A 72,089-nucleotide genomic window follows, 5' to 3' on the forward strand; every position below is an offset into this window, starting at 1 on the left:
TTGGTGGCCTTCCTTGTCGCGGGATGTGCGTACTTTTGTGCAGTCCTGTGGGACTTGCGCCCGGGCCAAGCCTTGCTGTTCCCGCGCTAGTGGGTTGCTTTTGCCTTTGCCGCTCCCTGAGAGGCCCTGGACGCATATTTCCATGGATTTTATTTCGGATCTTCCTGTTTCCCAGAAGATGTCTGTTATCTGGGTGGTTTGTGACCGGTTCTCTAAAATGGTCCATCTGGTACCTTTGCCCAAGCTGCCTTCCTCCTCAGATTTGGTTCCATTGTTTTTTCAGCATGTGGTTCGTTTGCATGGCATTCCGGAGAATATTGTGTCTGACAGAGGTTCTTAGTTTGTTTCTAGGTTTTGGCGGGCCTTTTGTCCTAGGATGGGCATTGATTTGTCTTTTTCTTCGGCGTTTCATCCTCAGACTAATAGTCAAACTGAGCGAACTAATCAGACCTTGGAAACTTATTTGAGATGCTTTGTGTCTGCTGATCAGGATGATTGGGTGGCTTTCTTGCCGTTGGCCGAGTTTGCCCTTAATAATAGGGCTAGTTCGGCTACTTTGGTCTCACCTTTCTTTTGTAATTTTGGTTTTCATCCTCGTTTTTCTTCGGGGCAGGTTGAGCCTTCTGATTGTCCTGGTGTGGATTCTGTGGTTGACAGGCTGCAGCAGATTTGGACTCATGTGGTGGACAATTTGACGTTGTCTCAGGAAAAGGCTCAACGTTTTGCTAACCGCCGTCGGTGTGTTGGTCCCCGGCTTCGTGTGGGGGATTTGGTTTGGTTGTCTTCTCGTCATGCTCCTATGAAGGTTTCTTCCCCTAAGTTTAAGCCTCGGTTTATTGGTCCTTATAAGATTTCTGAAATTATCAATCCGGTGTCTTTTCGTTTGGCTCTTCCAGCCTCTTTTGCCATTCATAATGTTTTCCATAGATCTTTGTTGCGGAGATATGTGGTGCCCGTTGTTCCCTCGGTTGATCCTCCTGCCCCGGTGTTGGTTGAGGGAGAGTTGGAATATGAGGTTGAGAAAATTTTGGATTCTCGTTTTTCGAGGCGGAGGCTTCAGTATCTTGTCAAGTGGAAGGGTTATGGCCAGGAGGATAATTCTTGGGTTGCTGCCTCCGATGTCCATGCTGCCGATTTGGTTCGTGCTTTTCACTTGGCTCGTCCTGATCGGCCTGGGGGCTCTGGTGAGGGTTCGGTGACCCCTCCTCAAGGGGGGGGTACTGTTGTGAATTCCGCTCTTGGGCTCCCTCCGGTGGTTTTAAGTGGAATGGCTGCTCCTTGGATTTAGCAGTCTGCAGCTGCTTCCACTAATTGTCTTTCTGCTCGGCTATTTATGCCTGGCTCTTCAGCCAGTGCCACTTGTCAATGTTTCCTGGCTGGATTAACTTCTCGGCTTGGATTTTCTTGGTTTCTTGACCAGTTCAGCAAAGATAAGTTCTGGCTTTGCTCATTTCAGTCCACATGTTGTGGACTTATTGTTCTGTGCATTCTATATTTGTCCAGCTTGTCAATATGGATTATTTCTGTTAGCTGGAAGCTCTGGGAAGCAGATTTACCCTCCACACCTTTAGTCAGGTGTGGAGATTTTTGTAAACTCTGTGTGGATTGTTTTGTAGTTTTTATACTGACCGCACAGTATCCTTTCCTGTCCTATCTATCAAGCTAGACTGGCCTCCTATGCTAAAATCTGATTTCATTTCTGCGTATGTTATTTTCCCCTCCTCTCACCGTCAATATTTGTGGGGGGCTATCTTTCCTTTGGGGATTTTCTCTGAGGCAAGATAGGTTTCTTGTTTCCATCTTTAGGGGTAGTTAGATCTTAGGCTGTGCCGAGGGGTCTAGGGAGCGTCAGGTACCCCCACGGCTATTTTTAGTTGCGCTGCTAGGTTAAGGGTTTGCGGTCAGTACAGATACCACCTCCTTCAGAGCTTGTCTCATGTTGTTCCTAAACCACCAGATCATAACAGCCTGCCCTATCTCACAAGAAACTTGACCCTCTTTGTTAAACATAACAGTCAAAAGCTAAACATCCCGTCCGTACCGGGCCCCTTGACCCCGATTTTTGACAATCAAGACTTTCCAGCAGGCCTAGATAAAGTTATGTTCCTACATAAACACAGGGATAGCCATCCAGTAGTACATGACTATATAACCCAATCTGATATTAAATCTGTGCAGTCCCTTTTTGGAGGGTCGGGACCTCCCCCCGGCTCGTGGTTCTTTTATGAACAAATTAGAAGCTATATTACTAAAATATCCAAACAGGTAGATTTGTTTAGACCTCTTACTCCCTTTGAGTTGGCTTGCCTGGATGGAGACCCTCCAACGCGTACGGTTTCACTCCTCTATAGGATGTTTCAGGAGCACCAGATGTCTACGTCTGGTCCTCCGACTTTCTTCTCGAGGTGGGAAAACGATTTGCATAAACCATTAACAATGGAGGACAGGGATAAGAGTCTCCTCTTCACGTTTCGATCATCATTATGTGCAGACTTTCAAGAGAGGAGTTATAAACTGTTGACTCGCTGGTATAGATGTCCAGACAGTGTTCACGTTATGTTTCCCTCTACCCCAGACACATGTTGGAGATGTTGGAAGGAGAAGGGTTCGTATGCTCATATCTGGTAGTCCTGCCCACCCATTAGGGGGTTCTGGGAGCCTGTTTTTGCTCTGTTCAGCGGACTGTCCATTTATAGGGTTTGTCCTACGATGGAGGTGGCTCTGCTGTCTATTTGTGATCGCTCTATAGCCAAATATAAGAAAAGCCTTCTTAGACATTTTTTGACAGCTGCACGCAATCTAATATCTCGTTATTGGAAACAATCAAACTCCCCTTCAAAATCTGAATTTGTGGCGGAGCTAAACCACCTCCTTCGTATGGAGCAGTTGGTTGGTCAGGATACCAGAACCTCGGATAAAGTTTTGAGAGTCTGGACCCCTTGTTGGTGTTCAGGGAAACGGAGGAGCATAATTTCTGGCTTGGTTGATCTACTAGGATGCTATCGGGTTTTTGTATGTACGTTCATTTCAGGTAGTGGAACACACTTAAATACTAACTAGCAACTGAGTTGGACGAGACACCGGAGACCTTGTCCTCTTTCCCCACCCCATCTTCTCTCTCCTTCCCGCTAACTTTCTACTTCTTCTATTAATTATAATGTTGGCTTAATTCATATCAAAGTTCATATAAAAGGGACATCCTGGTTACTCTTATCCCAGCATTAACTAACCTCAATCAATAGAGCGGGTCCTGGAGAATTAGACTTATAGTGGTCAGGACTATTATTGCCCAAAGCAATAGACCACTTCATAGTCGATGGGAAGACGTATCTGGGCCCGTTATCTAGAACGTGATCACTGTTCGCGGACTCTCATCTGTAAAGTCTCTAAAATAGCGCTCTATATACCCAAGGAGACACAGAAGTCTTTTTACAGGCTGATTTTGAATACTTTATTATTTTTCTATGTATCACAATACTTGACTGTGTTGGGAGTACCTGATATGTTTCTGATTGTTATTATTTTACCTTGCAAAGTTCTGTTATATGCAAATTCTTTTAATAAACTTGATTTACACAAAAAGTGTCTTTTACTGTGCGTCAGCTGTCAATCATAAAAGCCCACTATAAATAGTAAATCAACCCCCCCTTTATCACACCCCAAATTAGGGAAAAATAAAATAAAACAATGTATTTATTTCCATTTTCCCATTAGGGTTAGGGTAGGAATTAGGGTTAGGTTTTTGGTGGGATTAGGTTTAGGGGTGTGTTGGGGTTAGGTTTGTGGGTAGGGTTGGGATTAGGGTTAGGGGCAGAGTTAGAGTTGGGGGGTTTCTACTGTTTAAGCACATAAGGGGCACTTCAAACGTGACATGGCATCTGATCTCAATTCCAGCCAATTTTGCATTGAAAAGTCAAACGGCGCTCCTTCCCTTCCAAGCTCTGCTATGCATCCAAACAGTGGTTTACCTGCATATATGGGGTATCAGTGTACTCCAAACAAATTGTACAACAACTTTTGGGGTCCAATTTCTCCTGTTACCCTTAGTAAAATAAGATAAATTGGATCTGAAGTAATTTTTTGGTGAATGTTCAGTTTCTTTTAAAACATTTCAAAAAATTCCTGTGAAGCACCTGAAGGGTTAATAAACTTCTTGAATATGGACTTGAGATCCTTGAGAGGTGCAGTTTTTAGAATGATGTCAATTTTGGGCATTTTCTGTCATATAGGCTCCTCAAAGTCACTTCAAGTGTGAGGTGGTCCCTAAAAAAAATGGTTTTGCAAATTTTGTTGTAAAAATGAGAAATCGCTGGTCAACTTTTAACCCTTATGACTGCCTAACAAAAAAATTATGTTTCCAAAATTGTGATGATGTAAAGCAGACATGTGGGAAATGTTATGTATTAACTATTTTGTGTGATATGACTAATTTAAGGGCATAAAAACTAAAAGTTTGAAAATTGTGAAATTGTCACCAAATTCCCGTTATTTTCACAAATAAACTTAAGTCATATCGAATAAATTTTACCACTGTCATAAAGTACAATATGTCACTAGAAAACTGTCAGAATCATCAGGATCTGTTGAAGTGTTTCAGAGTTATGACCTCAAAGTGACAGTGGTCAGAATTGAAAAAAAAATGGCCTGGTCAGGAAGTTGAAAATAGGCTTCAGGGTGATGGGGTTAAGAAAATGAAAAAGGCTTCTCTTCTGTGTGACTGCTCTGATGTCTAACAAGAAGTGCTTTCCGGTTAAAACATTTGCCACATTCTGAACAGCAAAAAGGCTTCTCCCCTGTGTGGGTTCTCTGGTGACTATCAAGAACATATTTCCAGTTAAAACATTTCCCACATTCTGAACAGGAAAAAGGCTTCTCCCCTGTGTGAATTGTTTTATGTGTAACAAGATTCCTTTTGTGGATAAAACATTTCCCACATGCTAAGCATGAAAAAGTTTTCTCCCCTGTGTGGGTTCTCTGATGGCTATCAAGAGTCGATTTCTGAATAAAACATTTCCCACATTCTGAACAGGGAAAAGGCTTCTCCCCTGTGTGGGTTCTCTGGTGGCTATCAAGAGCTGATTTTTGGATATAACGTTTCCCACATTCTGAACATGAAAAAGGCTTCTCCCCTGTGTGGGTTCTCTGGTGCCTATCAAGAACATATTTCCGGTTAAAACATTTGCCACATTCTGAACAGGAAAAAGGCTTCTCCCCTGTGTGAATTTTTTTATGTATAAGAAGATTCGTTTTGTGGATAAAACATTTCCCACATTCTAAACATGTAAAAGATTTCTCCCCTGTGTGGGTTCTCTGGTGGCTATCAAGAGCTGATTTCTGGTTAAAACATTTGCCACATTCTGAACAGGAAAAAGGCTTCACCCCTGTGTGAGTTCTCTGGTGTCTATCAAGAGCTGATTTCCGGTTAAAACATTTGCCACATTCTGAACAGGAAAAAGGCATCTCTCCTGTGTGAGCTCTCTGGTGGGTAACAAAATTTGATTTATCTGCAAAATATTTCCCACATTTTAAACAGGAAAAAGGTTTCACTCCTGTGTGAGTTCTCTGGTGAGTATCAAGAAGTGATTTTGAGTAAAAACATTTCCCACATTCTGAACATGAAAAAGGCTTCTCCCCTGTGTGAAATCTCTGGTGCCTATCAAGAAGTGATTTCCAGTAAAAACATTTCTCACATTCTGAACATGAAAATGACTTCTTTGCTTTAGGAGCAGTTTGTGTTTTAATGCCTCTTTTGTGACTTTGATTTTCCTTAGTAAGCGGTAATGAATCAAAAGATGGGATCTGTTCCATAGGATCAGATGACAGATCTTTGCTGTGAAGGGATGATGGTATATCTGTAAAAATGGCATTCACTTCAGTTGTATCCTGTATAATCTCAAGATCATCAGATTTAAAAATTGAAGATGTCAGCTGTCCCTCTGATCTCCTGGTACAGTCATCTGGCAAGACAAAAAACAATAATTTAAATAAAATATCCTTGAGCTTTATATTTTTTTTTAACATTTCTACTTACATTTCCATTTTTATGGACAGTTTATGTAAAAAAAAAATATTTACCAAGACAATGACAGTTCACAGTCTAATAGAAAGCCTTATAGGATGAACCAGTAGTGCGTGTTGTTCAATCTGCCCCCAAATATTGAATAAAAAGAAACCAATCAATGTTAATTAGGCGAACATAATACCAATTCTCAAAGAGTCCCCACTCAGGTCCATCATCTGTCAATAGAAAAACAGAGGTTCCCACACTATTAGTGGCTCAAAGGCTGTTAAAAGCAACAAGGTTTCCATAAACCAATTCAGCTCTCACTTCTGAGTCTTGCAGTGTGCTAAAACCACATTTAGGATCCATGTATTTAGCAATATTATAGTGAGAAGAATCCACTTAATTTACGGTGTGTGTCTCCTGGAGCACAATCTGGGCACTATGTGTTGGAGAGTGAAAATTACACATTTGCCATTTTATTATCCAACATCCACTGCGTGTAAATTTCCAGAGAGTGACCGTGGAGACAAAATATTCAGTCCTCCTAAAGATTATAACCCTTAGTGAATTAATTTATAAAATGGAATCACTTCATGGGGATTTTGACTGTTCTGGTTTTCTGTCATTTAGTTATATTAGGGCTTCTGAACATGGTGTGTCCAATCTCATCTGGGATCTGTTCCTGCTGTCCAGCTGGAGTAATCTGCTCCCTACTTCAGTACCACACCCTACAAAAGCTCAAAGCATATTGCCGGAATCTGCAAGATTCAGTATTGTTCTCCTCTGGTTCAGTCCTCTGTGCTTAGCTTGCGGCTTGTGTATTTGTTTCCTGCTGTGACTGTGGCCCGTGTACTGACTAATTTGGGTCTTCTCAATCTTTTTTTTTTTTCCTTCCGGTTCTGACCCAGACACCTGACTATTCTTCTTGCCATCTAACATCACAGAATGGCAGGTAACACCATGGTCCAAGTCTAGGGGTGCCAGTGTAAGTCCAGATCCATGTAAGGGTGCTAAAAGGCAATGAGCAAGGCAATCCTTGGGATACGGAAAACAGAGAAGATAGTGCCACACATGTTAATGGTGGTCATCTTTCGAGCTGCCAGGTGACCACGAACAGTGCTCCCAATACATTGTGTCTCAAACTATTCCAACAAGATCTGCATTCAAAATAGCTAAAATGGCGCTCCTTTCCTTCTGAACACTCATGTGCCCAGACAGTAGTGTACACAATATATAGGGTACTGTTCAAAGTTGAAAAATAATTTATAACATCCATTTGTTTTCTATTATCCTTTGTGAATAATCCAAACTTATCACCACATAGAGTGACACACGTCAGATTTTTAAAATGGGGCTTGATTAGGAACACAAAACTGGCTGCGGGAGGAGGTTAAATCAGTATTTTGTACACCAACTACTGTAGGTGAAAACGGAGTATAGACAATAACACATCTACTGAAATGATCAAACTCAACAATCTTCATCAGTAATAAATGAGTAGCTAGTGGTAAAACCTCTCTGGGGTAAGTAGCACGGGTCTCGGTGATTTCACAATCCAAACTAGCGTAAAGTCCAATATTTCCTGTCACAGGAGTTTCAAGAAGAAATATTAAGCATTTAAAGAGAACTGTGTATAATCGTGCAGAGCGGAGATGTTTTAAAGTGAACCTGTCAGCAGGATTGTGCACAGTAACCTACAGACAGTGTCAGGTCGGCGCCGTTATACTGATTACAATTATACCTTGGTAGATGAAATCCATCTTGTGGTTGTTTAATCTGTATTTATAGTTTCAGATAATGAGATTCATGTGCTTCGGGGTGGGGTTGTGGGAGGGGCTTTGTGGTATGAATCTGTATTGGCTTATGACCGGTCAATGATCCCATACTGACCTTCCCCCATTTTTACATAATAATAATAATGTTGATAATGCCTACAATATTGTGGCTATTGTGAGGCTTAGAAAAAAATTACACCCAGCAAAATGTCACCGGTGATGGCGTCTCTGCCCAGTAGCATCTATAATAAGAGATAGATGCTACTGGACAGGCGCCACCGGTGTCATTTTGCTGGATGTAATTTTTTTCGAAGCCTCACAATAGCCACAATATTATATGCATTATCAGCAATATCAACACTATTATATGCATTATGTAAAATAGGGGGCAGATCACTAAAAGGATCAGTGACCTGTCATAAGCCAATACAGATGAATATGTAAGCAGAGCACCACATAAAACCTGAGCACAAGAATCTCATTAACTGAAAACTAGAAATACAGATTAAACAACCACAAGACGGATTTCATCAACAGGTATCACTGTAATCAGTATAACGGCGCTGACCTGACACTGTCTGTAGGTTCCTGTGCACAGCCCTACTAACAGGCTCACTTTAAATTTAGATATCAGGCATTTGGAAGAGGAGATGGAGAGCTTTTTTTTAAGACTATCAGGGAGTTACAGATTCACTTCAGTCAGGTAGGACAATCCCACCACAATCAAACTATCATACAGAATGAACAGGTAAAAAAACGACAATTAAAATATCTTACATCCCCAACAACAATGTATGTACGAGGGGAGAACTCTAACACTAAACCGGAGTTGCACTCATTTATGGTGGACTATTGGAGCCACTACGAGTCCTAACAAGAAGATTAGAGAAAGTATTAGTGTTCCACATTTCATGAGAGATTGTGCAGTAATCTGAATTCCTTAGGATGGAAAACAATGTCATTTATGATGTGGAGTGATTCCATGACACCAGGGCTTGAGCCAACACATCTCCTGCAGGGGTGAATAAATGTATATTACAGCCATCAGCTACACACAGCTTAGAGATGTTTCATGGCATAGGTGTAATGGTTTTCCTGTAGATCATCACAATCCTCCTTGAAATTACTTAGTTTTAATAAAATTTGAAAACTCATCGTAAAGGGAAACTCTGTTATTGTACAGAAATTCACACTTGGCCTCACTGCACATTTAATGTTGTCGATCATAAAAGTGAAGTTTGGCCAGAAAGACTGGACCTGGTCATGTTGGGACCATATGAGCACATTCAGCAGCTCAGAAGGGAGAGAAGGTAGATTCATCCAATAAGATATCAGGGATCTAGGAAGCCAACAGCATCATTACCCTCCACTTTCTTTTACAGGCCCATTATAATATATTAATTCAAGTGATTTTCTAACTTCTAACTCCTTGAGCAGCATGTCGATGCTCAACTTTCCTCCCACCTCTCATCTAACTCTCTCCTTGACAATCTCCAATCTGGCTTCCGCCCCCACCACTCCACCGAAACTGCCCTGGCAAAAATTACTAATGACTTAGTCACAGCCAAAGCTGACAGACAGTTCTCCATCCTCCTCCTTCTTGATCTGTTCTCTGCTTTCGACACAGTTGATCACTGCCTACTGCTACAGATTCTTTCTTCCCTTGGCATCAAAGACATTGCCCTGTCCTGGATTGCCTCATACCTACCCAACCGCACATTTAGCGTTTTTTCCACTCCCACACTACCTCCTCTTCCCGCCCTCTCTCTGTTGAAGTCTCTCAAGGCTCTGTCCTAGGGCCCCTACTTTTTTCCATCTATACCCTTGGCCTAGGACAACTCAAAGTCCCATGGCTTCCAGTACCACCCGTATGCAGACGCCACTCAGATCTACCTCTCTGGCCCAGATGTCACCTCCCTGCTGTCCAGAATCCCGAAGTGTATGTCAGCCATATCCTCCTTCACCTCTCGCTTCCTAAACCTCAATGTAGACAAAACCGAATTCATCATCTTTCCCCCACCTCACTTATCCCCCCTACCCGATCTATCTATTATGGTAAACTGCATCACGCTCTCTCCCACACCTGAAATCCGCTGCCTCGGGGTAACTCTCGACTTTGCCCTGTCCTTCAAACCTCACTTCCAAGCTCTTGCCACCTCCTGTCGCCTCCAACTCAAAAATATTGCCAGAATCCGTTCCTCCTCAGCCCACAATCTACCAAAACTCTTGTGCATGCCCTCATCATCTCCTGCCTCGATTACTGCAACACCCTCCTCTGTGGCCTCCCAGTTAACTCTCTTGCACCACTCCAGTCTGTCCTCAACTCTGCTGCCCGCCTAATCCACCCCTCTCCTCGCTACTCCCCTGCTACTCCCCTCTGCAAATCCCTCCACTGGCTCCCAATTCCCCAAAGAATCCAGTTCAAACTAGTAACACTGATCTACAAAGCCATCCACAACCTGTCCCCTCCCTATATCTCTGAACTAATCTCCCAACATCTTCCCTCACGTAATCTTCGATCCTCCCAAGACCTCCTTACTCTCCTCCACACTTATTCGTTCCTCACACAACCGCCTCCAAGATTTCTCCCGAATATACCCCATCCTCTGGAATTCCATGCCTCAACACGTCCGATTATCCACCACCCTCAGATCCTTCAGACGGAACCTGAAAACCCAACTCTTCAGGAAAGCCTACAGCCTACAATAACCATGCCATCGCCTCACCGCCGCAGCCAGAGCCGCCGCCTCACCGCCGCCAGAGCTGCCGCCTCACCCCTACCTTCTGTCTCTTCCCCACTATCCCATAAAATGTAAGTCCGCAAGGACAGGTCCTCTCCCCTCTGTACCAGTCTGTCACGGTAAACCTGTTTATTGTAAATGATATCTATAACCCTGTATGTAACCCCTTCTCATGTACAGCACCATGGAATTAATGGTGCTATATAAATAAATATTATTATTATTATTAACAACTTGTCAGAACATTCTACATACACTGTCAATTGGCTTTGTAGTTTCCAGATCTGGGCAGGTAAGAGTCACTGTCTTCTAATCTCAGGGAATAGGTGGATCCTCCAGGTGGTTAATTCTATAGAAAAGGGTTTTCAATGAGCAAAGTCATTTGAACAGTTTTGGGAGGAGGAGAATGTTGTGGTCTTGAGGCCAAATGGTGATCACACGATTGTGATACGACCAGACTATACCACCGATAAGGCAGCCACGGTCGGTGACTGAGAAGAATCTGTGACTTCCCTGCATTTAGTGGTTACTACTCACCTGGGTAGTCACATGTAGGAATCTCCTCTTTACACCGCTCATCATCCCTCACATATGTCTCTGTAGTATTACTATGGGTCAGATCTTCATCCTGAAACAAATATTGTAAAAGTCACAAACAGTTGGAGAAAGTCACATCAATAATCAGCTCTAATCCTGCCATCTTGACCATTCTCATTACAAAAGTATAAAACATATAATATTGGTGGATAAAATAAAACGGAGCACAAGATCTTCACAGTTGTTTACATATCAAAGGAGAGATCTCATGACACCTTCTCTCCATTTATGTGATGATCCTGAGGAACATTGAGATCTTCTTGGTTACAGTCCTGTGGAAGAAGAGGACGGGGACATCTCTCTGGTGTTGTCATCTTACTGGAAAGATCTGGAGGAAACATATACAGGGACTTAATTCATTCTTTACATACAGATAATTATAGACCATGTCTATTGAGTCCTGTCTATTACCTGGTGATGTGAGGTACTGGGGAACCGCCATCATGACGTCATTGTACAAATCTTTGTGTCCTTCTAAATACTCCCACTCCTCCATGGAGAAATAGACAGCGACATCCTGACACCTTATAGGAACCTGACACATACAATGATACCGTCATCCCCCCAATCCCTTCATAGCATTAATGTATAATATCCCAGCATTCCCAGCAGTGTCACCTCTCCAGTCAGCAGCTCAATCATCTTGTAGGTGAGTTCTAGGATCTTCTGGTCATTGATGTCCTCATTTATCAGGGGGTGAGGTGGAGGCCCCATGATTGGGCTCAGGGGTCTTCCGCATCCCTCAGACACAGGGTCCTGACAGCGCTCACTAGAGGTCTTCTTCACTACTATGTAATCCTGGTTATGGAGAACACATTAATAAATCTCACTACAGACATTCCAAGAGTCCTCACCTCTCCAGTTCTTTCCATCTGTTATTCCCATAGATAAGAATGATGTAATGTGACGTCATCAGAATCTCTCACCTCCCTAGTAAGCCGGAAGAGGATCTCTAGGGTGAGGTGTAATATCATCTCCGCCATCTTGTCCTTGTCCATTTCCATCCTTGATGAGTAGATCAGGAATATTCTGTTATGTAGAAGATCTTCACTGAGAGGATCCGATATTGTAGAGATCTGAATGAGAAGAAGATGAGCCGATGTAACAAAAATCCTGTGTAATAATACAATTACTGGAGATAATAAGGGAAACATATGAGATTTATTATTTTACAGTATTTAGTTTTCTTCTTTCCATCTACTAATAAAACCTATATATTTTAGGCCACAGACAACAAGCAGTTTCTTCCTCGGAGTCGGCAGCTGAATACGTTCCTCATAGACTCATCTTCCATAACGCTAATCTCATTTACCGACACTGGAATCGGCCTCAGCAACACTGCAGGAGATATTCATTACACGTGACAGGAGAAATAACTACTTCATGATGAGGACGACATCTTCATCTTCTACTACGGCTCTGGAAACATATTTGGCCAGAGTTCATCACTGACTCCATCACCACCGGCCGTCTATATGAAGGTTACCCGTCTTCCCTGCACTGTAATCTTCTATCCCGTCAGATCTCAGCTCTGATTCACACACAGAAGTTTGAGGCTTTTATAAAAGCTTTTTTGTTTCCACAAACACCGGAACAGAAATTATCTGATCCCAAAGTCTCCATGTACATTGTTTTATGGGATTTATTTCTGGCCTTAGGCTTTCCTATATTACAGGGAAACCACCAACAAAAAAGATATTAACCCCTTCACGATATGTGCCGTACATAATATCAACAGTTGACATGTGACCCCAACAGCTGCGGGTGGAATTGCGATCCACTCGTGGCTATTAACCTGTTAAATGCCGCTGTATCTCTGCTCACGTCGGAAGCGCATCACTAATCCCGCCCAATGGTGCTCGTGTCATTGACATTGCACTAAAATACAATAATGGGTCAAGAAAATATTGTAACTACATTAAAATGATATCAATAAAATAATGTCATCTTGGCATGCAAAAAATAAGCCCTCACCCCACCCCAGGTCATGAAAAATGAAGAAGCTACGGGTCTCAGAAAATGACAAAAAAAAAACAAACACATTGGATTTTTTTCACCACTTAACCCATTTCTGCCTGCAGAGGTACTATTCTGTCCATGTGACCTTGGACTTGCTTACCATGGATGGAATAGTACGTCATTACCAATTGGCGGCGCTCACGGGGGGGACGGGGGTTAGGGCGGCCGATTGGGGCCGGGTGTCAGCTAATTCTCACAGCTGACACCCGGCACTAAGTGCCAGGAGTGCTCACGGAGAAAGTGTAAAAATAAGAGTGAACTTAAAAAAATTGTACTTTTAAATAATTGTAAAAATATTTTTTTTAAAAAATTTACCGTATATACTCGAGTATAAGCCGACCAGAGTATAAGCCGACCCCCCTAATTTTGCCACCATAAAAATGGGAAAACTTATTGACTCGAGTATAAGCCTAGGGTAGGAAATGCAGCAGCTACCGGTGAATTTCAAGAATAAAAATAGATGCTCCATACCGTTCATTATTGCCCCATAGCTGTGCCATATAAAGCTGTGCCACATATAATGCTCCATATCGTTCATTATGGCCCCATAGAAAGCTGTGCCATATAGAATGCTCTGCACCGTTCATTATTGCCCATAGATGCTCCATATAAAGCTGTGCCACATATACGATACACTTTATTGATCCCGTGGGAAATTATGGTATCACAGCAGCACAACTTAAATCATAAAAATCATAAAGGAATTACATAGTTGACATGACAGTTTGTTGACAGAAGAACATTATACATTATACATTAGAATAGGACATACACAACAAGTGAACTGAAATGTAGAGAAATAAGTAGACATTCACCTTGGTGGTTTCACCCTAATGTTATTGTTGTACATTCCCATGGCAGTTGGCACAAACGATTTCCTACATTTTTCCTTCTTACACCTAAGTAACCGGCTAATACTTCTGAAGGTGCTCTTCTGTCTCATGAATAGCTCATATAGTGGATGTGCATTATTGTTCATAATTGCCATACACTTTTTCAGAGTTCTTTTCTCCACTACCTCCCCAAAAGAGTCCAGATTGCAGCCCACAGCAGAACTTGCCTTCTTAATAATCTTATTCAGCTTATTAGCATCAGAGGCCCGCACACTACTACCCCAGCACATGATTGCAAAAAAGATGGCACTTGCCACCACAGATTGGTAGAACATTTCTAACATTTTGCTACACACATTAAAAGACCTCAGTTTCCTTAGGAAATACAATCTGCTCATCCCCTTCTTGTAGACAAACTCTGAGTGGCATCTCCAGTCCAGTTTGCTATCCAAATGGACCCCCAAATATTTGTAACTCTCCACCTGCTCTACCTCCTGACCAGCAATAGTGATCGGTAAGCATTCCATCTTTATCCTGCTATAGTTGGCCACCAACTCCTTAGTTTTCTTAACATTTAGTTGTAGATAGTTACCATTGCACCAATCCACGAAATTCGACACCACCCTTCTATATTCCTCATCCCCCTGATCTCCCCTAATGCATCCCACAACCACGGAGTCATCCGAAAATTTTTGAAGGTGGCAAAGTTCAGATTTATACTGAAAGTCTGAAGTATACAGTGTGAATAGAAAGGGCGCAAGCACTGTTCCCTGGGGGGCACCTACACTGCTCAGTAATCTGCTTGACACAACTGCTCCCATCTGTACAAACTGTGGCCGATCTGATAGGTAGTCAGTTATCCAATTTCTCATCCCCTCCTCAACCTTCATATCAGTCATCTTTTTGTGTAGTAAAAGTGGCTGCAGGGAGTTAAATGCACTCGAGAAATCGAAGAACATCGCTCGCACCGTGGTTCCGTCAGTCTCCAGAAATTAATGTACCCTATGTTACAGAGAAAGGATAGCATCATCCACCCCCAATCTATGTTGGTAAGCAAACTGAAGGGGATCGATAAAAGCATTGACCCTCGGTCTTAAGTGAGCAAGCACTAATCTTTCCAAGGCCTTCATAGCGTGAGATGTTAAGGCTACAGGACGATAGTCATTTAGGGTTGCAGGAGAAGAAGTCTTGGGTACCGGCACCAGACAGGAAGTTTTCCATAACACAGGTACCCTCTGTGTTTGTAGACTTCCATTAAATAGGCGAGTAAAGACAGTACACAGCTGGTCTGCACAAACTTTAAGGACACGTGAGCTGAGTCCATCAGGTCCTGCAGCTTCACCAATGTTAAGTGACTTAAACTGCCTCCTCACATCATTTTCGGATACTCTAAAATAGGTCTGCTCATCCTCCAATATCGATGTTGCAGAATTTGCACCCAGTTACATAGTAACATAGTTAGTAAGGCCGAAAAAAGACATTTGTCCATCCAGTTCAGCCTATATTCCATCATAATAAATCCCCAGATCTACGTCCTTCTACAGAACCTAATAATTGTATGATACAATATTGTTCTGCTCCAGGAAGACATCCAGGCCTCTCTTGAACCCCTCGACTGAGTTCGCCATCACCACCTCCTCAGGCAAGCAATTCCAGATTCTCACTGCCCTAACAGTAAAGAATCCTCTTCTATGTTGGTGGAAAAACCTTCTCTCCTCCAGACGCAAAGAATGCCCCCTTGTGCCCGTCACCTTCCTTGGTATAAACAGATCCTCAGCGAGATATTTGTATTGTCCCCTTATATACTTATACATGGTTATTAGATCGCCCCTCAGTCGTCTTTTTTCTAGACTAAATAATCCTAATTTCGCTAATCTATCTGGGTATTGTAGTTCTCCCATCCCCTTTATTAATTTTGTTGCCCTCCTTTGTACTCTCTCTAGTTCCATTATATCCTTCCTGAGCACCGGTGCCCAAAACTGGACACAGTACTCCATGTGCGGTCTAACTAGGGATTTGTACAGAGGCAGTATAATGCTCTCATCATGTGTATCCAGACCTCTTTTAATGCACCCCATGATCCTGTTTGCCTTGGCAGCTGCTGCCTGGCACTGGCTGCTCCAGGTAAGTTTATCATTAACTAGGATCCCCAAGTCCTTCTCCCTGTCAGATTTACCCAGTGGTTTCCCGTTCAGTGTGTAATGGTGATATTGATTCCCTCTTCCCATGTGTATAACCTTACATTTATCATTGTTAAACCTCATCTGCCACCTTTCAGCCCAAGTTTCCAACTTATCCAGATCCATCTGTAGCAGAATACTATCTTCTCTTGTATTAACTGCTTTACATAGTTTTGTATCATCTGCAAATATCGATATTTTACTGTGTAAACCTTCTACCAGATCATTAATGAATATGTTGAAGAGAACAGGTCCCAATACTGACCCCTGCGGTACCCCACTGGTCACAGCGACCCAGTTAGAGACTATACCATTTATAACCACCCTCTGCTTTCTATCACTAAGCCAGTTACTAACCCATTTACACACATTTTCCCCCAGACCAAGCATTCTCATTTTGTGTACCAACCTCTTGTGCGGCACGGTATCAAACGCTTTGGAAAAATCGAGATATACCACGTCCAATGACTCACCGTGGTCCAGTCTATAGCTTACCTCTTCATAAAAACTGATTAGATTGGTTTGACAGGAGCGATTTCTCATAAACCCATGCTGATATGGAGTTAAACAGTTATTCTCATTGAGATAATCCAGAATAACATCCCTCAGAAACCCTTCAAATATTTTACCAACAATAGAGGTTAGACTTACTGGCCTATAATTTCCAGGTTCACTTTTAGAGCCCTTTTTGAATATTGGCACCACATTTGCTATGCGCCAGTCCTGCGGAACAGACCCTGTCGCTATAGAGTCACTAAAAATAAGAAATAATGGTTTATCTATTTCATTACTTAGTTCTCTTAGTACTCGTGGGTGTATGCCATCCGGACCCGGAGATTTATCTATTTTAATCTTATTTAGCCGGTTTCGCACCTCTTCTTGGGTTAGATTGGTGACTCTTAATATAGGGTTTTCATTGTTTCTTGGGATTTCACCTAGCATTTCATTTTCCACCGTGAATACCGTGGAGAAGAAGGTGTTTAATATGTTAGCTTTTTCCTCGTCATCTACAACCATTCTTTCCTCACTATTTTTTAAGGGGCCTACATTTTCAGTTTTTATTCTTTTACTATTGATATAGTTGAAGAACAGTTTGGGATTAGTTTTACTCTCCTTAGCAATGTGCTTCTCTGTTTCCTTTTTGGCAGCTTTAATTAGTTTTTTAGATAAAGTATTTTTCTCCCTATAGTTTTTTAGAGCTTCAATGGTGCCATCCTGCTTTAGTAGTGCAAATGCTTTCTTTTTACTGTTAATTGCCTGTCTTACTTCTTTGTTTAGCCACATTGGGTTTTTCCTATTTCTAGTCCTTTTATTCCCACAAGGTATAAACCGCTTACACTGCCTATTTAGGATGTTCTTAAACATTTCCCATTTATTATCTGTATTCTCATTTCTGAGGATATTGTCCCAGTCTACCAGATTAAGGGCATCTCTAAGCTGTTCAAACTTTGCCTTCCTAAAGTTCAATGTTTTTGTGACTCCCTGACAAGTCCCCCTAGTGAAAGACAGGTGAAACTGCACAATATTGTGGTCGCTATTTCCTAAATGCCCAACCACCTGCAGATTTGTTATTCTGTCAGGTCTATTAGATGTCAGTTCCCATCCACTATCAGTTGGCATTACACATGTACTGCTAAATCTATTGAAATACTCATTCATCTCATTAGCCTTGTCCATTGTTCCTGGATCATTTTCAGGCCTCAGCTTAAGCCCAGTCAGTAATTTCATTCCTGCCCAAACCTCTCTGGTATTATTGTGGGACAGTTTATTTTCAAGTTTAATTCTGAAGGCTTCCTGGGCCTCCTTTATTTTATGCTTCAATTCATGCTGTATCATTTTAATTTCCTCTTTGTCACCCAGTTTAAATGCCTTTTTTTTCCTGTTGAGCAAATGCTTCAATTCCTTTGTTATCCATGGCTTGTTGTTTGCAAAACACCTAATCTTTTTAGTCGGCACCAACATATCAGTGCAGAAGTTAATGTAGTCAGTCACTCTACCAACCACTTCATTAACATTTGTATACTCGTCCATTGTCCCAAGCAACACATCCCAGTCTGTAAGATGAAAGCAATCCTGTAAGGCCTGTTCATTGGTTGGACTCCACATTCTAACTGATTTAATCTTAGGAGGCTGTGTACTAACAACAGGTTGGTAGACTGGTGACAATAGTACAAGATTGTGATCAGACTTCCCCAAGGGCGGCAGGGTAGAGGATGAATAAGCATTCTTGACATTCGCATAGAGTAAAGGCCCCGTCACACATAGCGAGATCGCTAGCGAGATCGCTGCTGAGTCACAAGTTTTGTGACGCAACAGCGATCTCAGTAGCGATCTCGCTATGTGTGACACGTACCAGCGATCAGCCCCCTGCTGTGAGATCGCTGGTCGTGTCGGAATGGCCTGGGCCATTTTTTGATCGTTGAGGTCCCGCTGACATCGCTGAATCGGCGTGTGTGACGCCGATTCAGCGATGTCTTCGCTGGTAACCAGGGTAAACATCGGGTAACTAAGCGCAGGGCCGCGCTTAGTAACCCGATGTTTACCCTGGTTACCATCCTAAAAGTAAAAAAACAAACGCTACATACTTACCTATCTGTTATGGCAATCCAGTGACACAGTGTGCCAGCAATCAGAGCACATACAGTGATCTGACAATAACCCAAAAATAATAGAACGAGCTCTGAGACGTGGAATCTCTGTAGACCGCAATAACTGAACCTATCCTAAACACAACTAAAGGCAGCTGTGGATTGCGCCTGACAATACCTATGCAACTCGGCACAGCCTGAGGAACTGACTAGCCTGAAGATAGAAATACAAGCCTGACTTGCCTCAGAGAAATACCCCAAAGGAAAAGGCAGCCCCCCACATATAATGACTTAGCAAGATGAAAAGACAAAACGTAGGGATGAAATAGATTCAGCAAAGTGAGGCCCGATATTCTAGATAGAGCGAGGATAGCAAAGAGAACTTTGCAGTCTACAAAAAACCCTAAAGCAAAAAACCACGCAAAGGGGGCAAAAAGACCCACCGTGCCGAACTAACGGCACGGCGGTACACCCTTTGCGTCTCAGAGCTTCCAGCAAAACGAATAGACAAGCTGGACAGAAAAAGTAGCAACAAAAGCAAAGAAGCACTTATCTAAGCAGAGCAGCAGGCCAAAGGAAAGATCCAAAGCTCAGATCCAACACTGGAACATTGACAAGGAGCAAGGAAGACAGAATCAGGCGGAGTTAAATAACAAAGCAGCCAATGAGCTCACCAGAACACCTGAGGGAGGAAGCTCAGAAGCTGCAGTACCACTTGTGACCACAGGAGTGAATTCAGCCACAGAATTCACAACACCTATCGCTGTCTGTCCTCGGCGCTCTGCTTCTCTGGTCTGGCTGTGAGCGCCGGGCAGCCGGAAAGCAGAGCGGTGACGTCACCGCTCTACTTTCCGGCCGCTGTGCTCTCAGCCAGACCAGAGAAGCAGAGCACCGAGGACAGACAGCGATAGGTAAGTATGTAGCGTTTGTTTTTTTTTACTTTAACGATGGTAACCAGGGTAAACATCGGGTTACTAAGTGCGGCCCTGCGCTTAGTTACCCGATGTTTACCCTGGTTACCGGGGACCTAGGGATCGTTGGTCGCTGGAGAGCTGTCTGTGTGACAGCTCTCCAGCGACCAAACAGCGACGCTGCAGCGATCCGGATCGTTGTCGGTATCGCTGCAGCGTCGCTATGTGTGACGGGGCCTTAAGTCCAACGTAATCGTTAATTATGGCCCCATAGATGTTCCATAGAAAGCTGTGCCATATAGAATGCTCTGCACCGTTCATTATGGCCCCATAGATGCTCCATATAAAGCTGTGACATATATAATGCTCTGCACTGTTCATTATGGCCCCATAGATGCTCCATATAAAGCTGTGCCACATATAATGGTCTGCACCGTTCATTATGGCCCCATAGATGTTCCATAGAAAGCTGTGCCATATAGAATGCTCTGCACCGTTCATTATTGCCCCAATAGATGCTCCATATAAAGCTGTGCCACATATAATGCTCTACACCGTTCATTATGGCCCCATAGATGCTCCATATAAAGCTGTGCCACATATAATGCTCTGCACCGTTCATTATTGCCCCATAGATGCTCCACATAAAGCTATGCCATATGGAATGTTCTGCACCGTTCATTATGGCCCCATCGATGCTCCAAATAAAGTTGTGCCCCATATAGAATGCTCTGCACCGTTCATTATGACCCCATAGATGCTCCACATAAAGCTGTGCCATATAGAATGCTCTGCACCGTTCATTATGGCCCCATAGATGATCCACATAAAGCTGTGCCATAAAGAATGCTCTGCACCGTTCATTATGGCCCCACAGATGATCCACATAAAGCTGTGCCCCATATAGAATGCTCTGCACCGTTCATTATGGCCCCATAGATGCTCCATATAAAGCTGTGCCACATATATAGCTCTGCACCGTTCATTACGGCCCCATAGATGCTCCATAGAAAGCTGTGCCATATATAATGCTCTGCACCGTTCATTATGGTCCCACAGATGATCCACATAAAGCTGTGCCCCATATAGAATGCTCTGCACCGTTCATTATGGCCCCATAGATGCTCCATATAAAGCTGTGCCCCATATAGAATGCTCTGCACCGTTCAGTATGGCCCCATAGATGCTCCATATAAAGCTGTGCCACATATAATGCTCTGCACCGTTCATTACGGCCCCATAGATGCTCCATAGAAAGCTGTGCCATATATAATGCTCTGCACCGTTGATCATTACCCCATAGATGCTCCTTATAAAGCTGTGAGATATAGAATGCTCTGCACCGTTCATTATGGCCCCATAGATGCGCCATATAAAGCTGTCCAATATATAATGCTGCTGCTGCTGCAATAAAAAAAAAAAAATAACATACTCACCTCTCTTCGCTCAGAACGCCGGCGCTTTCAATATTTACCTGCTCCTCGTGCGGCTGTCTCCAGCACTGATGCTCAGCAGAGGGCGCGCACTTACTACATCACCGCGCCCTCTAACCTGAGCTTCACTGTCAGAGGACGCTGGAGACGGAGCGGCACCGGAGCGAGGAGCAGGTAAATATTGCGCAGCGCTCCCCTCCTCGTATACTTACCTGCTCCCGGCGCAGTCCCTGCTGTCCCGATGCTGCATCTTCTTCCTGTATTGAGCGGTCACAGTTATCGCTCATTTTCAGTCATGAATATGCGGCTCCACCTCTATGTTAGGTGGAGCCGCATATTCGTTACTGTAATGAGCGGTACCATGTGACCGCTCAATACAGGAAGAAGATGCAGCGCTGGAAGAAGCAGGGACTGCAGGGACCGCGCCGGGAGTAGGTGAGTATAACTAGACAGCCCCCGCTCCCCCTCCCCTGCCGACCCCCGGGTATGACTCGAGTATAAGCCGAAAGGGGGACTTTCAGCCCCAAAAAATGGTTTGAATATCCCGGCTTAGATTACCGTATATACTCGAGTATATCAAATAAATATTTGAGTGAAAAAAAAATCAAAACAATAAAAGTACACATATTTAGTATTGCTGCATCCGTAACGACCCAACCTATAAAACTGTCCCACTAGTTAACCCCTTTAGTGACCATAAAAAAACAAGGCAAAAAAACAATACTTTAACATCATACCGCTGAACAAAAAGTGGAATAACACGCGATCAAAAAGACTGATATAAATAAACATGGTACTGCTAAAAACATCATTTTGTCCCACAAAAAACAAGCTGCCATATAGCTCCATCACCAGAAAAACAAAAAAGTTGTACCTGTCAGAATAAAGCGATGCAAAAATAATTATTTTCTATATAAAATTGTTTTTATGGTATAAAAGCGCCAAAACATACAAAAAAAAAAAAAAGATATAAATGAGGTATCGCTGTAATCATACTAACCCCCCAAAAGAACTTAATGAATTGCTGGTTTTTGTTCATTCTGCCTCACAAAAAAAGGAATAAAAAGCGATCAAAAAATGTCATGTGCACGAAAAAGGTACCAATAAAAACGTCAACTCGTCCCGCAAAAAAAAGACCTCACATGACTGTGGACCAAAATATGGAAAAGTTATAGCTCTCAAAATGTGGAGATGCAAAAACAATTTTTTGCAATAACAAAGCGTCTTTTAGTGTATGACAGCTGCCAATCATAAAAACCCACTATAAATACTAAATGAAACCCCCCTTTATCACCCTCTTAGCTAGGGAAAATGGAAAATTTTCTTTTTATTTATTTCCATTTTCCTGTTAGGGTTGGGGCTAAAGTTAGGATTACAGTTACGGTTGGGATTAGGGTTAGGGATGTGTTTGGGTTAGGGTTGGAGTTAGAATTGGGGGGTTTCCACTGTTTAGGCACAGCAGGGGCTCTTCAAACACGACATGGTGTTTGATTTCAATTCCAGCCAATTCTGGGTTGAAAAAGGCAAACGGCACTCCTTCCCTTCCAAGCTCTGCCATGCGCCCAAATAGTGGTTTATTCCCACATATGGAGCATCAGCGTACACAGGACAAATTGTTCAACAACTTTTGGGGTCCAATTTCTCCTGTTACCCTTGGGGAAAATAAAAAGATTTGAAACTAAAAGATTATGTTTGTGGAAAAAATATGATTTTTTTTATTTTCACGCCCGGGCGCTATAAACTTTAGTGAAACACTTGGGGGTTCAAAGTTCTCACCTCACATTTAGTTAAGTTCCTTGGGGGGTGTAGTTTTAAAAATGGGGTCACTTGTGGGGAGTTTCCACTGTTTAGGCACATCAGGGGCTCTGCAAACGTGACATGACGCCCGCAGACCATTCCATCAAAGTCTGCATTTCAAAACATCATAACTTCCCTTCCAAGCTCTGCCATGCGCCCAAACAGTGGTTTACCCCCACATATGGGGTATCAGCATACCCAGGAAAAATTGCACAACAACTTTTCTGGTCCAATTTCTCCTGTTACCCTTGGGAAAATAAAAATAATTGGATCTGAAGTAATTTTGGGGGAAAAAACAGTTAAATGTTCAATTTTTTTTAAAACATTCCAAAAATTCCTGTGAAACACCTGAAGGTTTAATAAACTTCTTAAATGTGGTTTTGCGCACCGTGAGGGTTGCAGTTTTTAGATTGGTGTCACTTTTTGGTATTATCTATCATTTTGACCCCTCAAAGGGACTTCAAATGTGATGTGGTCCCTAAAAAACAAACAAACAAAAAAAACAACAAATGGTGTTGTAAAAATGAGAAATCGCTGGTCAACTTTTAACCCTTATAACTTCCTAACAAAATAATATTTTGGTTCCAAGATTGTGCTGATGTAAAGTAGACATGTGGGAAATGTTACTTCTTAAAGGGAACCTGTCACCCCGAAAATTGCGGGTGAGGTAAGCCCACCGGCATCAGGGGCTTATCTGCAGCATTCTGTAATGCTGTAGATAAGCCCCCGATGTTACCTGAAAGAGGAGAAAAAGACGTTATATTATACTCACCCAGGGGCGGTCCCGCTGCTGGTCCGGTCGGATGGGTGTCTCTGGTCCGCTGCGGCGCCTCCCATCTTCATTACAAGACGTCCTCTTCTGATCTTCAGCCACGGCTCCGGCGCAGGCGCACTTTGCTCTGCCCTGTTGAGGCCAGAGTAAAGTACTGCAGTGCGCAGGCGCCGGGCCTCTCTGATCTTTCCGGCGCCTGCGCAGTGCAGTACTATCCTCTGCCCTCAACAGGGCAGAGCAAAGTGCGCCTGCGCCGGAGCCGTGGCTGAAGATCAGAAGAGGACGTCTTGTAATGAAGATGGGAGGCGCCGCAGCGGACCAGAGACACCCATCCGACCGGACTAGCAGCGGACCGCCCCTGGGTGAGTATAATCTAATGTCTTTTTCTCCTCTTTCAGGTAATATCGGAGGCTTCAAAGTTGGAAAATTGTGAAATTTTCAACATTTTCGACAAATTTTGTCCACAAATAAACGCAGGTAATATCAAAGAAATGTTACCACTAGCATGAAGTACAATATGTCACGAGAAAACAGTCTCAGAGTCGGCGGGATCCGTTGAAGCGTTCCAGGGTTATAACCTCATAAATGGACAGTGGTCAGAATTGTAAAAATTGGCCCGGTCATTAAGGGGTTAAAAAAGAGCCCAGACATGTTGGGTATCTAGGAGCTCATAATGATCTGGAGAATCATATTGGCAGGTCTGCTATAGCATTTGGTGAATATGGTGAAAAAGAAAAAACAAAAACAAAAGAGGAAAAAACAAATTTTATTATTTTTTAACATATTAAACATTTGTTTAAAAAAAATAACTCTCTGGGCCCCAGAACATAGACGTACACTGCAGGGACGGCACAGGGGCGGCTGCAACAAAAACCCTGGCAGTTTAACCACTTGCTACTGTGAAAAGAAAGCATGGCATCTTAGGTGTGACAGAGTTCGTCTGAATGCCCTAAGTACTGGATAGTATGGGGCGGCCTAGTTACCACGATACTTACATGCCTAATAATGGTGTCTGGGCCTGCAATGTACGAACGTCTATTAGGCCGGGCCAGAGGCAGCGTCCAATAGGACAACCCCTTCTTAATTAACCCATTTATGACATGTCCCTTACTAATACGGCGTGTTGTGAATTCTGCTCTTGGGTTCCCTCCAGTGGTTGTAGGTGGGAATGCAGTTGTCTCTGAGTCGCAATCCTGGCCTGATTACAATTTTGACTAAGATATTTAGGTGTGCAGGATCCTTTAGCTCTTGCCAGTTATCAATGTTCCTTGTGAAGTGTTGGATCACTTTCTGGCTTCTCCTGCTTGCTGCCAAATTCAGCAAAGATAAGTGTTTTGTTTTTGTATCTGTGGCACACTGCTGTGTGCTTGTTTCAGTTTTATTCCTGCTCTGATTGTAGGATTCACTGGAGTTGCCGATTTACGCTCCTACATCTTTAGTTAGATGTAGGAAGTTTTTGAATATTCTGCTGTGGATGTTTTTGAAGGTTTTTAATACTGACCGCACAGAACCCTGTCCTATTTTAGCTAGAGTGGCCTCCTGTGCTAAATCCTGTTTTTCTGCCTGTGTATGTTTTTTCTTCTCCGACTCACCGCCAATATTTGTGGGGGGCTGTCTATCCTTTGGGGATTTTCTCTGAGGCAAGATAGTATTCCTATTTCCATCTTTAGGGGTATTTAGTCCTCCGGCTGTGACGAGGTGTCTACGTATGTTAGGTACACTCCACGGCTACTTCTAGTTGCCGTGTTAAGTTCAGGATTGCGGTCAGTATAGTGGCCACCATCTCCAATGAAAGTTCTCATGCTGCTCCAAGGTCACCGGATCACAACAACGGCGCATGTCGTGTCTCCCCCTTTGATGTGGGCTCCGGCGGTGAGCCCACATCAAAGTCGCAATAGCGACGGGTGAAATCGTGATTCTCCCCCCCGCTATTAACCCCTTCATGACCCAGCCTATTTTGACCTTAACCCCTTCATGACCCAGCCTATTTTGACCTTAAAGACCTTGCCGTTTTTTGCAATTCTGACCAGTGTCCCTTCATGAGGTAATAACTCAGGAACGCTTCAATGGATCCTAGCGGTTCTGAGACTGTTTTTTCGTGACATATTGGGCTTCATGTTAGTGGTAAATTTAGGTCAATAAATTCTGTGTTTATTTGTGATAAAAACGGAAACTTGGCGAAAATTTTGAAAATTTCGCAATTTTCACATTTTGAATTTTTATTCTGTTAAACCAGAGAGTTATGTGACACAAAATAGTTAATAAATAACATTTCCCACATGTCTACTTTACATCAGCACAATTTTGGAAACAAAATTTTTTTTTGCTAGGAAGTTATAAGGGTTAAAATTTGACCAGCGATTTCTCATTTTTACAACGAAATTTACAAAACCATTTTTTTTAGGGACCACCTCACATTTGAAGTCAGTTTGAGGGGTCTATATGGCTGAAAATACCCAAAAGTGACACCATTCTAAAAACTGCACCCCTCAAGGTGCACAAAACCACATTCAAGAAGTTTATTAACCCTTCAGGTGCTTCACAGCAGCAGAAGCAACATGGAAGGAAAAAATGAACATTTAACTTTTTAGTCACAAAAATGATTTTTCAGCAACAATTTTTTTATTTTCCCAATGGTAAAAGGAGAAACTGAACCACGTAAGTTGTTGTCCAATTTGTCCTGAGTACGCTGATACCTCATATGTGGGGGTAAACCACTGTTTGGGCGCACGGCAGGGCTTGGAAGGGAAGGAGCGCCATTTGACTTTTTGAATGAAAAATTGGCTGCACTCTTTAGCGGACACCATGTCACATTTGGAGAGCCCCCGTGTGCCTAAAAATTGGAGCTCCCCCACAAGTGACCCCATTTTGGAAACTAGACGCCCCAAGGAACTTATCTAGATGCATAGTGAGCCCTTTAAACCCCCAGATTCTTCACAAATTGATCCGTAAAAATGAAAAAGTACTTTTTTTTCACAAAAAAAAGTTTTTTAGCCTCAATTTTTTCATTTTCACATGGACAACAGGATAAAATGGATCCTAAAATTTGTTTGGCAATTTCTCCTGAGTACACCGATACTTCACATGTGGGGGTAAACCACTGTTTGGGCACATGGTAAGGCTCGGAAGGGAAGGAGCGCCATTTGACTTTTTGAATGAAAAATTATCTCCATCGTTAGCGGACACCATGTCGCGCTTGGAGAGACCCTGTGTGCTTAAACATTGGAGCTCCCCCACAAGTGACCCCATTTTGGAAACTGGACCCCCCAAGGAACTTATCTAGATGCCTAGTGAGCACTTTAAACCCTCAGGTACTTCACAAATTGATCCGTAAAAATGAAAAAGTACTTTTTTTTCACAAAAAATTTATTTTCGCCTCAATTTTTTCATTTTCACATGGGCAACAGGATAAAATGGATCCTAAAATTTGTTGAGCAATTTCTCCCGAGTACGCCGATACCTCATATGTGGGGGTAAACCACTGTTTGGGCACACGGCAGGGCTCGGAAGGGAAGGCGCGCCTTTTAACTTTTTGAATGGAAAATTAGCTCCAATTGTTAGCGGACACCTTGTCGCATTTGGAGAGCCCCTGTGTGCCTATGCAATGGAGCTCCCCCACAAGTGACCCCATTTTGGAAACTAGACCCCCCAAGGAACTTACCTAGATGCATACTGAGCACTTTAAACCCCCAGGTGCTTCACAGAAGTTTATAATGCAGAGCCATGAAAATAAAAAATAATTTTTCTTTTCTCAAAAATGATTTTTTAGCCTGGAATTTCCTATTTTGCCAATGGTAATAGGAGAAATTGGACCACAAATGTTGTTGTCCAGTTTGTCCTGAGTATGCAGATACCCCATATGTGGGGGTAAACCACTGTTTGGGCACACGGCAGGGCTCAGAAGGGAAGGCACGCCATTTGGCTTTTTAAATGGAAAATTATCTCCAATCATTAGCGGACACCATGTCGCGTTTGGAGAGCCCCTGTGTGCCTAAACATTGGAGATCCCCCACAAATTACCCCATTTTTGAAACTAGACCCCCAAAGGAACTAATCTAGATGTGTAGTGAGCACTTTGAACCCTCAAGTGCTTCACAGAAGTTTATAACGCAGAGCCATGAAAATAAAATAAAAAAATTATTTTCTCAAAAATGAATTTTAGCCCGCAATTTTTTATTTTCCCAAGGGTAACAGGAGAAATTTGACCCCAAAAGTTGTTGTCCAGTTTCTCCTGAGTACGCTGATACCCCATGTGTGGGGGTAAACCACTGTTTGGGCACACGTGGGGGCTCAGAAGGGAAGTAGTGACTTTTGAAATGCAGACTTTGATGGAATGGTCTGCGGGCGTCACGTTGCGTTTGCAGAGCCCCTGGTGTGCCTAAACAGTAGAAACCCCCCACAAGTGACCCCATTTTGGAAACTAGACCCCCAAAGGAACTTATCTAGATGTGTGGTGAGCACTTTCAACCCCCAAGTGCTTTACAGAAGTTTATAACGCAGAGCCGTGAAAATAATAAATACGTTTTCTTTCCTCAAAAATAATTTTTTAGCCCAGAATTTTTTATTTTCCCAAGGGTTACAGGAGAAATTGGACCCCAAAAGTTGTTGTCCAGTTTCTCCTGAGTACGCTGATACCCCATGTGTGGGGGTAAACCACTGTTTGGGCACACGTGGGGGCTCAGAAGGGAAGTAGTGACTTTTGAAATGCAGACTTTGATGGAATGGTCTGCGGGCGTCACTTTGCGTTTGCAGAGCCCCTGGTGTGCCTAAACAGTAGAAACCCCCCACAAGTGACCCCATTTTGGAAACTAGACCCCCAAAGGAACTTATCTAGATATGTGCTGAGCACTTTGAACCCCCAAGTGCTTCACAGACGTTTACAACGCAGAGCCGTGAAAATAAAAAATCATTTTTCTTTCCTCAAAAATGATGTTTTAGCAAGCAATTTTTTATTTTCTCAAGGGTAACAGGAGAAATTGGACCCCAGTAATTGTTGCGCAGTTTGTCCTGAGTATGCTGGTACCCCAAATGTGGGGGTAAACCACTGTTTGGGCACACGTCGGGGTTCGGAAGTGAGGGAGCACCATTTGAATTTTTGAATACAAGATTGGCTGGAATCAATGGTGGCGCCATGTTGCGTTTGGAGACCCCCTGAAGTGCCTAAACAGTGGAAAGCCCTCAATTCTACCTCCAACACTAACCCCAACACACCCCTAACCCTAATCCCAACTGTAGCCATAACCCTAATCACAACCCTAACCCCAACACACCCCTAACCACAACCCTAACCCCAACACACCCCTAACCCTAACCACAACCCTAATTCCAACCCAACCCTAAGGCTATGTGCCAACGTTGCGGATTCGTATGAGATTTTTCAGCACCATTTTTGAAAAATCCGCGGGTAAAAGGCACTACGTTTTACCTGCGGATTTTCCGCGGATTTCCAGTGTTTTTTGTGCGGATTTCACCTGCGGATTCCTATTGAGGAACAGGTGTAAAACGCCGCGGAATCCGCACAAAGAATTGGCATGCTGCGGAAAATACAACGCAGCGTTCCCGCGCGGTATTTTCCGCACCATGGGCACAGCGGATTTGGTTTTCCATATGTTTACATGGTACTGTAAACCTGATGGAACACTGCTGCGGATCCTCAGCCAAATCCGCACCGTGTGCACATAGCCTAATTCTAAAGGTATGTGCACACGCTGCAGAAAATGCTGCGGATCCGCAGCAGTTTCCCATGAGTTTACAGTTCAATGTGAACCTATGGGAACCAAAAATCGCTGTACACATGCTGCGGAAAAACTGCACGGAAACGCAGCGGTTTACATTCCGCAGCATGTCACTTCTTTCTGCGGATTCCGCAGCGGTTTTACAACTGCTCCAATAGAAAATCGCAGTTGTAAAACCGCAGTGAAATGCGCAGAAAAACCGCGGTAAATCCACCATAAATCCGCAGCGGTTTAGCACTGTGGATTTTTCAAATCCGCTGCGGAAAAATCCGCATAGGACCAGAATATGTGTGCACATACCGAAACCCTAACCCTAACCCTACCCCTAACCCTACCCCTAACCCTACCCCTACCCCTAACCCTAGTTCTTACCCCAACCTTAGTGAAAAAAAAAAAAATTCTTTATTTTTTTATTGTCCCTATCTATGGGGGTGACAAAGGGGGTCATTTACTATTTTTTTTATTTTGATCACTGAGATATAACCTATCTCAGTGATCAAAATTCACTCTGGAACGAATCTGCCGGCCGGCAGATTCGGCGGGCGCACTGCACATGCGCCCGCCATTTTGGAAGATGGCGGCGCCCAGGAAAGAAGACGGACGGACCTCGGGCGGCCAGGTAAGTATAAGGGGGGGGGAGATCAGGGCACGGGGGGGCGTCGGAGCACGGGGGGGTGGATCGGAGCATGGGGGGGGTGGATCAGAACACGGGAGGGAGGATTGGAGCACGGGGGAGGATTGGAGCACGGGGTGAGGGATCGCTGTGCGGGGGGGTGGATCGGAGCACGGGGGGGGGGGGGGTCGCTGTGTGCGGGGGGGGGGGGGACCGGAGTGCGGGGGGGTTTGATTGGAGCGCGGGGGGTGTGATTGGTGCACGGGGGAAGCGGACAGGAGGACGGGGGAGCGGAGCACAGGACCGAGGGGAGCGGACCACAGATCGGGGGGCTGGGGGGGCGATCGGAGGGGTGGGGTGGGTGCACATAAGTGTTTCCAGCCATGGCCGATGATATTGCAGCATCGGCCATGGCTGGATTGTAATATTTCACCAGTTTTTTAGGTGAAATATTACAAATCGCTCTGATTGGCAGTTTCACTTTCAACAGCCAATCAGAGCGATCGTAGCCACGAGGGGGTGAAGCCACCCCCCCTGGGCTAAACTACCACTCCCCCTGTCCCTGCAGATCGGGTGAAATGGGAGTTAACCCTTTCACCCGGCCTGCAGGGACGCAATCTTTCCATGACGCATATGCTGCGTCATTGGTCGGAATGGCACCGACTTTCATGACGCAGCGTATGCGTCAAAGGTCGGGAAGGGGTTAAAGACCTTGCCGTTTTTTGCAATTCTGACCAGTGTCCCTTTATGAGGTAATAACTCAGGAACGCTTCAACGGATCCTAGCGGTTCTAAGATTGTTTTTTCGTAATATATTGGGCTTCATGTTAGTGGTAAAATTTAGGTCAATAAATTCTGCGTTTATTTGTGATAAAAACGGAAATTTGGCTAAAATTTTGAAAATTTCGCAATTTTCACATTTTGAATTTTTATTGTGTTAAACCAGAGAGTTATGTGACACAAAATAGTTAATAAATAACATTTCCCACATGTATACTTTACATCAGCACAATTTTGGAAACAAAATTTTGTTTTGCTAGGAAGTTATAAGGCCAGCGATTTCTCATTTTTACAACGAAATTTACAAAACCATTTTTTTTAGGGACCACCTCACATTTGAAGTCAGATTGAGGGGTCTATATGGCTGAAAATACCCAAAAGTGACACCATTCTAAAAACTGCACCCCTCAAGGTGCACAAAACCACATTCAAGAAGTTTATTAACCCTTCAGATGTTTCACAGCAGCAGAAGCAACATGGAAGGAAAAAATGAACATTTAACTTTTTAGTCACAAAAATGATCTTTCAGCAACAATTTTTTTATTTTCCCAATGGTAAAAGGAGAAACTGAACCACGAAAGTTGTTGTCCAATTTGTCCTGAGTACGCTGATACCTCATATGTGGGGGTAAACCACTGTTTGGGCGCACGGCAGGGCTTGGAAGGGAAGGAGCGCCATTTGACTTTTTGAATGAAAAATTGGCTGCACTCTTTAGCGGACATCATGTCACATTTGGAGAGCCCCCGTGTGCCTAAACATTGGAGCTCCCCCACAAGTGACCCCATTTTGGAAACTAGACGCCCCAAGGAACTTATCTAGATGCCTAGTGAGCACTTTGAACCCCCAGGTGCTTCACAAATTGATCCGTAAAAATGAAAAAATACTTTTTTTTCACAAAAAAATTCTTTTAGCCTCAATTTTTTCATTTTCACATGGGCAACAGGATAAAATGGATCCTAAAATTTGTTGGGCAATTTCTCCTGAGTATACCGATACCTCACATGTGGGGGTAAACCACTGTTTCGGCACATGGTAAGGCTCGGAAGGGAAGGCGCGCCTTTTGACTTTTTGAATGGAAAATTAGCTCCAATTGTTAGCGGACACCATGTCGCGTTTAGAGAGCCCCTGTGTGCCTATGCATTGGAGCTCCCCCACAAGTGACCCCATTTTGGAAACTAGACCCCCCAAGGAACTTATCTAGATGCATAGTGAGCACTTTAAACCCCCAGGTGCTTCACAGAAGTTTATAACGCAGAGCCATGAAAATAAAAAATAATTTTTCTTTCCTCAAAAATGATTTTTTAGCCCGCAATTTTTTATTTTCCCAAGGGTAACAGGAGAAGTTTGACCCCAATATTTGTTGTCCAGTTTCTCCTGAGTACGGTGATACCCCATATGTGGGGGTAAACTACTGTTTGGGCACATGCCGGGGCTCGGAAGTGAAGTAGTGAAGTTTTGAAATGCAGACTTTGATGGAATGCTCTACGGGCGTCACGTTGCGTTTGCAGAGCCCCTGATGTGGCTAAACAGTAGAAACCCCCCACAAACCCCCCACAAGTAACCCTTATCCCAACTGTAGCCGTAACCCTAACCACAACCCTAACCCCAACACACCCCTAACCCTAACCACAACCCTAATTCCAACCCAACCCTAAGGCTATGTGCCCACGTTGCGGATTCGTGTGAGATTTTTCCGCACCATTTTTTAAAAATCCGCGGGTAAAAGGCACTGCGTTTTACCTGCGGATTTACCGCGGATTTCCAGTGTTTTTTGTGCGGATTTCACCTGTGGATTCCTATTGAGGATCAGGTGTAAAACGCTGCGGAATCCGCACAAAGAATTGACATGCTGCGGAAAATACAACGCAGCGTTTCCGCGTGGTATTTTCCGCACCATGGGCACAGCGGATTTGGTTTTCCATATGTTTACATGGTACTGTAAACCTGATGGAACACTGCTGCGGATCCGCAGCGGCCAATCTGCTGCGGATCCGCAGCCAAATCCGCACCGTGTGCACATAGCCTAATTCTAAAAGGTATGTGCACACGCTGCGGAAAACGCTGCGGATCCGCAGCAGTTTCCCATGAGTTTACATTTCAATGTAAACCTATGGGAAACAAAAATCGCAGTACACATGCTGCGGAAAAACTGCACGGAAACGCAGCGGTTTACATTCCGCAGCATGTCACTTCTTTCTGCGGATTCCACAGCGGTTTTACAACTGCTCCAATAGAAAATCGCAGTTGTAAAACCGCAGTGAAATGCGCAGAAAAACTGCGGTTTAGCACTGCGGATTGATGAAATCCGCTGCGGAAAAATCCACAGAGGACCAGAATACGTGTGCACATACCGTACCCTACCCCTACCCCTACCCTTAGTGGGAAAAAGAAAAATCCCTACCTATGGGGGACAAAGGGGGGGGGGGGGGTCATTTACTGTTTTTTTTATTTTGATCACTGTGAGGTTTTATCACAGTGATCAAAATTCACATTGGAACGAATCTGCCGGCTGGCAGATTAGGCGGGCGCACTGCGCATACGCCCGCCATTTTGGAACATGGCGGCGCCCAGGAAAGAAGACGGACGGACCCCGGGAGGCTCGGTAAGTATAAGGGGGGGAGATCAGGGCACGGGGGGGCGTCGGAGCATGGGGGGGGTGGATCGGAGCATGAGGGGGTGGATGGGTGTGCGGGCGGGTGGATCGGTGTGCGGGCGGGTGGATCGGTGTGCGGGGGGGGTGGATCGGTGTGCGGGGGGGGTGGATCGGTGTGCGGGCGGGTGGATCGGTGTGCAGGGGGGGTGGATTGGAGCACGGGGGGTGGGATTGGAGCACGGGGGGAGCGGACAGGAGGACGGGGGAGCGGAGCACAGGACAGAGGGGAGCGGACCACAGATCGCAGGGCTAGGGGGGCGATCGGGTGGGGTGGGGGCACAAAAGTGTTTCCAGCCATGGCCGATGATATTGCAGCATCGGCCATGGCTGGATTGTAATATTTCACCAGTTTTTTAGGTGAAATATTACAAATCGCTCTGATTGGCAGTTTCACTTTCAACAGCCAATCAGAGCGATCGTAGCCCTGGGCTAAACTACCACTCCCCCTGTCCCTGCAGATCGGGTGAAATGGGAGTTAACCCTTTCACCCGATCTGCAGGGACGTGATCATTCTGTGACACAGCATATGCGTCACAGGTCGGATTGGCACCGACTTTCATGACGCATACGCTGTGTCACAGGTCGGGAAGGGGTTAACCTGTTAAATGCCGCTGTGAAATGCTGACAGTGGCATTTAACCGGCGCTTCCGGCCACGCGGCTGGAGAGGAGCGTATTGCCGACTCCCGTCAAATGATCGGGGGTCAGCGATGCATCAGGATGGTAACCATAGAAGTCCTTGAGACCTCTATGGTTACTGATGCCGGCCTGCTGTGAGCGCCACCCTGTGGTCGGCGCTCATAGCAAGTCTGCAATTCAGCTACATAGCAGCGATCTGATGATCGCTGCTATGTAGCAGAGGCGATCGAGTTGTGCCAGCTTCTAGCCTCCCATGGAGGCTATTGAAGCATGGCAAAAGTTAAAAAAACGTTTTTAAAAATATGAAAAAAAAAAAAAAAAAATTATAAAAGTTTAGATCACCCCCCTTTCGCCCCATCCAAAATAAAACAATAAAACAAAAATCAAACCTACACATATTTGGTATCGCCGCGTTCAGAATCGCCCGATCTATCAATAAAAGAAAAGCATTTGTAGCGCCCCCATGGGGCCTTGGGGTACTCAGTACCGGGTCCTTCGGTTCACGGGGGGAGGGGGGGAAGTTACGGCGGCTGACCCGGTCCGTGGCCCTGGGACGTCCGTGTAAAAGGGAAAGGTCTTTAAAGGGGAAATGTTTGTGACGCCACCTGTGGTATTCGGTCAGGGTGGACGACGCTGTTATACGGGGTGCGCTGGGGTGATGTTATGGCAGCTAGATGGTATAACTTCCCACAGGTGAAGTATGTCCCCATGGCTTCCCAGTGTATAGATGGTGGATGGTGAGAGGCGCAGTGAAGAACGAGGACACAAGGTTGCAGTCTCTTTACCTTTACTGAAGACTTCAGCATCCACAGTCCAGGGCACCAGATCACAGGGGAGGCAGAGTCCGGCCAGTTTGGAGTCAAGTCCAGAGTCCCCTTGTCCAGGTGGAAATCAGTAGCCTTCCTCTAGCGCCGTTGTGTTGTAGTCCCTTACTGCTAAGCCTCTCATAAGGTCCTCACAGATGTTGTAGATGTTACGTCTCTCTCTCTGTCCCCCAGATGGATAAGACAAACCCATATGATCGGTGGCTTGAGGCGTTTTACAGGGACTCTATCATGCCCCAGCCTCTAAGGGGTGCCACCTTGCCACCTGGGTGTAGGGGCTGACAGGTAACATGAAATTAGCTGTCCTGCGGTGTCTCTAGAGCAAGGCATAAAGGATCGTTGCTCCCTCGGTGTTCCGGCTACCGGGATCCTGCGCCTCAGAAGGAGGCAGCCTGTGTAGGGCTGTTCCCCTCGTGGAATCCACTCCTTTGCTACGACTTCTTTCACCCTCTCTGCAATACAGTTCTCTTTCAGTGTCTCTTTCTAGAAGCTGCAGCTCTCAGGGCATGCACAGCTCCATGTCCTTTTTCCTCTATCTCTGACAGGATCCCACCCCTGTCTGGGACCAACTACCTGAGCAAAGCTCAGGCAGCAACTCACTAACTTCCTCCCCAGGCAACCAGCTTTACCCAAGTGTGAGGAGAGCCCTAGTAAATAGGAGCAGAGCTCCCCCTGGTGGCCTGGAGTGTGAAATGTGTGGCATGTTTGTGATACTTGGATGCAGTGGTCCTTCTTTGCCTCCAAACGTAATATCACTCCCCCCTAGAGGAGAATGGTATTACTGCAACGACAAGGACCCTGGGGCGCTGCACATTAACCTGATCGCTAAACGGCGTAGCGAGAAAAAAAAAATGAAATGCCAGAATTACGTTTTTTTTGTCGCCGTGACATTGCTTTAAAATGCAATAAGGGGCGATCAAAAGAACGTATCTGCACAAAAGTGGTATCATTAAAAACGTTAGCTAGGCACGCAAATAATAAGCCCTCACCCGACCCCAGATCACAAAAAAAATGGAGACGCTACGGGTATCGGAATATGGCGCTTTTTTTTTTTAGCAAAGTTTTGACATTTTTTTTCACCACTTAGAAAATAACCTAGACATGTTTGTTGTCTATGAACTCGTGATGACCTGGATAATCATAATATAAGGTCAGTTTTAGCATTTAGTGAACCTAGCAAAAAAGCCAAACAAAAAAACAGTTTGGGATCACATTTTCTTTTTTAATTTCACCACGCTTGGTATTTTTTTCCAGTTTTCTAGTACATGACATGGTAAAACCAATGGTGGTGTTCAAAAGTACAATTCGTCCTGCAAAAAATAAGCCCTCACATGACCATATTGATGGAAAAATAATTATGGCTCTGGGAAGGAGGGGAGCGAAAAACGAAAACGCAAAAACCACACACGGATGCAATACACCCCCGAATACTGCAGGAATTAAGTACAGTCATTGATAGACCATTATTTTTAATCTTTAAAGACTCCATAATAACAGGGTCTGTACCACAGGACTGGCATATAGCAAATGTGGGGCCAATATTTAAAAAGGGGCCAAGAACTGAACTCGGAAATTATAGGCCAGTAAGCTTAACCTCTATTGTGGGTAAAATCCTGGAGGGTATTCTAAGGGATGCTATACTGGAGTATCTGAAGAGGAATAACCTCATGACCCAATATCAGCATGGGTCTCGTATTAAAGCTTTTGATACCTCTGTGGGTCATTTGCATTTAAGCTGTTCCATCCTGCATGTCCACATGGATATACCTTCTCTGAACCCTGCTTATACAGGTACTATACAGATGATCAAGTTTTAAATACATCAGATAGGGATTATATACATTAGATAGGATTGCTCTATAAGGGTATACCTTGACGATTGGTGGAGCAGCTTAGTATACATTTTTTTGCAATAAAAGGTATCAACTAAATACCCTGTTTTTATCATCTTTTGGCAAGCACTTGCTTATTACTGTGATTTTTTTACAACAGAGTATTTTTGACCTCACTGTGCTCTTTTTTGTCTTCAGGTTACATATACTAGATTCCTTGATAGGGTGTTGATACAGGCAACTAGTCTGATTGCCGTGTGTGGAGTCGGGGAGGAATTTTTTTCCCAAATGTGGAGCTTACTATTTGCCACATGGGTTTTTTTTTTTTGCCTTCCTCTGGATCAACATGTTAGGGCATGTTAGGTTAGGCTATGGGTTGAACTAGATGGACTAAAAGTCTTCCTTCACTCTTAATAACTATGTTACTATGTTAGGGTGAGGTGTAATATCCTCTCCTCCATCTTGTCTCTGTCCATATCCATCTTTGATGGGTAATTCTGAAAAATGATTTTATATGAAGGATCTGCACTGAGAGGATCCGATATTGTAGAAACCTGAATGAGAAGAAGATGAGCCGATGTAACATCATCAAAATCCTGTGTAATAATACAATTACTGGAGATAATAAGGGAAACATATGAGATGTATTATTTTACAATATCTAGTGTAAAATAAAGCCAGGCTGAATCAAAAGAATGCGGAAACGTCTGAACAAAAGGATGACCGTCATAAAAAATTATGTAGGCAGGCAGACTTGAGTTTGGAAGCGTTTCACTATGACTCAATTAAGAAAATCAGAATAGGCAAAATTGACGTAATATGAGAACATTGTCGAGCAAAGAAGTTTAACTTTAAATCGCCTGGTGTGTGGTGGTCAATGGTGAAGTCAGTTTGTCACCTTTAACTCCAACTCCCGAACGTTTTTCATACATGTTGGGAACAGCTCAGGAGTCTAAGCATTTACTACAAGTTATTAGGAGACAATTCATCTTTCCAGATGACATCCTTTGGTACGTCAGATGGACTTGAAGCAGGATTTATGTTGACTTTTAAAGTTCAGGGACAAATATATCAGAAAATAGGTTTGATGCTTCCTGTAGAAAATCAAGACCCAACATTTTTACAAATTTACTGTTTGGCCGATGAACAGAAACAAGCTGATCAACGTTGTGAAGTTATACCTGAGACAAAAAGACATTGTGTTGATAGAAAACTCTTTGCAAATTCAACACAATCAGTTAATAAACCTTTATAAAGCAGCCTCATAAAGAATGGCGAGTGCGGAATATCAGGGTGTAATAAGAGCAGACAAGACACCGGCTGGTGGCACAAAAGGAGATTTACTTCTCCCGATGTTAATGAAGTAGCTATTGTAATGGTTGGACGGGACTTTATAAGCCGAGATATAATTATACAGTGCCGGAGAGAACATGTTCAGCGTATTACAGAAACACATAGATCATATGATGCTCTGTAATATCCTATAATATTGTGGAATGGTCAAGATGGCGATCACTATAATCTAACAGACTGATCCCAACACTGCGAGGCCGACCAATAAACCAAGCAATAACAAATATCAGCTATGGACGTCTACCAAATAATGATCATACAACAATGGAGGCAACTTTTTCATAAATGTATAGTAGATCTATCCAACAACGAAGAAAAAAAGAAATCCGCACCGCTGCTTGCCATAGACCCATAATTTCCATGCCATCCACTTAGCTGTGACTTCAATGCCTCAAATCTTTTTGGACCACCTCGGGTGCTACATCCATGAACAAAACATAGTCCAGAATCAAAGGAAAACCGGTTTTTACGTAGAGTCCACGACAGCACCCACAACGAGAGAGGGGATCCGCCCACCTTCCGCACAGGAACATACATGTTAAAAAGGGGCGGTCCCCCTCACCCTCCAGTTTGTGTTCCAGAGTACAAGGGATACCGCCAATGAATCAGTACATGACAATATTATCTTAAATAATACTAAATACCACCACCTCTATAGAGTGATCTCTAAGGTACACCTTCCAACAGAGTGCAGGAATAAGTAACTAAATACGGGGGGGAATGTATGGGTGCTGTCGTGGACTCTGTAAAATCCTATTACCGGTACGTAAAAACCGGTTTTCCTATCGCCACGACAGCACCCACAACGAGAGACTTTCAAAGACTATTTAACTGGGAGGGACCACAGCACTAAGTACTGAACGGCCAAACTGTAAGCTGGAATTAGAAGATAGATCAAGGCGATAGTGCTTATAAAAGGTGGAAGGTGATGACCAAGTTGCCGCCTTACATATCATTTCAATGGGGACATCTGCCTTCTCCGCCCAGGATGATGCCATGGCCCGAGTGGAGTGCGCCCTGATGCCTTCTGGTGGTGTTACTCCCCTGGCAGAATAGGCAAGACATATCGCTTCTCTAATCCATCTAGCGATAGAGTTCTTCGTGACACCAGAACCCTTTTTCCGATTCTGGAAAGAAACAAACAGAGCCCTACTCTGTCTCCAGCTTTGTGTCCTATCCAGGTATTCTAATATCGCCCTCTTTACATCTAGAGTATGATATTTTTTCTCCTCTTCTGAACCTGGATTTTCATAGAAAGATGGTAAATAAATCTCCTGACTTCTATGAAATTTAGTTGCTACTTTTGGTAAATATGCAGGATCGGGTTTTAGGACAATCTTATCCTGGAGAATTATTAGATAGGGAGGATCTACTGATAACGCATGTATATCACTGACCCTCCTGGCAGATGTTAATGCTAAGAGTAAAGCTGTTTTTAAGGTTAAATTTTTTATTGAAATAGAGTCTAATGGCTCGAACGGAGGTTCAGTCAACGCCTCAAGTACCAAATTTAAATCCCAAGGGGGTATTCTTACACTATGGATTGGGTTAGAACGCTGACATGCCTTAATAAATCTAGCAACCCATCTATTACCAGCTATATCACTGTTATATAGAGCTCCCAAGGCTGAAACATGAACTCTTAGAGTGTTGACCGCTAAGCCCAATTCCCAGCCTTTCTGAAGGAATTCTAAAATAGCTGAAATCGGAGCCTTATCTCCTAATGGTTGCTGATGAAACAAAAGGAATTTTTTCCAAATTTTCGAGTAGATCTTTGTAGTGACCTCCTTCCTACTTTTCAATAAAGTAGCTATTAAAGCATTAGAGAACCCTCTCTCCTTCAGAAGCTCCCTCTCAAGTTCCAAGCCGTTAAGTGAAGAGTCTCCAAATTTGGATGATGAAATGGACCCTGAGAGAGGAGTTCCGGAACCACTGGCAACACCCAGGGATCGGTCACAGACATTGTCCTGAGGAGAGAGAACCAAGGCTTCCTGGGCCAGAAGGGGGCAATTAAGATTACTCTGGCTCTTTCCTCCCGGATCTTCCTGAGAACTATCGGAATCAGACACATTGGGGGAAAGGCATATGCCAGCTGGAAGTCCCAACGGACACGAAGGGAATCCACTATAAATGGTTGGTCTGTTATTTGTAAGGATGCGAACCTCCTGACCTTCCTGTTTTTCCTCGTAGCAAACAGATCTATTGTCGGCCACCCCCACAGATTGACTATCTGATCGAATATCTGTTGGTTTAGGGACCACTCTCCCTGATGAAGGGAATGGCGACTGAGGTAGTCCGCCTCTATATTGAGTTCCCCTCTTATATGAACTGCCGACAGGGATTGTAAGTGTTTCTCGGCCAGGGACAATATCTGTGCTGTAGTGGTCATCAGGGATCGAGACCTTGTCCCCCCCTGATGATTGATGTAGGCTACCACAGTCATATTGTCTGTTTGTATCTGTACATGCGTATTCCTCAGGGATGGTAGTAAGGAAAGAAGAGCCTGATTGACTGCAGTAAGCTCTCTTAGATTTGAGGAATTCTGGGACTCCTGAATCGACCATCGCCCTTGGGTTAGAATGTCTCCCATATGGGCTCCCCAACCGAACGGGCTGGCATCTGTTGTAACTATATTGTTCGGAGTGATGGTCCAGAGAACTCCTTTTGACAAATGTGCGGAATTGAGCCACCATCTCAGATCGTGAATAGTGGCGGGTGATAATTTGAACTTTCTGCTCAGAGCACCGTGAAGATCTTTTTCTGCTTGAAGAACTTCGTACTGAAGCATTCGGGTATGAGCCTGAGACCATCTTACCGCCGATATACACGCAGTCAAAGATCCTAGTAGAGACATTGCGTCTCTTAGACTTAAGCTTGTAACTGTCCTTACTGCCATGATCCTTTGAACGATCTTCCGCTTCTTCTCTTCTGGTAGGAAGGATGACTGATCTTCTGAGTCTAGAAGAACTCCTAGGAACATTTGACGTCTTGTGGGTTCCAGTTTTGACTTTTCCCAGTTGATAATCCATCCGAGCTCCTGTAGGGATGATATTATGGCATTTATCCTAGACGTACACTGGTCAATCGAATTTCCTACTATCAAAAAATCGTCTAGATAGGGCACCACAAGGGTTTCTCTCTCCCTAATATGGGCCATTACTTCAGAAACAACCTTAGTAAAAACTCTAGGTGCCATGGACAGGCCAAAGGGCATTGCCAAAAATTGAAAATGTTTAATCTGATGGTTTACCCATACTGCCATCCTGAGGAATTGCTGGTGATTTCTGTGAACTGGAAGATGGTAGTACGCATCTTTTAGATCCAAGACCGACATGTAGCACCTAGGAAACAAAAGCTTAGTTGTTGACTTAATGGATTCCATCTTAAAAGCGTGGTACTGAAGATATTTATTTAATTTACGTAAATTTATGATAGTCCTAAAGGACCCATCAGGTTTAGAGATTAAGAATAGCGGAGAATAGAAACCCGACTTCTCCTGATGTTCTGGTACTTCTTCAATAACTCGCTTTGTAAGCAATTGTTGAATCTCTAATTCTAAGGCCTGTTGTTGGGCCGGAGTGTCCAGTGATGTTATCACAAAATGATCTGGGGGAGTTCTCAAAAATTCTAATTTTAATCCGGACTCAACCACCCCCATTATCCAGGCACTAGAAGTGATCTTTTTCCATTTATCTGAGAAGAACTTTAGTCTTCCCCCCACTGGTAGATCTGTTTTATCTGTAATTACGCCTACGTCTTGAGAAAGATGGAGGGTTCTTATAGTATCCACCTTTCTTCTTTTGATCTGATGTTTTCCAGTCGCGATTATATCCCTGCTGGTCCGCCTGGAATCTTCTGAAGGGCATGCGTCTTCGGAAGGCGTTCCTAAAAGTGGGATTAAACGTTTTAGGAAATCCCTTCTTCCTATCTTCTGCCTTTGCAAGGATGTCATCCAGCACCGGGCCGAATAGGTACTCACCCCTACATGGAATGGAGCAAAGTTTAGCTTTAGCCTGAGCATCCCCCTTCCATGTCTTTAGCCATAGTGCCCGTCTGGCTGCATTCGAAAGACCTGCCGATCTTGCGGCCAATTTCAGGGAATCAATTGAGGCATCTGCTAGATAAGCTGCTCCTTCTCTGACCTGAGACAGGGAATTCAACAATTTCTCCCTGGGTACCTTCGCTTTAAGCTGCTCCTCCAGCTGAGTCACCCAGACCATAATTGATCTGGCCATGCAGGTGCCTGCGATGGCAGGCTTAAAGGCTCCAGATGATGACTCCCATAGTTTTTTAAGGAGCATGTCAGCCTTTCTGTCTGAAGGATCCTTGAGGAGCCCTACATCCTCTAATGGTAGCGAGGCTGTTTTCGAAGTAGAGGCTACTGCCGCATCTATCTTCGGAACCTTCATCCACTGAGATAAAGTGTCATCTTCAAAGGGGTACCTTCTTTTTGCAGCTGAAGGTAAAAACCCCTTATCCAGCTTGTCCCACTCCCGTCTGACCAGATCTTTAACTGAATCCACTACTGGGAAAGCTTTCCGACTTCTCTGGCTCAGCCCTGCGAACATGATCTCCTGGGTTGTTTTCGGTTCTTTACTGTCCGCAACCCCCATAGTTGCACGGACTGCCTTAATTAAGGTCTCCATACCATCCGTGGAAAAGCAAGGCCTTCCCTCCTTATCTGAAGAGGATGCCGAAGAACTTTCCGAACATTCGCCCTCTTGTACCGAAGGGCTGGAATCGGACACCAACTCCACACTGCTTTTTTCATGTCGTTTGGTTTTAAGGGATGATTTTATTTCTTCCCTAATTACCTCCCTCAAATCCGATACCCGGAGAGGGGCCTCTTCTTCCAACATACGACATATGCATGATTGGCATAATTTCTTTGCATAGGTGTCAGGCAGAGGCTCTGTGCATACAGCACACTGCTTATGTTTAGATTTGGAGACCTTTTTCCCCTACAATAAAGCATAGTGTAGAAAAAACAGCTGTATCAGGCAATGGTCTACATAATACACTCACCACTGCTGGAAAATGTAGAGTACCGGTTTTTGAGGTGGTGAGGTGCGACGTGACGCTGGTTTGCCAGGGTCCTGCTGCAAACGTTCACCGCTATGAGACCTGTGCTCTCCTGCCTGTCGGTGTTCGGCGTCTCCTGCCGAAGACATGCTGCCGCACACACATCTCACCTGAGCGCTGCTTCTTTTCAAAAAGTCCCGCGCTCCTCCTCCCGGTCTCCTCCGGAAGTTGTAACTCCACTTCCGGGTCATAAGCGCCGACCTGCTCCTGCAGCGTCGCGCGCGTGTGAATGACCCAGGGCGGCGTGCCTTCCCCCGGGAACGTCACCGCTCCTCGCCAGACGAGGGGGGAAGCTGGACACAGGACTTCCCCCGACGCTGCTTCCGGGCCCCCGACTCTGCCGTTCTCCCCGGACACCGCACAGAGGCTTGGCGGACCCGGGTAAGACAAAACGACCTGTAGGCTCCCGCCGGCCGGACAGGAACCCAAACTGGAGGGCGAGGAGGACCGCCCCTTTTTAACCTGTAGGTTCCTGTCCGGAAGGTGGGCGGATCCCCTCTCTCGTTGTGGGTGCTGTCGTGGCGATAGGAAAAAAATGATGTGCACCCCCAGGTCCCATAAAATAGTTTCCTTTATTTGGACATTTGGCGGTTACAGACGAGGAGAAACGTGCAGGTAAAAGGACGACAGCCGTTTCGCACAAATGTGCTTCTCCCTGTAGTCTGTAACCGACAAATGTCCAAATAAAGGAAACTATTTTATGGGACCGGTGAGTGCACATCATTTTTTTATTTGATTCTGGGCTATAATAGATCTGTATGGCAAGGTGGAAAGTGAGCGTCTTTTGTACAAGCAGCCGAAGCAAGAAATATTCAGAGTGGATGAATACATTAATTTAAGAAATGCTATTGTCAATTGTGGCAATGTGGTGGACATTGGGGGAATGGTTATTTTTCCGGCTACTTTTACGGGACGTCCCAGACACATGCACGAGTACGCTCAGGACGCCATGACACATGTTCGGTCGGATATACGGCCTTCCAGATTTGCTTATTACAGTTACCTGTAACTTGGCCTGACATAAGGGAAGAGCTTCTGAATGGTCAGGGCCCCTCTGATCAACAAGATTTAAAGGGAACCTTTCAGCTGGATTGTGCATAGTAACCTACAGACAGGCACAATTATACTAATACTTTGATAACTTGGTGATGAAATCTGTCTTGTGGTTGTTGTTTAATCTTTATTTGCAATTTTCAGTTAATGAGATTCTCGTTATCCGGGGCGGTCTGTGGGCGGGGCTTTATGTAGTGCTCTGCTTACATATTCATACTAAAGGCTTCTGACAGGTCACTGACCAGTCACTGACCTGCCTCCTATTTTACATACTGAATATCATATGTTTTAAAAAAAATAAACTCAGATTCAGCAGGCAGGTGCCATTGGCGGCGACGGTGCCTGCGCCATAGCATGTTCACATCTATAATGTCCTTTTAATTATTATATTTGACGATATAAACCTATTCAGAAAATTGAAATCTCAAAATTGTGCCGGCCTTACCTGTGCCAAAGCATCTATGGTCTGAAGGATGTTACTGCACAGGTGCTGAGCATGCCATTTTGTTAAAGGAAAAAAAAATTGACTCCACCAAGATGGCATCACCAACTAAAATAATTAAATGGGTATTATAGATGTGATCATGCTACAGCTCAGGCATCGCCACCAGCCCCTGCCTGCTGAATGTGCATTTATTTTTCTTCAAAACATTATATTCAGTATGTAAAATAGGGGGCAGGTCAGTGAGGGATCAGTAACCTGTCAGAAGCCATCAGTATGAATGTCTAAGCAGGGCGCCACATAAAGACAGAATAGGTTCTGGATCAGGAAAACACTAATTACTAAAGTTGCTAAGGTACCTCCCAATAATGGAGGTTGCCTTAAATATCAAAAGTCTCTGTCATGCAACGTGAAGGAAAGGCTAAGTGCAACATGAAGGGATAAGGGAAAGGGAACCAAACCCTAGAAAAGGGGGGAGTGAAGACCCCTAGATAGATCTAATGTCACCCTGTCTGCCCTATTGTCCCTACATAGGTTCTGCACCTATCGCCGAGCAGGATACCTAATCCTTGCCTGACCCTGGCGATAAGTCCTGCAACGGGAAGGACAGGATAGCGCTAGTCACTCCCCACTACTGCTAAAGACAGCTAGGATACACAAAACAAGGGGAAACTTAGCTTGAGTAGACTCAGAGAGAATCACTGTTGTCCTTCAAACTCCACAGAGGACGCTAGGCGACTGCTGCAGCTCCAGGCCTCAACAGGGAAGTGCAAATAGAATATATCACCCAGACTTGCCAGCAGCAAGTATATCACACTCAGGTCCAGGTGTGGCCATTAGCAGCAGGGCGGTGACCACTCATCTGCAAAGCAAACTACTGAGACATTCTGCAGACAGATGCAGTGCAACGATCTGCAGCCTCTGACACATCCGTCTCCTGGCTATTGGCTGAGGATGTTTGCAGACGTGCAGGTGCTGCCCCTGTGATAGGCCGGAGCGCGCCCGCAGCACACTGCCAGGAGACCTGCGCCACACACCCGACTAGAAGTCACCTCAGTGTCCATCCTAACAATGGAGAAGATTATTTCACTGCGAACAATGCAGAGGAAAGAGCGGCTCCACCACCGAACACAACAGAACTATAGATGGAGGCGCACGGCTCAGTCACACTAGGACTGCCCTGAATCCAGCGCTCTGGAAACTCCAGTCAGTAATATCACTGAGGGCTCAGGAAAGAGAAAGTATCACAGACCTGGAAGGTAATTGGGGTTAATGTACCACGGGACACAAGAAAGCGCGGAGGCCCGAGATCCGCACCTTCAGAGATCTGCAGGATCCAATCACTTATGGGGAAATTGTACTTACTGTAGTAGACTTCTGCCAAACGTTACCTGATCTTAAAGGGCAACTCCAGCAGACGAGCTGAATAACCGCACTGTGCACACAGGACCTGTGATGAGGTCACAGGAGGGGAGGAGTCAGGGGTCACATGATCAGGGCCTCAGTGTATGTAGGACTCTGCTGTGCTGGTTGTCATGGTGCTGGATGAGGGGAAGTTTGTGAGGTCAGGAGGGGTTTACAGTGCGGATGTAGCAGAGCCGTGTGTGTGCGAGGTGTATGGAGCAGAGCTGTGTGTGTGCGTGGTGTACAGAGCGGAGCCGCATGTGTGCGGAGCCGTGTGTGTACGAGGTGTACAGAGCAGAGCCATGTGTGTATGAGGTGTACGGAGCAGAGCCGTGTGTGTTCGAGGTGTACAGAGCAGAGCCGTGTGTGTACGAGGTGTACGGAGCAGAGCCGTGTGTGTACGAGGTGTACGGAGCAGAGCCGTGTGTGTACGAGGTGTACGGAGCAGAGCCGTGTGTGTACGAGGTGTACGGAGCAGAGCCGTGTGTGTACGAGGTGTACGGAGCAGAGCCGTGTGTGTACGAGGTGTACGGAGCAGGCCCGTGTGTGTACGAGGTGTACGGAGCAGAGCCGTGTGTGTACGAGGTGTACGGAGCAGAGCCGTGTGTGTACGAGGTGTACGGAGCAGAGCCGTGTGTGTTCGAGGTGTACAGAGCAGAGCCGTGTGTGTACGAGATGTACGGAGCAGAGCCGTGTGTGTACGAGGTGTACGGAGCAGAGCCGTGTGTGTACGAGGTGTACGGAGCAGAGCCGTGTGTGTACGAGGTGTACGGAGCAGAGCCGTGTGTGTACGAGGTGTACGGAGCAGAGCCGTGTGTGTACGAGGTGTACGGAGCAGAGCCGTGTGTGTACGAGGTGTACGGAGCAGAGCCGTGTGTGTACGAGGTGTACGGAGCAGAGCCGTGTGTGTACGAGGTGTACGGAGCAGAGCCGTGTGTGTACGAGGTGTACGGAGCAGAGCCGTGTGTGTACGAGGTGTACGGAGCAGAGCCGTGTGTGTACGAGGTGTACGGAGCAGAGCCGTGTGTGTACGAGGTGTACAGAGCGGAGCCGTGTGTGTACGAGGTGTACGGAGCAGAGCCGTGTGTGTACGTGGTGTACAGAGCGGAGCCGCATGTGTGCGGAGCCGTGTGTGTACGGAGCAGAACGTCTATAACATGTGAACATGGTGACGTTTCAGTGTAATAACCTTTCTCAGACACTCGCTGGATGGGGGCGCTGTGGGCAGGAATATCTTATAGGACGCGGCACAATTTATAAAGTAAGTTCTGGAGAATGAGGCGACCCCCAGAATGTGGCAGGAGATCTCGTTTCCGCGGCTCCGGAGGGAAGAATCACTGTTTGGTTCTTGGATTGTACATTTGTCTGGAATATTGTGCAGCTGCCAGAACAGCGATCCCCCCCCCCCCCCCAGTGTGACCCCATCTCAGATCGACAGTCCTCAGGGAATCCATCTGGGGTGGGGGGCATTTTTTTCCCACCATTACATCATAGATCTTTATATTTCTGGGTCATGGAAAAATATTTTTTTTCCACTAAAATGTTTTAGATCTAAATTTTTCAATTTCACAGAGTAAAATGGAGCCACAATTTATATGGAAATTTCTCCCACAGCTGAGGCCAGAAATGACTGCGCACGGCCGGGCTCCAATGGGGAGAGTCACTATTTTGCTTTTGGAGCAGTAATTTGGCAGTCCTCGCTTGTGGGGGCCAATAACAAAGCCCCGGTGGTGTGTGAAGACACGCAACCCCCTAAAGTGACCCCATTTCGGACCCTGTACCCACCAGGGAAGTCATCTCAGGGTGTAATGGGCATTTTTATCCCACAGGTGTCACTGATTTATCACTTGGCTGTGAAGATAATATTACATTTGTTCTGAGACGCAGCGAGGGGTTCAGCTCAGGGGGAAACATCTGAGTGGGCTCCTAACCAGGTGTCATGGTGGTACCTCACCTGCCCTCTCAGCGCCTTCCTACTCACTATGGTCACCTTGCAGCTTCTCAGCATGTTGCTTCCATTAGGGGGATTGGCCAGTCTCTACAGGAATATAACCCTGCTGTGTCCTTCAGAGATTAGGTTCCCCAGCCTAGCCTGTGCCGGCAGGTCCTATATTAGGCAGCTCCACCCACCGCTCTGCTGAATGTTGGTTCCTAGGCAGTTCATTCTGCTTGTGTCCGGTTGGGGGTTCCTGTTGGACCTCACACTTTTGTGTCTGACCCCTGATTAGCTGCTCCAGTTCTGGGGACTTCCTTGTAGTAGTACCTGGTGTCTTCCGGCTGTCCAGCCTGTCCTCTCCACCAGTAGCTGTAGTGAAGACCTAGTTACACCCTCCAGGGTAAGCCCGGCCCGTGGCGCAGTGGGTCCACATCCACCAGTATTACACCAAGTAATTGTGCACATGTCCCAAATTTTGAAGCACAGATCATGCGGCGCACATAGCATCAAATTTTGGCCACACCCCAATCCACGCCCATTTACCATTTCTTTCTGCCCTGACAGGAGGAGTTGTCAGAGGGGCGCTGGTAGTGAGGGAAATTCAGCAGACACTTGAGACTGCAGAGTGTAGACCCAAATCCGGGACTGTCCACTGTATCCGGGACAGTTGGGACTAGAGAGGAGCGGGGGGATTCAGGGGTCTCTGGTCCAGCACGTGGGACCTGGGGATTATTGTTTGTTCCTCCATTCACAGTCGGAGCCTCCAGAACTTTCTCATCTTTATGTAGCGTCACTATACGACATCCGGCTTTGTGTCTGTACGGCCGAGTTCACACGGTGCAGAAATACTGCGTGTTTTGTTTTCTGCAGGATTCACACCAAACTCCTAAGATTTGATGCGTTTTTGGTGCAGATGTGAAGCCGCATTTTTAATGCTTTTTATAGCACAGAAAAGCTTTGATTCTGCACTTAATAAAGTTTTTGCAGTTTTTTAGCTGCGTTTTTATTAGGCTCCACATAGAAGACGAGAAAAAAAGCCCCAAAACCGCACAGATCAGCCACGTCCTTGGGGCACAGTGGACGTCTTCTATGTTACAGTAGTTTTTATTAAGGATTTTTTTACAGAAATTGGGTAAAGAAAAAGGAGGAGACGGATTATAAATACACAGTAATATCGACACAGACAGGAACCAATAACAGCAAAAAAGGAGAAATATAAAGGGATGAAAGGCAAAATACAGGGTGGAAAGGGTTAAGGATGAGAAGGGGGAGGGAAATATGGTTTATTAAGGAAAATGGGGAAAATAAAAGGGATAGAAGGAAAATGAAAAAGATTGGTGTGTAGAGGATAGGCAGGGGAAGGGGTTAATGTACATATATAAGACCTTATATATAAAACATTTAAGAGGCCGGAGGAGAAGAAAAGGAATGGGAAAGGCAAGGAAAGAAAAGGGGAAGGAAGAACGTCTGTAAGAGGCGGAGGGACGACATATAGAGAAATACTGACTGTTACATAACGTGAGATACTGACTGCTGGATCCTAAGGCTGTGCGCAAACGTTGCATTTTTTCCCTTTTTTCGCTATAAAAACGCAATAAAAATGCATAAAAACGCAAACATATGCATCTCATCAATTAGAATGCATTCCGCAATTTTTGTGCACATGATGCGTTTTTTTCTGCGAAAAAAACGCATCGCGGTAAAAAACGCAGCATGTTCATTAATTTTGCGGATTTTTCACGTTTTTTTCCCGCTATTTAATGCATTGGGGAAAAAAGGCGTCAAAAACGCGGAAAAAAGGCATGCGGATTTCTTGCAGAAAATGTCCGGTTTTCTTCAGGAATTTTCTGCAAGAAATCCTGACATGTTCACATACCCTAACAGCGGCCCAGTTCTTATAAAAGCCTGCTGAACTCTGGGGTTTGATGCATTTTTTTCTCTATAAGCTTCTTCTGACAAAAACTGAAGAAAAAAAAATGTATGAAGAGAAAAAAACCGCCGTTACATTTATAAGCGCAGAATCAAAGCTTTTCTGTACTATTAATAAAGTGTTAAATGCGGCTTCATATCTGCCCCAAAAATGCATCAAATATGGGGGAAAACGCATAAAAGAAACGCAGAAAATACGCAATAATCAGAGAGGATTGTCACTGCGTCACCTGGTGCGGACTCCTGCAGAAGAAAGAACTCGGCATTTACTCTACATGTGAACACGGCCTCAGCATTAGTTTATTACATTATTTTATAGGTGTAATAGAGAAAAATATCAATTGCGCCATTTGTCCCCATAATTTACCGATTCCTGTAAATAATCTGATCGCTGTGTTGTGCGGATCGTTACGATTATATTGACACAAACATGTCCGTGTTATTTACTGATTGGTGATGCTTATTATTTAACCACTTAACCCCCAGAGATTTTTTAGTTTTTCGCTCCCCTTTTTTCCAGAGCCATAACTTTTTTATTTTTCCATCAATATGGCCATGTGAGGGATTTTTTTTTGCGGGACAAGCTGTACTTTTGAACGATACCATTGGTTTACCATGTCGTGTAACAGAAAACGAGAAAAAAATTCCAAGTGCGATGAAATTGCAAAAAAAGTGCAATCCCACACTTGTTTTTTGTTTGGCTTTTTTGCTTGGTTCACTGAATGCTAAAACTGACCTGCCATTATGATTCTCCAGGTCAGTACGAGTTCAGAGACACCAAACATGTCTAGGTTTTTTTTAATCTAAGTGGTGAAAAAAAATTCCCAATTTTGCTGAAAAAAACAAATTGCGCAATTTTTTGATACCCGTAGCGTCTCCTTTTTCGTGATCTGGGGTTGGGTGAGGGCTCAGTTTTTTTGTGCCAAGCTGTTGTTTTTAATGATACCACTTTTGTGCAGATACGTTCTTTTGATCGCCCGTTGTTACATTTTAATGCAATGTTGCGGCGACCAAAAAAACGTAATTTTGGCGTGATTTTTTTCTCGCTACGCCGTTTAGCGATCAGGTTAATCCTTTTTATTTATTGATAGATCGGGCGATTCTGAACGTGGCAATACCAAATATGTGTAGGTTTGATATTTTTTTTATTGTTTTATTTTGATTGGGGCGAAAAGGGGGTTGATTTGAACTTTTATATTTTTTTATATTTTTAAACACATTTTTTCTTTTGGCATGCTTCAATAGCCTCCATAGGAGACTAGAAGCATGCACTACATGATCGCCTCTGCTACATAGAGGTGAAGCACAGATCACCTCTATGTAGCAGAAATTCAGCATTGCTTCGAGCGCTGACCACAGGGTGGCGCTCACAGCAATCTGCCATCAACAACCATAGAGGTCTTAAGGAGACCTCAGGATGTTATGGTAATGCACCGATGACCCCGGATCATGTGACGGGGGTCAGTGGTGCGAGCGCTTCCGACCGTGCGGCCGGCGGCGCTTATTAAATGCCGCTGTCAGAGTTTGACAGCAGCATTTAACTAGTTAATGGGTGCGGGCGGATTGTGATTCCATTCAAGTCAATTGCAGCCACATGTCAGCTGTTGAAAACAGCTGACATGTCGCGGCTTTGAGGTGGGCTCACCGCCGGAGCCCGCCTCAACGAGGGGGAATCTGCCAGCTGACGGACTATCCCATTAGCTGTCAGAAAGGGGTTAAAAACATATTAAAAGTTGACCTTATTTTTCATTATCAAGTGTTTTTTATTATTTTTTAGTAATTTTATAGGATGAAAAAAAATCTTATTCTCCTCTAGAATACAGAAACATCCATTGTACACAGAAGTGTATTTCTATCAGTATAATTTGCCTGTAGTCAGAGCCTGGAATATACACTGCTCAAAAAAAATAAAAGGAACACTAAAATCCCACATCCTAGATATCACTGAATGAAATATTTCAGTTGTAAACCTGTATTCATCATATAGTGGAATGTGTTGAGAACAATAAAACATTAAAATCAATGTAAATCACAACTAATATCCTACGGAGGTCTGAAGTTGGAATGATGCTCAACATGAAAGTGGAAAATGAAGTTACAGGCTGATCCAACTTCAGTGGAAATGCCTCAAGACAAGGACATGATGCTTAGTAGTGTGTGGCCTCCATGTGCCTGTATGAGCTCCCTACAATGCCTGGGCATGCTCCTGATGAGGCGGCGGATGGTCTCCTGAGGGATCTCCAACCAGACCTGGACTAAAGCATCCGTCAACTCTTGGACAGTCTGTTGTGCAACATGACGTTGGTGGATGGTGTGAGATGTGACGTCTCACATGTGCTCAATCAGATTCAGGTCTGGGGAACGAGCAGGCCAGTCCATTGCTTCAATGCCTTCATCTTGCAGGAACTGCTGACACACTCCAGCCACATGAGGTCTGGCATTGTCCTGCATTAGGAAGAACCCAGGGCCAACCGCACCAGTATATGGTCTCACAAGTGGTCTGAGGATCTTATCTCAGTACCTAATGTCAGTCAGGTTACATCTGGCAAGCACAAGGAGGGCTATGTGGCCCTCCAGAGAAATGCCACCCCACACCATTACTGACCCACTGCCAAACTGGTCATGCTGAAGAATGTTGCAGGCAGCACATTGGTCTCCATGGCGTCCCCAGACTCTGTCATGTCTGTCACATGTGCTGAGTGTGAACCTGCTTTCATCGGTGAAGAGCACAGGGCACCAGTGTCGAATTTGCCAATCCTGGTGTTCTGTGACAAATGCCAAGCATCTTGCATGGTGTTGGGATGTGAGCACAGCCACCATCTGTGGACGTCGGGCAGTAAGACCATCCTCATAGAGTCCGTCTCTAACCGTTTGTGCAGACACGTGGCCTGCTGGAGGTCATTTTGCAGGGCTCTGGCAGTGCTCCTCCTGATCCCCCTTGCAAAAAGCCTGAGGTAGCGTCCTGCTGCTGGATTGTTGCTCTCCTATGGCCCCCTCCACTTCTCCTGGTGTACTGGCTTGTCCAGGGGTGGATTAAGGGTAGCCAGGGCCCCGGGCTGTTCACACACTGTGGGCCCCCCCGGTCATGTGACGGGGGTCATGTGACGGGGGTCATGTGACGGGGGTCATGTGACGGGGGTCATGATATACCCGAACCAGATTATTCCAGAAAAATGGCCGGGCCCTACTCTACTGTAACCTATTAAATATTTGTTAAAATCTGCAATACAATTTAGGTATATCTTGACCAATAATATCACATACAAGGAACAAATACAACCGCACCGTGACCAGACCACAAATTACAACCACAGTGATCGAATAATATCACATACAAGGAACAAATACCACCGCACCATGTCAAGACCACATATTACCACTTGGTGACCAAATAGCACATACAAGGGACAAATACCACAACACCATTTCCAGACCACATATTACCACCACATAGTGACTGAGTACCACAATACTGATCAGTAACAAAAAAACAAAAAACACAATACTATCACCATAAGTGCCAGTATTCACAGGAGATCTGTACTTAGTATGCAGTGTCTGTGTAGAGGTAATACAGTGATCACTGGTGACATTGTACACAGGACCTTTGTATATAGTATACAGTGTATAGTGTCAGTGTATAGGTAACACTGACTCACCAGTGATGTCTCTAGGTGAACTCCATCTTTCATCCAGCACAGACCGCCATCATTTCTTCCAGCCAGGACTCGTTTCTGCAGGAAATAACACAGTTATCTCGAGCTCCACTTGCAGAACACATTACTTAATTTTTCACAACTTCTACATTACACCACATGAAGAAGAAAAGGCGATATAGTGTCACTCTGCATAATAACAGGACCGCCCCCCCATTTAAAACAGTATACTCAAAAAATAAAATAAATACATCACTGCAGTAATAATATCCCTTAACCCCTTTCCGGCATCGGACGTACTATACCGTCCGATGCCGGCTCCCCTGCTTTGATGCCGGGCTCCGCGGTGAGCCCGCATCAAAGCCGGGACATGTCAGCTGTTTTGAACAGCTGACATGTGCCCGTAATAGGTGCGGGCAGAATCGCGATCTGCCCGCACCTATTAACTAGTTAAATGCCGCTGTCAAACGCAGACAGCGGCATTTAACTACCGCTTCCGGCCGGGCAGCCGGAAATGACGGCATCGCCGACCCCCGTCACATGATCGGGGGTCGGCGATGCTTGTGAATGGTAACCATAGAGGTCCTAGAGACCTCTATGGTTACTGATTGCCCGTCGCTGTGAGCGCCCCCCTGTGGTCGGCGCTCACAGCACACGTGCAATTCTGCTACATAGCAGCGATCAGCAGATCGCTGCTATGTAGCAGAGCCGATCGTGCTGTGCCTGCTTCTAGCCTCCCATGGAGGCTATTGAAGCATGGCAAAAGTAAAAAAAAAAAGTTTAAAAAAATGTGAAAAAAATAAAAAAAACATAAAAGTTTAAATCACCCCCCTTTCGCCCCAATCAAAATAAATCAATAAAAAAAATATCAAATCTACGCATATTTGGTATCGCCGCGCTCCGAATCGCCCGATCTATCAATTAAAAAAAAGCATTAACCTGATCGCTAAACAGCGTAGCGGGAAAAAAATTCGAAACGCCAGAATTACGTTTTTTTGGTCGCTGCGACATTGCATTAAAATGCAATAACGGGCGATCAAAAGAACGTATCTGCACCGAAATGCTATCATTAAAAACGTCATCTCGGCACGCAAAAAATAAGCCCTCACCCGACCCCAGATGATGAAAAATGGAGACGCTACGAGTATCGGAAAATGGCGCAATTTTTTTTTTTTTTTTTTAGCAAAGTTTGGAATTTTTTTTCACCACTTAGATAAAAAATAACCTAGTCATGTTTGGTGTCTATGAACTCGTAATGACCTGGAGAATCATAAGGGCAGGTCAGTTTTAGCATTTAGTGAACCTAGCAAAAAAGCCAAACAAAAAACCAATGTGGGATTGCACTTTTTTTGCAATTTCACCGCACTTGGAATTTTTTCCCCGTTTTCTAGTACACGACATGCTAAAACCAATGATGTCGTTCAAAAGTACAACTCGTCCCGCAAAAAATAAGCCCTCACATGGCCAAATTGACGGAAAAAAAAAAAGTTATGGCTCTGGGAAGGAGGGGAGCGAAAAACGAACACGGAAAAATGAAAAATCCCCCGGTCATGAAGGGGTTAATTAGCCCCTATGGTAATAATATTCCCCACCCTGGCTCCGTTTATCTCATTCCTGGCTCCAGCCATATGTTCTCCCATCCTGCACTCATGAGTATCCATTCTACACCATATGATCTCCCCATCCTGCCCCATCTGTCTCCATCGTATCCATCCTGCCCCATGATCCAATCCTGCCCCATGTCTCCAATCATGCCCCGTGTCTACATTCTGCCCATGCCTCCAGTCCTGCCCCCAGTGTGTCCAGCATATTATCCCCAGTGTGTCCAGCAATCTGCCCCAGTATGTCCAGCATATTGCCCCCAGACAGTGTGTCCAGCAATCTGCCCCAGTGTGTCCAGCATATTACCACCAGTGTGTCCAGCAATCTGGCCCAGTGTCTCCAGCATTGCCCCAGTGTGTCCAGCAATCATCTGCCCCAGTGTATCCAGCATTGCCCCAGTGTGTCCAGCAATCATCTGCCCCAGTGTCTCCAGCAATCTGCCCCAGTGTCTCCAGCAATCTGCCCCCAGTGTCTCCAGCAATCTGCCCCCAGTGTCTCCAGCAATCTGCCCCCAGTGTCTCCAGCAATCTGCCCCCAGTGTCTCCAGCAATCTGCCCCCAGTGTGTCCTCCAGCAATCTGCCCCCAGTGTGTCCTCCAGCAATCTGCCCCCAGTGTGTCCTCCAGAAATCTGCCCCCAGTGTGTCCTCCAATCTGCCCCACTGTCTCCAGCATTGCCCCCAGTGTGTCCTCCAATCTGCCTGTCTCCAGCATTGCCCCCAGTGTGTCCTCCAATCTGCCCCAGTGTCTCCAGCATTGCCCTTAGTGTGTCCTCCAATCTGCCCCAGTGTCTCCAGCATTGCCCCCCAGTGTGTCCTCCAATCTGCCTCACTGTATCCAGCATTCTGCCCCACTGTCTCCAGCAATCTGCCCCACTGTCTCCAGCAATCTGCCCCACTGTCTCCAGCATTCTGCCCCACTGTCTCCAGCAATCTGCCCCACTGTCTCCAGCAATCTGCCCCACTGTCTCCAGCAATCTGCCCCACTGTCTCCAGCATTGCCCCCAGTGTGTCCTCCAATCTGCCTCACTGTCTCCAGCATTGCCCCCAGTGTGTCCTCCAATCTGCCCCAGTGTCTCCAGCATTGCCCTTAGTGTGTCCTCCAATCTGCCCCAGTGTCTCCAGCATTGCCCCCCCCCCCAGTGTGTCCTCCAATCTGCCCCACTGTCTCCAGCAATCTGCCCCACTGTCTCCAGCAATCTGCCCCACTGTCTCCAGCAATCTGCCTCACTGTCTCCAGCATTCTGCCCCACTGTCTCCAGCAATCTGCCCCACTGTCTCCAGCAATCTGCCCCACTGTCTCCAGCAATCTGCCCCACTGTCTCCTCTCCAGCATTGCCCCCAGTGTGTCCTCCAGCATTGCCCCCAGTGTGTCCTCCAGCAATCTGCCCCACTGTCTCCAGCATTGCCCCACTGTCTCCAGCATTGCCCCCAGTGTGTCCTCCAATCTGCCCCAGTGTCTCCAGCATTGCCCCCCAGTGTGTCCTCCAGTCTGCCCCACTGTCTCCAGCATTGCCCCCAGTGTGTCCTCCAATCTGCCCCAGTGTCTCCAGCTTTGCCCCCCAGTGTGTCCTCCAGTCTGCCCCACTGTCTCCAGCATTGCCCCCAGTGTGTCCTCCAATCTGCCCCAGTGTCTCCAGCTTTGCCCCCCAGTGTGTCCTCCAGTCTGCCCCACTGTCTCCAGCATTGCCCCCAGTGTGTCCTCCAATCTGCCCCAGTGTCTCCAGCATTGCCCCCCAGTGTGTCCTCCAGTCTGCCCCACTGTCTCCAGCATTGCCCCCAGTGTGTCCTCCAGTCTGCCCCACTGTCTCCAGCATTGCCCCCAGTGTGTCCTCCAATCTGCCCCAGTGTCTCCAGCTTTGCCCCCCAGTGTGTCCTCCAGTCTGCCCCACTGTCTCCAGCATTGCCCCCAGTGTGTCCTCCAATCTGCCCCAGTGTCTCCAGCTTTGCCCCCCAGTGTGTCCTCCAGTCTGCCCCACTGTCTCCAGCATTGCCCCCAGTGTGTCCTCCAATCTGCCCCAGTGTCTCCAGCTTTGCCCCCCAGTGTGTCCTCCAGTCTGCCCCACTGTCTCCAGCATTGCCCCCAGTGTGTCCTCCAATCTGCCCCAGTGTCTCCAGCTTTGCCCCCCAGTGTGTCCTCCAGTCTGCCCCACTGTCTCCAGCATTGCCCCCAGTGTGTCCTCCAATCTGCCCCAGTGTCTCCAGCTTTGCCCCCCAGTGTGTCCTCCAGTCTGCCCCACTGTCTCCAGCATTGCCCCCAGTGTGTCCTCCAATCTGCCCCAGTGTCTCCAGCATTGCCCCCCAGTGTGTCCTCCAATCTGCCCCACTGTCTCCAGCATTGCCCCCAGTGTGTCCTCCAGTCTGCCCCAGTGTCTCCAGCATTGCCCCCCCCAGTGTATCCTCCAATCTGCCTCACTGTCTCCAGCATTCTGCCCCACTGTCTCCAGCAATCTGCCCCACTGTCTCCTCCAGCATTGCCCCCCCCCCAGTGTCTTCCAATCTGCCTCACTGTCTCCAGCATTGCCCCCAGTGTGTCCTCCAATCTGCCCCAGTGTCTCCAGCATTGCCCCCCAGTGTGTCGTCCGATCTGCCCTACTGTCTCCAGCATTGCCCCCAGTGTGTCCTCCAATCTGCCCCAGTGTCTCCAGCATTGCCCCCCACTCCCCCAGTGTGTCCACCGATAACTGATCCCAAAAAAAAAAAAAAAAACAAGCAGTCTCCTCACCTGTCCGCGCTCCAGGCGGCGAGCTCCCTGCAGCAGCGCACACTCGCTGGCGACTGACAATGACGTCAGACGCCGGCGACGTGTGCGCTGCGGCCGACATCAGCCGCCAGCCTCCAATTGGCTGGCGGCTGTTGTTGTTAACTATTGATGTGCGGGCGCGCGCCCACACATCAATAGGAAACCGCCGCAGCGCCGGAAGGGGCCCGGTGAGCAGATGAGAAGGGGCCCGTTGCGGACCCCCTCTCTCTGCCCACCGGGTCCGGGGGGCACATAAACGCCGGCGGCGGCGGCCGGCACCGCATTCACAGATCATTATCAGAGGGTTAATCTGCGGTAGCCCAGGGCCCCCCCAGACCACTGGGCCCTGGGCTACCGCCCATATTGACCCTCTGATAATCCGCCCCTGGGCTTGTCTCTTGGTAGCACCTCCAGAGTTACATCTGGCAGACACAAGTGATGCTATCTGCATGATAAAGGTATATCTACTATATAATTGTCTAAGGATCACTTCCGTCTGTCTGTCATGGTTATTCATTCGCTGATTGGTCTCGGCAGCTGCCTGTCATGGCTGCCGCGACCAATCAGCGACGGGCACAGTCCGGAAGAAAATGGCCGCTCCTTACTCCCCGCAGTCAGTGCATGTCGCTCGCATAGTCCCCTCCGGTCACCGTTAGCACAGCATTAATGACGGCGGTAACGGACCACGTTATGCCGCGGGTAACGCACTCCATTACCGCCGCTATTAACCCTGTGTGTCCCCAACTTTTTTGCTGCGTATGAAGCATCAATAGTAAAACGATCTAATGTTAAAAATAATAATTAAAAAAAAAACCTTATTCTCACCTTCCGCCGTCGCGTCCTCTCCTCGGCACTGCAAGCGGCAGGTTCCGCTTCCAAAGATGCTATGGGAGAAGGACCATCATGGTCATGTCACCGCGACGTCACGGTCATGTGACCGCGATGTCATGGAAGGTCCGGCGCTCATACCAATCCTGGGACCAGACACCGCACACAAGCGCCGGAACTACAAGTCTCTTCGGATGGTGAGTATATATTTTTTATTTTTTAACCTGTTACATACGTGACTGGGCAATATACTACCTGGCTGGGCAATATACTACGTGTCTGTGCTGTATACTACGTGACTGGGCAATATACTACGTGGCTCTGTGCTGTATACTACGTCGCTGTGCAATATACTACGTCGCTTTTAAAATTATTTTTCATATTTGACTAAATTATGAACAAACTAGATGGCGGCCTGGTTCTAATGCATCGGGTATTCTAGAATATGCATGTCCACGTAGTATATTGGCCAGCCACGTAGTATATTGCCCAGCTCCGTAGTATATTGCCCAGCCACGTTGTATATGTCCCAGCCACGTAGTATATTGACCAGCCACGTAGTATATTGCCCAGCCACGTAGTATATTGCCCAGCTCCGTAGTATATTGCACAGCTCCGTAGTATACAGCACAGAGCCTAGTAGTATACAGCACAGACACATAGTATATTGCCCAGCTACGTAGTATATTGCACAGCGACGTAGTATACTGCACAGAGCCATGTAGTATACAGCACAAAGCCACGTAGTATATTGCCCAGCCACGTAGTATATTGCCCAGCGACGTAGTATATTGACCAGCCACGTAGTATATTGCCCAGCCACGTAGTATATTGCCCAGCTCCGTAGTATATTGCACAGCTCCGTAGTATACAGCACAGAGCCTAGTAGTATACAGCACAGACACATAGTATATTGCCCAGCTACGTAGTATATTGCCCAGCCACGTTGTATATTGCCCAGCCACGTAGTATATTGACCAGCCACGTAGTATATTGCCCAGCCACGTAGTATATTGCCCAGCTCCGTAGTATATTGCACAGCTCCGTAGTATACAGCACAGAGCCTAGTAGTATACAGCACAGACACATAGTATATTGCCCAGCCACGTAGTATATTGCCCAGCGACGTATACAGCACAGAGCCACATAGTATACAGCACAGAGCCACGTAGTATATTGTCCAGTCACATAGTATATAACACTGCCCACACAGTATATAACAGTAGCCACGTAATATCTAGCACAGCCCACGGAGTATATCACACAGCCCACATAGTATATAACACTGCCTATGTAGTATACAGCACAGAGCCATGCGGTATGTAACACAGGCCACGTAGTATACAGCAGTGTGGGCACATATCCCTGTTAAAAAAATAATTAAAATAAAAAAGTTATATACTCACCCGCCGGGATCGAATCCAGCGAGGCGCTGAGCGCGCGGCTGCCGCCATCTTCCGTTCCCAGGATGCATTGCGAAATTACCCAGAAGACTTAGCGGTCTCGCGAGACCGCTAAGTCTTCTGGGTAATTTCGCAATGCATCGCTGGGAACGGAAGATGGCGGCAGGCGCGAGCGGCTTGGCGGACAATGGGGGGTGAGTATAGCAGGTTTTTTGTTTTTTTATTATTTTTAACATTAGATTTTTTACTATTGATGCCGCATAGGCAGCATCAATAGTAAAAAGTTGGGTACACAGGGTTACCCGCGGCATAACGCGGTCCGTTACCGCCGGCATTAACCCTGTGTGAGCGGTGACCGGAGGAGTATGCGGGCGCCGGGCACTGACAGCGGGGAGTAAGGAGCGGCCATTTTCTTCTGGACTGAGCCCGTCGCTGATTGGTCATGGCTGTTTTGCCGCGACGAATCAGCGACTTGGATTTCCATGACAGACAGAAGCCGCGACCAATGAATATCCGTGACATACAGAAGGACAGAAAGATGAAAGTGACCCTTAGACAATTATATAGTAGATGATAATATTTTTTAAGAAAATTTAAACATTAATTCTTTACATTTTTTCAAACGCTGGAAACATTTTTTTGTTTGATGGCACCTTCCCTTTAAGTTTGGCTTGTTTCACGGCATGGAGAGCTCCTTTGACCGCATGTCTACTTCATAGCAAAACCTTCCGGCCGGCCTCACACTCAGCGTATAAAAATACGGTCCGTATTTTACAGCCGTAATACGTCACAAAATTTAAAAAATGGTGATCCGTAAGCACTCCGTAGGCAGGGTGTGTCAGCGTATTTTGCGCATGGCATCCTCCGTATGTAATCCGTACTGCGAGATTTTCTCGCAGGCTTGCAATACCAACATACGGACATACAATGGATCCATGTGCTCATAAAATCGTAAAAACTAGGGTTGAGCGAAACGGGTCGGCCATTTTCATAAGTCGCCAACTTTTGGCAAAGTCGGGTTTCATGAAACCCGACCCGATCCCTGTGTGGGGTCGGCCATGCGGTAGGCGACTTTCGCGCCAAAGTCGCGTTTCAATGACGCGAAAAGCGCCATTTCTCTGCCAATGAAGGTGGACGCAGAGTGTGGGCAGCGTGATGACATAGGTCTCAGTCCCCACCATCTTAGAGAAGGGCATTGCAGTGATTGGCTTGCTTTCTGTGGCGTCACAGGGGCTATAAAAGGGCGTTCCCGCCGACCGCCATCTTACTGCTGCTGATCTGAGCATAGGGAGAGGTTGCTGCCGCTTTGTCAGAAGCAGGGATAGCGTTAAGCAGGGTACATTAACCCCCAAACCGCTTGTGTTGTAGCGATTTCCACTGTCCAACACCACCTTTTGTTTGCAGGGACAGTGGAGGCTACATTTTTTTTTCCTCAGCGCTGTAGCTCATTGGGCTGCCCTAGAAGGCTCCCTGATAGCTGCATTGCTGTTTGTACACCGCTGTGCAAACCAACTGCTTTTTTCAAAGCACAAATCCTGTTGTTCCTTCCATTCTGCACAGCTATCTTGTTTGTTTGTCCACACTGTTGACTTTTTTTGTGCAGCAGTCCACTCCTTGTTATTGCTGCCTGCCATACATTGCTGAGATTACTGCAGGGAGATAGTAATTGTAGGACAGTCCCTTTTTTTTTTTTTTGTTTCATTATATCTCTTCAAGCCACTTTCTGCCACAGAAAATATACTCTAATACAGTGGCCCAGATTTATTCACTAGTCTCTCTGAACAAGAAAAGACATACTGATAGGGAATTTAGATTGTGAGCCCCAACGGGGACAGTGATGATAATGTGTGCAAAAAATGTAAAGCGCTGTGGAATATGTTAGCGCTATATAAAAAAAAAAAAAGATTATTATATTATTATTATTAATACAGTGGCCCAGATTTATTCACTAGTCTCTCTGAACAAGAAAAGTGTGCAGATTAAAATTGGCAAATCTGTATCAGTGGCAGTCCTGTGTGTGGAATCTGTGTCTCATTTTCTGGCACAGAAAACATGCAGTCTAACAGTGGGCCTGATTTCTTGCCAATTCTCCCATAAAAAATTGTGTGCCACATTAAAACTAGTGTGTAATACTGGGTCAGATTTCTTTTAAATTCTCCCTAAAAAAAAAAAAATAGTGGGAGATTGAGATTGGCATTTCTGCTTCTGTGCCACTCCTGTGTGTGCCACCTGTCTCAAATTGTGTGCCACATTAAACCTAGTGTGTAATACTGGGTCAGATTTCTTTTAAATTCTCACTGAAAAAAAAAATAGTGGGAGATTAAGATTGGCATTTCTGCTTCTGTGCCACTCCTGTGTGTGCCACCTGTCTCAAATTGTGTGCCACATTAAACCTAGTGTGTAATACTGGGTCAGATTTCTTTTAAATTCTCCCTGAAAAAAAAAATAGTGGGAGATTAAGATTGGCACTTCTGCTTCTGTGCCACTCCTGTGTGTGCCACCTGTCTCAAATTGTGTGCCACATTAAACCTAGTGTGTAATACTGGGTCAGATTTCTTTTAAATTCTCCCTGAAAAAAAAAAATAGTGGGAGATTAAGATTGGCATTTCTGCTTCTGTGCCACTCCTGTGTGTGCCACCGGTCTCAAATTGTGTGCCACATTAAACCTAGTGTGTAATACTGGGTCAGATTTCTTTTAATTTCTCCCTGAAAAAAAAATAGTGGGAGATTAAAATTGGCATTTCTGCTTCAGTGCCACTCCTGTGTGTGCCACCTGTCTCAAATTGTGTGCCACATTAAACCTAGTGTGTAATGCTGGGTCAGATTTCTTTTAAATTGTCCCTGAAAAAAAAATAGTGGGAGATTAAGATTGGCATTTCTGCTTCTGCGCCAGTCCTGTGTGTGCCACCTGTCAAAACACCTGTGGCTAGGAGGCGGAGTGCATGATCAGAAGGCTAAAGAATACATTTCAAAAACCTGACCGGCACATCCAAACATAGACTAAGTGTGAACAGGTGCTGAACCTAGAGTCGCCAACTAGTATATAGTTAAGTAAATAAGGCAGCACACTGCAGCGCTAGAACATGCAAACTTGAAATACGAAATTTGAACTGCATTACTGCACTAGAAATATGAAAAATGAGAGCGTTTAGCGCATAAAAATGGCCAATTTTATGTGTGCCTGGTAGCCCCTTTACGGCATCTCTCTTATACCAGGTCCTAAACTTGCCTTACCTCGCTGAGAATAAACGTCTCCATCTGAATGGGTACATGTGAAACCTCTTCCTAGACTAAAATTCTCTTTCTCTGTGGAGGGGTATTGGACCTGCTGTAATTAAAACACCTGTGGCTAGGAGGCGGAGTGCACGATCAGAAGGCTAAAGAATACATTTCAAAAACCTGACCGGCACATCCAAACATAGACTAAGTGTGAACAGGTGCTGAACCTAGAGTCGCCAACTCGTATATAGTTAAGTAAATAAGGCAGCACACTGCAGCGCTAGAACATGCAAACTTGAAATACGAAATTTGAACTGCATTACTGCACTAGAAATATGAAAAATGAGAGCGTTTAGCGCATAAAAATGGCCAATTTTATGTGTACCTGGTAGCCCCTTTACGGCATCTCTCTTATACCAGGTCCTAAACTTGCCTTACCTCGCTGAGAATAAACGTCTCCATCTGAATGGGTACATGTGAAACCTCTTCCTAGACTAAAATTCTCTCTCTCTGTGGAGGGGTATTGGACCTGCTGTAATTAAAACACCTGTGGCTAGGAGGCGGAGTGCACTAGCGCTGCAGTGTGCTGCCTTATTTACATAACTGTATACAAGTTGGCGACTCTAGGTTCAGCACCTGTTCACACTTAGTCTATGTTTGGATGTGCCGGTCAGGTTTTTGAAATGTATTCTTTAGCCTTCTGATCGTGTATTCCGCCTCCTAGCCACAGGTGTTTTAATTACAGCAGGTCCAATACCCCTCCACAGAGAGAGAGAATTTTAGTCTAGGAAGAGGTTTCACATGTACCCATTCAGATGGAGACGTTTATTCTCAGCGAGGTAAGGCAAGTTTAGGACCTGGTATAAGAGAGATGCCGTAAAGGGGCTACCAGGTACACATAAAATTGGCCATTTTTATGCTCTAAACGCTCTCATTTTTCATATTTCTAGTGCAGTAATGCAGTTCAAATTTCGTATTTCAAGTTTGCATGTTCTAGCGCTGCAGTGTGCTGCCTTATTTACTTAACTATATACGAGTTGGCGACTCTAGGTTCAGCACCTGTTCACACTTAGTCTATGTTTGGATGTGCCGGTCAGGTTTTTGAAATGTATTCTTTAGCCTTTTGATCGTGCACTCCGCCTCCTAGCCACAGGTGTTTTAATTACAGCAGGTCCAATACCCCTCCACAGAGAGAGAGAATTTTAGTCTAGGAAGAGGTTTCACATGTACCCATTCAGATGGAGACGTTTATTCTCAGCGAGGTAAGGCAAGTTTAGGACCTGGTATAAGAGAGATGCCGTAAAGGGGCTACCAGGTACACATAAAATTGGCCATTTTTATGCGCTAAACGCTCTCATTTTTCATATTTCTAGTGCAGTAATGCAGTTCAAATTTCGTATTTCAAGTTTGCATGTTCTAGTGCTGCAGTGTGCTGCCTTATTTAATTAACTATATACGAGTTGGCGACTCTAGGTTCAGAACCTGTTCACACTTACACTATGTTCCAAATTATTATGCAAATTACATTTTTATCGGATTTTCCTAAATGGTTGGTGCAAATGACAGCCAGTCTAATAAAAGTAATCAACCGTTAGAGTATACATCGAATGTTATTGGAGAAACCTCCCAATGATAACAGTATAATCTCCAAAATGAATAAAAACTTAAAATGCACTGTTCCAAATTATTATGCACAGTAGAATTTATAAACATTCGATATGTTTTAAAGAACTGAAAATGCTCATTTGTGGAATTTGCAGCATTAACAGGTCACATTCACTGAACAAAAAAGCTATTTAACTCGAAAACATCCCAACAGGCCACGTTACATGTTAACATAGGACCCCTTCTTTGATATCGCCTTCACAGTTCTTGCATCCATTGAACTTGTGAGATTTTGGAGAGTTTCTGCTTGGATTTCTTTGCATAAAGTCAGAATTGCCTCCCAGAGCTGCTGTTTTGGTGTGAACTGCCTCCCACCCTCATAGATCTTTTGCTTGATGATACTCCAAAGGTTCTCTATAGGGTTGAGGTCAGGGGAAGATGGTGGCCACACCATGAGTTTATCTCCTTTTATGCCCATAGCAGCCAATGACTCAGAGGTATCCTTTGCAGCATGGGATGGTGCATTGTCATGGATGATGATGATTTTGCTCCTGAAAGCACGTTTCTGCCTTTAGACCATGGAAGAAAGTTGTCAGTCAGAAACTCTATATACTTTGGAGAGGTCATTTTCACACCTTCAGGAACCTTAAAGGGCCCTACCAGCTGTTTCTCAATGACTCCGGCCCAAAACATGACTCCTCCACCTCCTTGCTGACGTTGCAGCCTTGTTGGGACATGGTGGCCATCCACTACTCCATCCATTTGGACCATACAGGGTTACTCAACACTTATCAGTAAACAAGACTGTTGGAAAATAGTCTTCATGTATGTGTGGGCCCAATGCAACCATTTCTGCTTGTGAACACTGTTTAAGGGTGACCGAATAGTAGGTTTACGCACCACAGCAAGCTTTTGAAGGATCCTACACCTTGAGGTTCGAGGGACTCTAGAGGGACCAGCAGCTTCAAATATCTGTTTGCTGGTTTGTAATGGCTTTTTAGCACCTGCTCTCCTAATCTGATGAACTTGCCTGGCAGAAATCTTCCTCATTATGCCTTTATCAGCACAAACATCTGTGCTCAGATACAGCCACAAATCTCTTAACAGTACGATGATCACCCTTAAGTTTTTGGAAAATTTCTAATGTTTTCATCCCTAGACCAAGGCATTGCACTATTTGATGCTTTTCAGCAGCAGAGAGATCCTTTTTCTTTCCCATGTTACTTGAAAACTGTGACCTGCTTAATAATGTGGAACAACATTTTTAAGTAGTTTTCCTTTAATTAGAATCACCTGGAAAACGAATTATCACATGTGCTTAAGATTGATTTCAGTGATCCATTGAGCCCTGAGACACAACACCATCCATGAGTTTATTTGAAAAACAAAACAATTAAATCTTTATGACACTTAAATCCAATTTGCATAATAATTTGGAACACAGTGTAGTCTATGTTTGGATGTGCCGGTCAGGTTTTTGAAATGTATTCTTTAGCCTTCTGATCGTGCACTCAGCCTCCTAGCCACAGGTGTTTTAATTACAGCAGGTCCAATACCCCTCCACAGAGAGAGAGAATTTTAGTCTAGGAAGAGGTTTCACATGTACCCATTCAGATGGAGACGTTTATTCTCAGCGAGGTAAGGCAAGTTTAGGACCTGGTATAAGAGAGATGCCGTAAAGGGGCTACCAGGTACACATAAAATTGGCCATTTTTATGCGCTAAACACTCTCATTTTTCATATTTCTAGTGCAGTAATGCAGTTCAAATTTCGTATTTCAAGTTTGCATGTTCTAGCGCTGCAGTGTGCTGCCTTATTTACTTAACTATATACGAGTTGGCGACTCTAGGTTCAGCACCTGTTCACACTTAGTCTATGTTTGGATGTGCCGGTCAGGTTTTTGAAATGTATTCTTTAGCCTTCTGATCGTGCACTCAGCCTCCTAGCCACAGGTGTTTTAATTACAGTAGGTCCAATACCCCTCCACAGAGAGAGAGAATTTTAGTCTAGGAAGAGGTTTCACATGTACCCATTCAGATGGAGACGTTTATTCTCAGCGAGGTAAGGCAAGTTTAGGACCTGGTATAAGAGAGATGCCGTAAAGGGGCTACCAGGTACACATAAAATTGGCCATTTTTATGCGCTAAACGCTCTCATTTTTCATATTTATAGTGCAGTAATGCAGTTCAAATTTCGTATTTCAAGTTTGCATTTTCTAGCGCTGCAGTGTGCTGCCTTATTTACTTAACTATATACGAGTTGGCGACTCTAGGTTCAGCACCTGTTCACACTTAGTCTATGTTTGGATGTGCCGGTCAGGTTTTTGAAATGTATTCTTTAGCCTTCTGATCGTGCACTCAGCCTCCTAGCCACAGGTGTTTTAATTACAGCAGGTCCAATACCCCTCCACAGAGAGAGAGAATTTTAGTCTAGGAAGAGGTTTCACATGTACCCATTCAGATGGAGACGTTTATTCTCAGCGAGGTAAGGCAAGTTTAGGACCTGGTATAAGAGAGATGCCGTAAAGGGGCTACCAGGTACACATAAAATTGGCCATTTTTATGCGCTAAACGCTTTCATTTTTCATATTTCTAGTGCAGTAATGCAGTTCAAATTTCGTATTTCAAGTTTGCATGTTCTAGCGCTGCAGTGTGCTGCCTTATTTACTTAACTATATACGAGTTGGCGACTCTAGGTTCAGCACCTGTTCACACTTAGTCTATGTTTGGATGTGCCGGTCAGGTTTTTGAAATGTATTCTTTAGCCTTCTGATCGTGCACTCAGCCTCCTAGCCACAGGTGTTTAATTACAGTAGGTCCAATACCCCTCCACAGAGAGAGAGAATTTTAGTCTAGGAAGAGGTTTCACATGTACCCATTCAGATGGAGACGTTTATTCTCAGCGAGGTAAGGCAAGTTTAGGACCTGGTATAAGAGAGATGCCGTAAAGGGGCTACCAGGTACACATAAAATTGGCCATTTTTATGCGCTAAACGCTCTCATTTTTCATATTTCTAGTGCAGTAATGCAGTTCAAATTTCGTATTTCAAGTTGGCATGTTCTAGCGCTGCAGTGTGCTGCCTTATTTACTTAACTATATACGAGTTGGCGACTCTAGGTTCAGCACCTGTTCACACTTAGTCTATTGTTATGAGTGCAATCCAGTGACACAGTGTACCAGCGATCAGAGCACATACAGTGATCTGACAATAACCCAAAAACAATAGAACGAGCTCTGAGACGTGGAATCTCTGTAGACCGCAATACCTGAACCTATCCTAAACACAACTAAAGGTGGCTGTGGATTGCGCCTGACGCTACCTATGCAACTCGGCACAGCCTGAGAAACTGACTAGCCTGAAGATAGAAACACAAGCCTGGCTTGCCTCAGAGAAATACCCCAAAGGAAAAGGCAGCCCCCCACATATAATGACTGTGAGTAAGATGAAAAGACAAAACGTAGGGATGAAATAGATTCAGCAAAGTGAGGCCCGATATTCTAGATAGAGCGAGGATAGCAAAGGGAACTTTGCAGTCTACAAAAAACCCTAAAGCAAAAACCACGCAAAGGGGGCAAAAAGACCCACCGTGCCGAACTAACGGCACGGCGGTACACCCTTTGCGTCTCAGAGCTTCCAGCAAAACGAATAGACAAGCTGGACAGAAAAAATAGCAACAAAAAGCAAAGAAGCACTTATCTAAGCAGAGCAGCAGGCCACAGGAAAGATCCAGAAGCTCAGATCCAACACTGGAACATTGACAAGGAGCCAGGAAAACAGAATCAGGTGGAGTTAAATAACGAAGCAGCTAACGAGCTCACCAGAACACCTGAGGGAGGAAGCTCAGAAGCTGCAGTACCACTTGTGACCACAGGAGTGAATTCAGCCACAGAATTCACAACAGTCTATGTTTGGATGTGCCGGTCAGGTTTTTGAAATGTATTCTTTAGCCTTCTGATCGTGCACTCCGCCTCCTAGTCACAGGTGTTTTAATTACAGCAGGTCCAATACCCCTCCACAGAGAGAGAGAATTTTAGTCTAGGAAGAGGTTTCACATGTACCCATTCAGATGGAGACATTTATTCTCAGCGAGGTAAGGCAAGTTTAGGACCTGGTATAAGAGAGATGCCGTAAAGGGGCTACCAGGTACACATAAAATTGGCCATTTTTATGCGCTAAACGCTCTCATTTTTCATATTTCTAGTGCAGTAATGCAGTTCAAATTTCGTATTTCAAGTTTGCATGTTCTAGTGCTGCAGTGTGCTGCTTTATTTACTTAACTCCTGTGTGTGCCACCTGTCTCAAATTGTGTGCCACATTAAACCTAGTGTGTAATACTGGGCCAGATTTTCTTTTCAATTCTCCCTGGAAAAAAAATAGTGGGAGATTAAGATTGGCATTTCTGCTTCAGTGCCACTCCTGTGTGTGCTGTTGTGAATTCCGCTCTTGGGCTCCCTCCGGTGGTTGTAAGTAGCATTTTTGTGAGTTCTGCTCTTGGGCTCCCTCCTGTGGTTTTGAGTGGTATGGCTGCTTCTTGGATTTAGCTTCAGCAGCTGTTTTCACTGATCATCTTTCTGGCTCGGCTATATTAGTCTGGCCTTATCCCTCATTCAATGCCAGTTGTCAATTGTTCCTGCCTGGAGTCATTGCTCTTAGGATTTTCCTGACACTCTGACCAGTTCAACAAAGCTAATTCCTTGCTTGTCCTTTTGCAGTTCACTTGTTGTGGACTTTTGTTGTTCAGCACTTTCTATGTTTTGCTCATTTGTCCAGCTTATCAGTATGGATCTATTCAGCTAAGCTGGAAGCTCTGCGCAGCAGAGTTTGCCCTCCACACCTTTAGTCAGGTGTGGAGATTTTTGCATTTCTCTGCGGTGGACTTTTTCTAGTTTTTATTACTGACCGCACAGCGTTCTGTCCTGTACTATTTCTATCTAGCTAGAAGTTGCGTCCTGTGCTAAATCTTGTTTCATACTACGTATGTCATTTCCTTCTCCTCTCACAGTCATTATATGTGGGGGGCTAATCTATGCTTCGGGGATTTTCTCTGAGGCAAGATAGTTTTCCTGCTTCTATCTTAGGGGTAGTTAGCTCTTAGGCTGTGACGAGGTGCCTAGGGAGAGTTAGGAGCATCCCACGGCTACTTCTAGTGTTGTGTTGAGCTTAGGGACTGCGGTCAGTATAGTTACCACCTGCTCAGAGCTAGTCGCATGTCGCTCCTTAATCACCAGATCATAACAGTGTGCCACCTGTCTCAAATTGTGTGCCACATTAAACCTAGTGTGTAATACTGTGTCAGATTTCTTTTAAATTCTCCCTGAAAAAAAAATAGTGGGAGATTAAGATTGGCATTTCTGCTTCTGTGCCACTCCTGTGTGTGCCACCTGTCTCAAATTGTGTGCCACATTAAACCTAGTGTGTAATACTGAGTCAGAATTCTTTTAAATTCTCCCTGAAAAAAAAAATAGTGGGAGATTAAGATTGGCATTTCTGCTTCTTTGCCACTCCTGTGTGTGCCACCTGTCTCAAATTGTGTGCCACATTAAACCTAGTGTGTAATACTGGGCCAGATTTCTTTTCAGTTCTCCCTGGAAAAAAAAAGTGGGAGATTAAGATTGGCATTTCTGCTTCTGTGCCACTCCTGTGTGTGCCACCTGTCTCAAATTGTGTGCCACATTAAACCTAGTGTATAATGCTGGGCCAGATTTCTTTTCAATTCTCCCTGGAAAAAAAAAATTGTGGGAGATTAAGATTGGCATTTCTGCTTCAGTGCCACTCCTGTGTGTGCCACCTGTCTCAAATTGTGTGCCACATTAAACCTAGTGTGTAATACTGGGCCAGATTTCTTTTCAATTCTCCCTGGAAAAAAAAATAGTGGGAGATTAAGATTGGCATTTCTGCTTCAGTGCCACTCCTGTGTGTCCACCTGTCTCAAATTGTGTGCCACATTAAACTTAGTGTGTAATACTGGGTCAGATTTCTTTTAAATTCTCCCTGGAAAAAAAAATAGTGGGAGATTAAGATTGGCATTTCTGCTTCTGTGCCACTCCTGTGTGTGCCACCTGTCTCAAATTGTGTGCCACAGAACATATGCTATATGAGAGTGGGCCACATTTCTTCAATATTCTCCCAGAAAAAATAAAAAGGGGGAGATTTGAATTGTTAGTGTCTGCATCAGCGTTAGTCCTGTTAGTGGCATATCTGTCTGCCACTGAAGCTGTGTACTGTTATACATTGTGCCTGATTTTCCCTGCAGTCTGACCCACCTATAAAGGGATATATAAATCCAGCAGAAGTTTGAGTTCACCTTGTAACTGGTTTTACAGTTACAAATACCATTAGTTTGCTTACGTTTTTGAAACAATGAGGAAGTCTAGTGGAAGAGGTCGTGGCCGTGGGCGTTCATTGCCAGCTGGTAATGATGGTAGTGGTGGTGGAGCATCAGGTGGTCGTGGGAAAAGCAATATAGCACCTAAGTCTCGAGTTGTTGAGCCAGGTTCATCGTCTGGCTACACAAGGCCTCGAACGCTCACTTTTCTGGGAGTAGGAAAACCGCTTTTAAAGCCGGAGCAGCAAGAACAAGTTTTGGCTTTCCTTGCTGACTCAGCCTCTAGCTCTTTCGCCTCCTCTTCTGAAGTTGCAAAATGTAAAAGCAGCGCGTCGTTAGTGGATGTTCACGGTCAGGGACAAGTCGCTTCTTTGTCTTCTTCACCAAGAACAACAGAGAAGGATGCGTCAGGCGACACAACGGGTTACTCCATGGAGCTCTTTACACATACCGTTTCTGGGTTAGAAAGGGAAACAGTTAACAGGCCATGCCCATTACAAGTTGAATCGGACATGGAGTGCACAGATGCACAGCCACAGCCAGATTACTATGCTGTTCCTTTGACTCAGACCACAACATTGCCCTCGCAGTGTACTGATCCAGAAGCAGACCCTGATGAGACGATGGTGCCCCGTCACGAACGCTATACCACCGGCTTACACGGTGACACAGACGAAGTGGCACACGACATAGAAGAGGAGGTCATAGATGACCCAGTTGTTGACCCCGATTGGCAGCCATTGGGGGAACAGGGTGCAGGCGGCAGTACCTCTGAAGCGGAGGAGGAG

The 72,089-nt window shown here is 45.2% G+C and overlaps 1 protein-coding gene across 1 annotated transcript; it reads right to left on the minus strand.

The window, feature by feature from the left end:
• Positions 1-3,431: 3,431 nt before the first annotated feature.
• LOC138666958 (oocyte zinc finger protein XlCOF22-like) lies at positions 3,432-46,110 on the minus strand. Its single transcript, XM_069755163.1, has 7 exons — positions 46,045-46,110; positions 12,044-12,193; positions 11,736-11,915; positions 11,529-11,652; positions 11,333-11,445; positions 11,058-11,148; positions 3,432-5,957 (listed from the first exon to the last, which is right to left on the minus strand). The coding sequence occupies exons 2-7, from the start codon at positions 12,119-12,121 to the stop codon at positions 4,684-4,686; spliced, it is 1,860 nt and encodes a 619-aa protein (XP_069611264.1). The 5' UTR covers positions 12,122-12,193; positions 46,045-46,110; the 3' UTR covers positions 3,432-4,683.
• Positions 46,111-72,089: the final 25,979 nt, after the last annotated feature.

Source organism: Ranitomeya imitator, chromosome 2 (genome assembly GCF_032444005.1).
Source record: "Ranitomeya imitator isolate aRanImi1 chromosome 2, aRanImi1.pri, whole genome shotgun sequence".
Lineage (NCBI taxonomy): Eukaryota > Metazoa > Chordata > Amphibia > Anura > Dendrobatidae > Ranitomeya > Ranitomeya imitator.

Excerpts from the sequence above, each read along its gene's own strand:
- LOC138666958 (XM_069755163.1), bottom strand. The coding sequence starts at position 12,121 with ATGGAAATGGACAAGGACAAGATGGCGGAGATGATATTACACCTCACC. Across the intron at positions 11,149-11,332 it reads ATCACATAAATGGAGAGAAG|GATGAAGATCTGACCCATAG; the intron begins GTGTCATGAGAT and ends TATTTGTTTCAG. Across the intron at positions 5,958-11,057 it reads TCCTACATGTGACTACCCAG|ATGACTGTACCAGGAGATCA; the intron begins GTGAGTAGTAAC and ends TTGTCTTGCCAG.